The sequence below is a fragment of the Lolium perenne genome, chromosome 2 (assembly GCF_019359855.2).
Source record: "Lolium perenne isolate Kyuss_39 chromosome 2, Kyuss_2.0, whole genome shotgun sequence".
Lineage (NCBI taxonomy): Eukaryota > Viridiplantae > Streptophyta > Magnoliopsida > Poales > Poaceae > Lolium > Lolium perenne.
In genome coordinates, this window is record NC_067245.2 from 27,510,566 (window position 1) to 27,582,278 (window position 71,713).

At 42.1% G+C, this 71,713-nt stretch overlaps 3 protein-coding genes and 1 long non-coding RNA gene across 10 annotated transcripts; 2 read left to right on the forward strand and 2 right to left on the reverse strand.

Annotated features, from left to right (window-relative positions):
- Nucleotides 1-9,833: 9,833 nt before the first annotated feature.
- Nucleotides 9,834-14,569, forward strand: LOC127331555 (uncharacterized). Of its 4 annotated transcripts, none has more exons than XR_011751470.1 (5): nt 9,834-10,329; nt 10,402-13,745; nt 13,934-13,980; nt 14,074-14,127; nt 14,215-14,569. It is a non-coding gene; the product is annotated as an uncharacterized lncRNA (long non-coding RNA). The 4 variants fall into 4 exon arrangements; XR_007869866.2 differs by having other exon boundaries at nt 9,834-10,107; nt 10,181-13,745; XR_007869865.2 differs by having other exon boundaries at nt 9,841-10,528; nt 12,347-13,745.
- Nucleotides 14,570-18,044: 3,475 nt separating this feature from the next.
- LOC127331556 (serine/arginine-rich splicing factor SR30) lies at nt 18,045-22,288 on the forward strand. Of its 3 annotated transcripts, none has more exons than XR_007869867.2 (15): nt 18,045-18,192; nt 18,490-18,591; nt 18,890-18,955; nt 19,097-19,171; nt 19,237-19,348; nt 19,441-19,487; nt 19,597-19,654; nt 20,076-20,125; nt 20,306-20,362; nt 20,452-20,543; nt 20,624-20,728; nt 21,179-21,270; nt 21,355-21,744; nt 21,815-21,889; nt 21,985-22,288. XR_007869867.2 is itself a non-coding variant. In XM_051357732.2 (14 exons), the coding sequence occupies exons 2-14, from the start codon at nt 18,505-18,507 to the stop codon at nt 21,997-21,999; spliced, it is 873 nt and encodes a 290-aa protein (XP_051213692.1). In that variant the 5' UTR covers nt 18,045-18,192; nt 18,490-18,504; the 3' UTR covers nt 22,000-22,288. The 3 variants fall into 3 exon arrangements, 1 of the variants encoding a protein (XP_051213692.1); XR_011751471.1 differs by lacking the exon at nt 21,985-22,288 and having other exon boundaries at nt 21,355-21,509; nt 21,711-21,744; nt 21,815-21,895; XM_051357732.2 differs by lacking the exon at nt 21,179-21,270 and having other exon boundaries at nt 21,711-21,744.
- Nucleotides 22,224-23,314, reverse strand: LOC127331557 (uncharacterized). Of its 2 annotated transcripts, none has more exons than XM_051357734.2 (4): nt 23,000-23,314; nt 22,816-22,913; nt 22,596-22,714; nt 22,224-22,505 (listed from the first exon to the last, which is right to left on the reverse strand). In XM_051357734.2, the coding sequence occupies exons 1-4, from the start codon at nt 23,217-23,219 to the stop codon at nt 22,418-22,420; spliced, it is 525 nt and encodes a 174-aa protein (XP_051213694.1). In that variant the 5' UTR covers nt 23,220-23,314; the 3' UTR covers nt 22,224-22,417. The 2 variants fall into 2 exon arrangements, with proteins under 2 accessions (XP_051213694.1, XP_051213695.1); XM_051357735.2 differs by having other exon boundaries at nt 22,816-22,910; nt 23,000-23,313.
- A 4,064-nt stretch (nt 23,315-27,378) lies between these two features.
- LOC127331558 (uncharacterized) lies at nt 27,379-28,667 on the reverse strand. Its single transcript, XM_051357736.2, has 4 exons — nt 28,233-28,667; nt 28,005-28,102; nt 27,765-27,883; nt 27,379-27,660 (listed from the first exon to the last, which is right to left on the reverse strand). Exons 1-4 carry the CDS (start codon nt 28,444-28,446, stop codon nt 27,573-27,575), a joined length of 519 nt encoding a protein of 172 aa, XP_051213696.1. The 5' UTR covers nt 28,447-28,667; the 3' UTR covers nt 27,379-27,572.
- Nucleotides 28,668-71,713: the final 43,046 nt, after the last annotated feature.

Here is a 71,713-nt window from a genome sequence, read left to right on the forward strand (position 1 = left end):
CAAAAACAAAAATAAAAGCACACAGACGCTCCAAGTAAAGCACATATGATGTGACCGAATAAAAATATAGTTTCGATAGAAGTGACCTGATAAGTTGATGAAGAAGGGGATGCCTTGGGCATCCCCAAGCTTAGACGCTTGAGTCTTCTTGAAGTATGCAGGGATGAACCACGGGGGCATCCCCAAGCTTAGACTTTTCACTCTTCTTGATCATATATCATCCTCCTCTCTTGACCCTTGAAAACTTCCTTCACACCAAACTTCTCATAAACTTCATTAGAGGGGTTAGTACTCAAAAAACTTGAATCCACCTTGGTCCTGTAGTGACACATTGCAAGAACTCAATAAAACATTAGCTACAGCTCTCCACGTCTAGAAAACCTCGCTTAAAGTCCACAAGAGACAATGCAAAAAAAAGAGACAGAATCTGCCAAAACAGAACAGTCAGTAAAGACGAATTTTAAAGAGGTACTTCCGTTGCTCAAATCAGAAAACTCAAAACTAATGAAAGTTGCGTACATATCTGAGGAACACGCACGTAAATTGGCAGATTTTTATGAGTTACCTGCAGAGAAAACTGCCCAGATTCGTGACAGATAGAAATCTGTTTCTGCGCAGAAATCCAAATCTAGTATCAACCTTCTATTAGAGGCTTCACTTGGCACAACAATGCAATAAAATAAAGATAAGGAGAGGTTGCTACAGTAGTAACAACTTCCAAAACACAACAAAACAGTAGCAAAATAAACACATGGGTTATCTCCCAATAAGTGCTTTCTTTATAGCCATTAAGATGGGATCATCAATTTTGATGATGCACTCGCAAGAAATAAGAGTTGAAGCAAAAGAGAGCATCAAAAAGCAAATTCAAAACACATTTAAGTCTAACCCACTTCCTATGCATAGGAATCTTGTACACAAATAAATTCATGAAAAACAAAGTGACAAGCATAAGAAGATTAAACAAGAGTAACTTCAACAATTTCAGCATATAGAGAGGTGTATTAGTACTATGCAAATTTCTACAACCATATTTTCCTCTCTCATAATAATTTTCAGTAGCTTCATGAATAAACTCAACAATATAACTATCACATGCAACATGCTTTTCATGATCCATAAACACATAATTTTTATCAATCTCAAAAATAATGGGATCAAAACTTTCAAACCCGCTTTTATCAATAATATAACAAGATGATTGATCAATCTCAAGAGATATGGGACACATAGATAAAGTCAAGAACTCTCCAATCCCATTTTCATTAGTAGTACAATTAATATTATCAAGTAACATAGGACCATCATCTAGAGCTTTATCATAAACATTTGCTAAGCAAAATTCTTTAGTACCATGCATTTCGACATCAGGCACAAACAAAGCATTATCATAAGATTTATCAAAGTAGCATGGATTATCATATATAACAGTAGCATAATTATTCTCACAAGTTTTACTCATAGGGAATATTTCAAGAGAATCCACAGGAACATAACATTCAACCTCTTTCGGTAAGCATGGAGGACAATCAAATAATTTAAGAGATAAAGAGTTACTCTCATTAGAAGGTTGGCATGGGTAGCTAATCCATTCTTCCTCCTTTTGTTCATCACTCTCCTCTTCTTTTTCATCCAATGAGCTTTCAGGTTCATCAATCTCCTCCTCTTTTTCATCCAACGAGCTTTCAGGTTCATCAATTTCTTCTTCCACAGGTTCCTGCAAATTGTGAGTGCATTCTTGTGTATTAGTGAGTCTCTCTTTATAATCAATGATATAAGGATTATCATTGTAACTTTCATTGCAAAAATTAAGGATAGAAGAGACATAATCTTTAAGGTCCTTACAAACAACACAAGTTTCATAATTTTTAGCCATGAAGGATTCTATTTCAGAGGCTCCCATAAATAAGACAAATTGTTCTACCTCTTCAAACCCAAGATGAATATAGTTATTCCAATTATAGTTCTTAATTAAAACTTCTTCACTAAAGCCACATTGAAATTTAAGATGTTTAGTATCCTCTTTAGAGCAACAATTTATATCATGGCGTTTAAGCAAGATTTTAGCAATTGAATTCAATTTTTCTATCACAGCACTCATTACTTTACCAGTTCTTGATTCTCTATAATTATTATAATATTCTATAAGCTCCAAATAAGTTGTGGGTTCTCCCATAACAGCAGTTTTTAATTTTTCGATTTTTCAAATTTTTATGGATTTTTGGGTATATGAGAAAAATAAAACAAGACAAAAAGAAACTAAGCAAAAGTAAACTAAGCAAAATAATACTAAACAGAAATAAACTAAGCACAAATAAACTAGACAAAAGTAAACTAAGCAAAACAAAATAAAATAAAACTAAAATAGAGAGAGAGGTAGAGTGTACTCCCCAGGTGAACTTATGAGTAGAGCTATGCCTCCCCGGCAACGGCGCCAGAAAACAGTCTTGATAACCCACAAGTATAGGGGATCGCGGCAGTCTTCGAGGGAAGTAAAACCCAAATTTATTGATTCGACACAAGGGGAGGTAAAGAATACTTATAAGCCTTAACAACTGAGTTGTCAATTCAGCTGCACCTGGAAAAGCACTAGTAACAGGGGTGATGTGAAAGCAGCAGTAATATGAGAGCAATAGTAATAGTAACACAGCAGCGGTAATAGTAACACAGTGGCAATGGCACCAGAGAATAGTTGATACTACTTCCAATGACATGTAGAACGAGTATATGATGATGAGAGATGGACCGGGGTTCCCAGCGATCTACACTAGTGGTAACTCTCCAATAACAAGTGACAAGTGTTGGGTGAACAAATTACAGTTGGGCAATTGATAGGATTGATAAAGCATTAAGAAAGAACATCAATTCATTAATCATGTAGGCATGTTTTCCATATATAGTCGTACGTGCTCGCAATGAGAAACTTGCACAACATCTTTTGTCCTACCAGCCGGTGGCAGCCGGGCCTCAAGGGAATCTACTGGATATTAAGGTACTCCTTTTAATAGAGCACCGGAGCAAAGCATTAACACTCCGTGAAAACATGTGATCCTCACATCACCGCCATCCCCTCCGGTTGTCCCGATTTCTGTCACTTCGGGGCCTTTGGTTCCGGACAGCGACATGTGCATACAACTTGTAGATACAATCTAAGCAATAATTATAGAGCTTAAATCTAAGATCATGCCACTCGGGCCCTAGTGACAAGCATTAAGCATAACAAGATTGCAGCAACAATAACTTCACAAACTTTATAGATAGACTAATCATAATGTATCATCCATCGGATCCCAACAAACACAACACCGATTACATCAGATGGATCTCAATCATGTAAGGCAGCTCATGAGATCATTGTATTGAAGTACATAGGATAGAGAGTACCAACTAGCTACTGCTAGAACCCGTAGTCCATGGGGGAACTACTCACGGAGCATGATGGAGGCGGTGGCGTCGATGGAGATGGCTTCCGGGGGCACTTCCCCGTCCGGCAGGGTGCCGGAACAGAGACTTCGTCCCCGAATTGGAGTTTCGCGATGGCGGCGCGCCCCGGAGTCTTTCTGGAGTTTCGTCAATTGGTATCGCGTTTTTAGGTCGAAAGGGCTTAAATAGGCGAAGAGGCGGCGCAGGAGGGCTGACAGGGTGGCCCCACACTAGGCCGGCGCGGCCAGGCCTGGGGCCGCGCCGCCCACATGTGTGGTGGCCCCCTGGCTCTCCTTCGACTCTACTTCGGTGTTCTGGAACCTTCCGGGAAAAATAAGATCTTTGGCGTTGATTTCGTCCAATTCCGAGAATATTGCCCGAACAGCCTTTCTGGAACCAAAAACAGCAGAAAACAGGAACTGGCACTGTGGCATCTTGTTAATAGGTTAGTTCTGTAAAATGCATAAAACATTATAAAGTGCAAGCAAAACATGTAAGTATTGTCATAAAACAAGCATGGAACATCAGAAATTATGGATACGTTGGAGACGTATCAGCATCCCCAAGCTCAGTTCCTACTCGTCCTCGAGTAGGTAAACGATAAAAAGAATAATTTCTGTAGTGACATGCTACTTACATAACCTTGATCATACTATTACAAAGCATATGAAATGAATGAAGTGACTCAAGGCAATGATCTATAGTTGCTAACAAATAGATAACATATAGCAAAACTTTTCATGAAGAGTACTTTCAAGACAAGCATCAAAAGTCTTGCACAAGAGTTAACTCATAAAGCAATAAATTCAAAGTAAAGGCATCGAAGCAACACAAAGGAAGATATAAGTTTCAGCAGTTGCTTTCAACTTTCAACATGCATATCTCATGGATAATTGTCAACATAAAGTAATATGATGAATGCAAATAAGCAAGTATGTAAGAATCAATGCACAGTTGACACAAGTGTTTGCTTCTAAGATGAAAGGAAGTAGGTAAACTGACTCAACATAAAGTAAAAGAAAGGCCCTTCGCAGAGGGAAGCAGGGATTAAATCATGTGCTAGAGCTTTTCAAGTTTTGAAATCATATAGACAGCATAAAAGTAAAATTTTGAGAGGTGTTTGTTGTTGTCAACGAATGGTAGTGGGCACTCTAACCCCCTCATCAAACAGACTTTCAAAGAGCGGCTCCCATGAAGGACGTTATCTCTACCAGCAAGGTAGATCATCCCTCTCCTCTTTTGTTTACACATGTACTTTAGTTTTATTTATGGTTGACACTCCTCCCAACCTTTGCTTACACAAGCCATGGCTAACCGAATCCCCGGGTGCCTTCCAACAATCTCATACCATGGAGGAGTGTCTATTTGCAAAATTAAGTTGCTTACTGATGAATCAGAGCAAAACATGTGAAGAGAATTATTAATGAAGTTAATTAATTGGGGCTGGGAACCCCGTTGCCAGCTCTTTTTGCAAAATTATTGGATAAGCGGATGAAGCCACTAGTCCATTGGTGAAAGTTGCCCAACAAGATTGAAAGATAAAACACCACATACTTCCTCATGAGCTATAAAACATTGACACAAATAAGAGATAACAACTTTTGAATTGTTTAAAGGTAGCACACGAAGTATTTACTTGGAATGGCGAAGAAATACCATGTAGTAGGTAGGTATGGTGGACACAAATGGCATAGTGGTTGGCTCAAGGATTTTGGATGCATGAGAAGTATTCCCTCTCGATACAAGGTTTAGGCTAGCAAGGCTATTTGAAACAAACACAAGTATGAACCGGTACAGCAAAACTTACATAAGAACATATTGCAAGCATTATAATACTCACGGAGCATGATGGAGGCGGTGGCGTCGATGGAGATGGCTTCCGGGGGCACTTCCCCGTCCCGGCAGGGTGCCGGAACAGAGACTTCTGTCCCCCGAATTGGAGTTTCGCGATGGCGGCGGCGCCCCTGGAGTCTTTGTGGAGTTTCGTCAATTGGTATCGCGTTTTTAGGTCGAAAGGGCTTAAATAGGCGAAGAGGCGGCGCAGGAGGGCTTACAGGGTGGCTCCACACTAGGCCGGCGCGGCCAGGCCTGGGGCCGCGCCGCCCACATGTGTGGTGGCCCCCTGGCTCTCCTCCGACTCTACTTTGGTGTTCTGGAACCTTCCGGGAAAAATAAGATCTTTGGCGTTGATTTCGTCCAATTCCGAGAATATTGCCCGAACAGCCTTTCTGGAACCAAAAACAGCAGAAAACAGGAACTGGCACTGTGGCATATTGTTAATAGGCTAGTTCTGTAAAATGCATAAAAAAATTATAAAGTGCAAGCAAAACATGTAAGTATTGTCATAAAACAAGCATGAAACATCAGAAATTATGGATACGTTGGAGACGTATCAATCATCAATCCCTTCTGCGATCCCGTTTCACCAGCTTGACTCGACGAGCTTGCCGCCGGGCTCGCCATATCCACAGCGATCTGATACGTCCAAATCGTATCTACTTTCCCGAACATTTTTGCTATTGTTTTGCCTCTAATTTGTGTATTTTGGATGCAACTAACACGGACTAACGCTGTTTTCAGCAGAACTGCTCTGGTGTCTCGTTTTTGTGCAGAAATCCAACTTTCAGGAAAATCCTCAGAATTTATGCAGAAGGCCCTATTTTCCCAGAACACTGACGGAGCCAGAAGGACAAGTCGGGAGGAGGCCCGAGGGCCCCACACCCTAGGGCGGCACGGCCCAGGAGGGGGGCGCGCGGCCCTAGTGTGTCGCCCCCTCGGCTGGCCCCCGATGCCCTCCTTCGGACTACTTATTGCCTTCGACCTAAAAACGCACAGAAAGAAGCCGAAGTCGCCAGAAACCCTCCAGAACGCCGCCACATCGCGAAACTCCGTCTCGGGAGCCAGAAGTCTCCGTTCTGGCACTCCGCCGGGACGGGGAATTGGAGGAGATCATCGCCATCATCACCACCGACGCCTCTCCATCAACCAGCAATGTTTCCCCCATCCATGTGTGAGTAATTCCCCCGCTGTAGGCTGAAGGGGATGGTAGGGATTGGATGAGATTGGTCATGTAATAGCATTAGATTGTTAGGGCATAGTGCCTAGTGTCCGTAATCGGTACTTTGATGATATTGTTGCAACTTGTTATGCTTAATGCTTGTCACTAGGGCCCGAGTGCCATGATCTCAGATCTGAACATGTTATTGTTTCATCATGATATTCATTGTTTATGATCTTACCTGCAAGTTGTATACACATGTCGCTGTCCGGAACCAATGGCCCCGAAGTGACAGAAATCGGGACAACCGGAGGGGATGGTAGTGATGTGAGGATCACATGTGTTCATGGAGTGTTAATGCTTTGCTCCGGTACTCTATTAAAAGGAGTACCTTAATATCCAGTAGATTCCCTTGAGGCCCGGCTGCCACCGGCTGGTAGGACAAAAGATGTTGTGCAAGTTTCTCATTGCGAGCACGTACGACTATAATTGGAACACATGCATGTTGATTGCTTTGTACTTCGACACCGTTTTATTATTATCTGCAAATGCCCTGCTATGATTGTTACATGAGTTTCTCTCATCCATGCAACACCCGTCATCCGTCCCCGTGCCTACAGTATTTTAATCCTGCTGTTTACTATAATCACTACATTGTCTCGTTACTCTGCTACTGTTATTCTACTACTGCATCGTTATAAAACTGTTACCACTGATAAACTCTTGCGAGCAAGTCTGTTTCCAGGTGCAGCTGAATTGACAACTCCGCTGTTAAGGCTTCCAAGTATTCTTTGTCTCCCCTTGTGTCGAATCAATAAATTGGGTTTTACTACCCGCGAAGACTGCTGCGATCCCCTATACTTGTGGGTTATCACGATCTCACCAAGAACCCTAGAACCGAGCAAAGGAAACTGCAGCAGAACCCCAATCTATACCGGTACTAGGGTACAGGCAGCAGATCGGGGGCAGAACGAACTCCGTGGCCGAATTAGATTCGGTAGCGAAGGCGAGAAACCCTAGTCGCTCTGGTTATCGCCAGAGCTCTAGGTACGATATGAGCCGAACGTTTGATTCTCGTCTTAGTGATAGAACATTCCACTATCATGCTACCTGGGAGATAAGATCTAGGAGGAGGAGGGCGGGAACAAGGGTGTCCGACGGCCACCGGCGTTAAATTAGCCAAGCTAGCTATAACAAGCTTGACAGTGTACACTACTCATGATGTCTCACCGACGGCTGACCGGTAACACTGGCGCCCATGCGCTTAGAGAGATGATTGCGGGGGTCAAAGCCTTACGTAGACACTCGTGGTGGTGATCAAGGTGATTTGCATCGGTGCCCCACCGTCTTCAAGGTATGCTTGTGGCGTATCTCCACGGTTGATGACCATTTTGGGGATTAGCGAGGAAGAAAGAATGGAAGAGAAAGGTAGGGAACACGGCGAGAGAGAACATGGTAATAAGTAATCTAGGGGAGATACTGATGAAACATCGCATGCTTCTTAGGCGAGGCAATGAAGAAACACTGTTCTGCAGAAAAAGGGATTTGGCCAGAAGTGGTGCTCATGGATCAAGCAGATTCTTGCTTCTGCCACCTCCTCTGTTATGTTGAATGGAGTGCCTGGTTTAATCTTCAAGCGTAGGAGAGAAGTGAGGCAGGGAGACCCTCTTTCTCCTTTGATGTTTGTTCTTGCCGCAGACACTCTACAGTCCATGGTTAATCATGCAATGAGGGAAAATTATATTCACAGGCCTCTGGCTCTTCAGTGCTCTTCTTCATTCCTAATAGTGCAATATGCTGATGATACCCTTGTTATCATGCAAGCGGATGTACATCGGTTAATACATCTAAAGGTTCTGCTCCATAGATTTGGGGAGGCTACTGGTCTCAGAGTTAATTACGAGAAATCCAATTTGATACCCATTAATATTCCTAATGATAGAGTGAACTTATTTACCTCTGCTCTCAATTGTCAACTTAAAAAATCTATTATTTTTATATCTTGGGTTACCCCTTAGTATCTCCAAGCCACCAAAAGAATATTTTATGCCACTGATAATGTGCATCCAGAGGAGGTTGCCCTCATGTGCCATGTATCTTAACTATGAAAGCAAGTTAAGACTTGTTAATTCAGTTCTCTCTTTCTTGCCAATTTTCTCTATGAGTACACTCAAATTGTACCAGTGGGTTGTGGATGAATGTGACAAATATAGAAGACACTACCTATGGAGAAACAAGGATCTCAATAGTAAAACTCCTCCTTTGGCCTCCTGGAATATGGTTTGTAGACCAAAAGATCAGGGTGGATTGGGAGTCCTCAAGTTGTCAGTCCAGAATAATTGTCTCCTCATGAAACACATTCATAAGTTTTGTAATCATGACAATACTCCTTGGATACAATTGGTCTGGGAGTCTTATTATCACCATGCTCTGCCACCTCTTAGACATAGAGATATATCTTTCTAGTGGAAAGACTGCTTGAAAAATCTTGATCTTTACAAGGCAAAGGCATCATGCATACTCAACAGTGGGGTGACTGTGCTCTTTTGGATAGATTTATGGAATAGTGAAATTCTATCAATAAAATGGCCTATCCTTTTCACATTTGTCAAGGATGCCACACTTTCTGTCAAGAATGTTCTCACCATTGTGGAGGTTTCTTCTCTCTTTCATTTGACACTGTCTATCCAAGCTATAAATAAATTTCAGTTACTTTCTCTTATACAAGAGACACAAATTTCCTTGGAGAAAGATAACTGGTCAGCGACTGCTGCAGCTCCAGGATATAAAGTATCATATATGTACAAGGATTTGATGAAGCAAGGGCCTGTGCTGCCTGTCATTTCCTGGCTTTGGAAGATCTGCTGTCAGGAGAAGCATAAAGTGTTTTTTTGCTGCTTTTTTCATAACAGATTGAATACTAGAGCCATGTTGCAAAGGAAGAGGTTTTTCTTGCCGGATTACACCTGCATTATGCGTAATGGATCTGCTTTAGAAACAAGAGACCAATTGTTCTTCTCTTGTTCTTTTGCAGTAAGTTGTTCCAACACTGACAGATGGGCATATGGTGGTTCAAGATGTGGTTCAGAGCTTAGAAGCCAAAATTCAGCAGCCTTTTTTCATGGAGATTATTATGCTGATTTCCTGGTCAATTTGGACGACTAGGAATAACTTTGTTTTTAAAGGAATCAATCGAAACCTTTATCGCTGCAGACACAAGTTTAAAGAGGAGTTGGCGCTGCTGGTTCACAAAGCTAAGAGGAAGTCCTACATTGGCCTTCGGGCCTGGGTAACGAATTTCTTGTAATTTAGCATAGCTTAGTCTTCCGTTCTTTAAGTTCTCTTCTCCAACACTTTGTTTTTTGCTACATTATTTTTACACAAAAATCAATAAAAATACACTTTTCCTAGTAAATAGCTAGCTGTTTTTCAATTGGTGAACAGACACTTTTCTGTCTGTTGATTCTCTTCTCAGTTCTCAGCGCATCCCCCTGATGTTTGGGCTAGCTCTGGGTCGCACTGTGTGTTCACCGTATCATTTCGTCTTCGTTTTTCTCGAGGTCAGATGGGAATTTGAGATAGGGTGAGCTCATGGCGGAGAGGTCCACGGGGATTCCTTATCGGGCGGTCACCGACTGAGCGGTGGCTTGCCGGGATGGAAGCCATGTCCGCCGCCGCGGAGAGAGGTTCTTCTCTGATTTTTTTTTTTGCTTTGTCTGCTCTCTCATTTGTTCGCCGGTGATCAGATGTGTTGTTCAGATGTGGTGGTCTTGTCCAGCGTCAGATTGTTTTCCGATGTACTAAAGCTCGAGGGCTGCGTATTCGTGACCACGAGGTCATCACCGGCTTGGTCCTATTCAGGTGGCGCCGTGGCGGGTTGCGGATCCAGTCACTGGATGGAGGCGGAGGTGAGGCTCTGGTGTCCGTGTGTGTTTCAGTCTCTGCTCTCTCATCTTTTATTCTGTTTGATTTGTGCCCAGGAGCTCCGTGGCTTGGGCGGTTCGTATTTGCTGCTCCCGTATGTGGTTTTCCATTTCAGTTCCTCGACTAGGAGATAAAATAGATGAGTACAACTTCATGCTCGTCTGCTAGAGGATTAACCAAGAGGTTGGTAGGATATTTTGAGTTCTTCTCATTGCCCTTACTTTTAGAGTCTTCACCCCCTTTCGCGTGTGTGTTTTTCTAAACATTTTTGTGCCTCTATATGTTCCTCTACTATTCTGATATACTAGATTGAATTTGTGAACCTGTGTTGTATGAATTGATGAACCTTTGTTACACTTTGTAGTAATCCGTGGTTGAATGTTTAGCTCAATTGTTTGTGCAGATAATATGATAGTACTTTTTTCTTGGTGAAGATTTATTATATGAGTTTGTGAACCTGTGTGTTTCACTGTCAGATTGTAGAGAGCATTTTAGCTCTGAATTTTACTGAACGTGCATTGGAGATGAGTCTGTGACTGTTTAGCTCAATTGTTTGTGCAGATAACCCACGATTTTTAAGTGAAAGCGACAACCTTCATTTTTTCCTGTGATTGTGTGTTAGAGCATGTACACATTTGATGCACATGTTTGTCACGATAAGTTGCCTATGATGTGTTTTTCGAACATGGCGAATAGATAATATTTCAGCATCTTCACTCAAGAAGTAGCATCTATTTTTACTACCCGGAACAATTTTCCATCACATCCAAACACACAATTAGTTGTCATGTATGCACACGAATAAATTCTGTAATCCAAGGAGTGTGGATAAGAAATCTTACTGCCTTAGAACTCCTGTTCATGTACACATGATCATGAATCGACCGAGCGTGTTTTTCTGACGTGCGCTCTAGTTGTGGACACTCTAGTGAATTTGTTTCGAACTAAGTGTCTAGTCATAGCCTCATAGAATGTATAGCTATCACTAGGAGATCTATATCTAAAAAATAGTGTTCATAATTAATTATCAGGGATGTGTAACAATTCTGACAAGGTACGACAATGTCACTGCTAATTTGGAGATGCGTGCACACACTATTAGATGAGTTAAATGTGTAATATTTACTTGTTATATCTTTTTTCAGTCCCTCAGTTTCATTGTTTTTCATTCTCTCTCTTTGTTCATTCTCGATTTAGTATCACCTTTCCAGTCACTTAGTTCTTCAATTTCTTCTTTTCTCTTCAACATTTAATGTAGTGAGTTCCTCGGTTTCTTTTTTCAGTCCTCAGTTTCTTAGCTCCTCGGTTTCTAATTTTTTCAGTTAGCCTATGTTCTTCAATTATCAGTCTCTCATTGTTTAGTCTCCTTATTTAGTTTCTCATTTGATTGTCGTAAGTCTCTCATTAATCCATCACTCATTTTCTTGGCATTTCACTTAGTATCTTAGTTTTTCAGTTGTGGCTCAGTTTGTTTGTTAAGTCTCTCAGTTCATCTTAATTGTTTCCCAGTATTAAATTTGCTCAGTCATATTTTCTCAGTCCTCTCGATCTCTCTATTCTTGTTTACTTATTCATATTTGTTCCTCACTTCATGTTCTCATTTATCACAGTCTCAGTTCCATGTATCTAATTTTTATTCTCAGTTTCTCAGTCTCGTCTTCTATGCTTAGCCAATTTTTGCTCAGTTCTATATTATCTCATTTTATTAGTATCTTTGTATTGTGTATTTTAGTCATTCCATAGTGTGAGATATCTCTAATGTGAGAGACTTCAATGTTGTATTTTTTCAGCTAATCTTTAGTTCATACTTTCATTCTTGTTTTAGCTTCAATGTTTCAGTCTCCTGAGTATTTTAGTTTCTCACTTACTACCCTCATTATTTCATTGTTTCAGTCCTTTAATTTTTTTATTATCCCAAAACTAGTCTCTCTATTATTCTTTTGTATTTATTTCAGTTCGTCACTAATTTATTCCATCATTACCATGTATTCATTTTTTCAGTTAGCATTCAGCCTTCAGCCTTCAGTTAGCATTCGCCACCACCTTGTATTCCTCACTAGCTAGATCTACTCTAACGTACGGTGGGGGTTGCTCGTTTCCTTCCGTACGCCACTCTCATTTTATTAATATATTTTGTTAGTGCACATCAACTGTTTGATACTTGTCTCTTGCAATTGGTATGGCATCACCGATGGGCTCATGGCGTTACACGTGGCTGTGGTGTAAGGGATTAGCGGAATGGGTCTTACCAGCTGTCCCCACAGCTTCTCATAGGCTGCCATGAACTAGGTTAGTAGTTTTCACCATGTCAATGTCATCTTAGTTCAACTCTGTCTAGTGTTCTGTATTTTTTATGGAGTTTATATTTAATTCAACATTGTCTTTATTAAGTTGTTTCCATGTTTTTACATGCACACATGTGAAGATGGAATGTGTTGTGGGCAAAAGCACTGATGCATCATGCAGTAAAGGAATAACAGATTAGACATGGTGCATGGCGGCAATACATGTTTGTTCTATATATCTTAGTTCTATTTGCTTTTGTGTCGTGAACTCATTTTTTGTTTCTTTGACGTCTACAGATTGTCCCATGTTATGTAAGGGGGGAGGGAAAACTCTATTTACAATGGACCCAACAACATGTATTATGTGGATATGGTAAATGGAGAGGATTACACATTCAACATGCAGAAGTTCGCAACCAAAACCTGCATATCTAGGCACGAGAGGGAGAGGTTTATGTCTGATTTCAAAATGGAAGCTAGTGAATTTTTCATTTTCAAGTTTAGTCGCAATGCTGCTGAACCCGTTCAAATCACACCATGTGATGAGAAATGGGACAGTAAAGGAAATGCAATTGCTCAAAATTCATCATCAGAAGAGAGTGACATAGAAAACCCTAGACTTAAATAATTTTGAACCGCTTCCGTCAACAATAAGGACTTTTGTCATGTGCCCTTTGTTTTAGTTCCAAGACTTCTAAAAAAAATTACCAACGGGTGAATGATCCCTCCCATGACTATACGTTGTTAGATAAGATATGTGAGGTGCTTTTTTTTTAGCATGAGTAGCACCCCTTAGGAGTCTGCGCAAACGAACTCAGGATGGGCGGATTCAGCACCTTGAACTCCAAGACTTTTGTCTCATTATTTTCCTTTTTCCTTTTATTGTTTTAAGTTTGTAATTGCCAGACGTGGGCTAGATTATTCCTGAAACTTACGGAGTATGCTTGATTTCTCATGGTTTTTACATTTGGTTTAAGGCTTGTCTATGTGTCTTTTTGTGTTGTTTTGTTTGCCGGTGCGCTCTCATCAGTTTCTTGCGCAGTACAATCTGGTTACTTTTGCAGCAGACCTGAAGAAGCATATTTTGGACCGCAATTGTCATTGCAGCAGCTCCAGTAAGTATCCCTTGGTCCAGGAATTTTAAGTTTGCCTTTCTTTATATATATATGTCTGTTTAATCAATCATAAGCTAGTATATATTCAATTTCTCTTGTGAATGTGTTTTCTATTTGTGTCGCTCATTTTTGGAACTCACGGTCAGGTAGACAACAAGTTGTGATCATGTGTGCTGTGTTTTTTGCAGGAACTGCATCTAAACGAGAGTGCTCGGAGAAATTGATGTTAATCAAGGTGTGTAACTACTCACTACAACCCTCAAATCACATGCACAAAACATTTATGAATCTGCTAGTATCTTTGAACATGAATAGCACTCCATCACAGATCACTGGGAGTTTTGGGACCATACATAAAACCTCAATGTATCTCCAATTCCAAGTAAGTTTTCTTGTAGAATTTCTTCCTTCTTCTCCGGAGGTTGTTGATCTTCACATGCGCTATTCCCCTCCATTCTTCCTGTGGTAGCGTCTCGATCTCCCACGGTTTTTGCTTGGATCATGGACGAGGCGATGTCGCGGCCTTTTTCGTCGATCGTGTGCTTGGAGCAGGTGATATAGTTTTCTTGCTGGAGAAGATCTAAACATGTTTGTCTAGGCTTAGAGGGGATGTGCTTGAGTGTGACGAGATGGGATTTTTGAGTCAGGCTTTCAGTGTCTTTGTCTTCAGTATTATGGTCTTCTGGCCTTTGTGAAAAGAAGCCGTTACAACGGATACTGAAGACTCAAAACTGGGAAAGCTTACCGGTGGGCTGAACTAAAATGTATCTGTTTTGTCTGGACGAAACAGACACTTTTCTAATGGAGGATTATTCATTGAGTTTTGTATTAAGTTGACCGATTGACATCATTTCATTGGCTAGAAAAAAGTGTGTGTTCCTCAATTAGAAAACAGACGGCTGTTGTCTAGTCACTCCCTAAAAATACTAGTAAGTATGTACGTGCAATGCACGATTCATAATTAAAGAAACTTTTATGATAATTGCCAAATCAAATTCTCACCATCAGAGACAAAGTAGTTCCCATCTATCCATCTTCCATCTAAAAATCTTTTATGCTGAGTGTTGGAGTCACACCATGCAACTCTCGCCTCTCCTCTCTTCTTCCCGTGTATATGGAAATCACATGGAGAGCTCAATACACATTATTGATCGACCAGTTGTGTCCCGGATCCTCATCCATCTAATCAAATCGGACGCATTTCTTTACAAGTAAATAACAACATAAAGAAAAATCCAATGGACATAGCCCATAATATCTGCCTACAAGAATTTCATATATGATAAACTTTTTCGGAAGAAATGACATTCTCTGACCGTGGATCACATTTTAGGTTTGCACTAAAAACATTTTAGGCAATATAAGTTTTCATACGGGTTGTTGAAACTGAAGTACCCTAACCATTACAGTGTCCAAGCACCCATCCTGTTACTTAGACGAACTGATTGTTTTTTTGACAAAAAATCATCACCGAAATCCTGATATATCGGGCCTACTTCGTGAATATTCTTGAGTGTGCAATAATTTTGATGTATGTTAAATCTTTCTCGGATTAGTTCAGTCTTAGTTAGTCCCCTATGCTCGATTTAGGTTTTGATATGGGCTCTATTGATGTGGTCACTTGCATGAGATATTTGTGGCTCTAATAAAATCAGTAAATACATCTTGTGGTTTCTGACTACTAAACCAAAAATCTACCAATACTAATGGTTAACCATAGAAGGACTCTAAAATTGTTGGCCCCGGTTATGTGCACTGTATCACATGAAATACACATGTGCAGTGCAACCCAACCCAGGTTGTCAGAACCAACGAATGGTCTCATCTTCTTACGCTACTTCCCAAGATACAAACGAAGGAAAAAAGGTGAACAGTATTTTGATCACAAGGTACTATTATGAAATGTAGTACCTCGTTAACACTGTGCATTGCATCTGAAGAGGAAGCCTCGCCAGATGATCAAACTTCGTTCCAATTAGGATTAGAAGAAACGTCTGCCATGATGTTTAAAACAAAGGTATGTTCAGTATAGTATGAAGAACCATTAAGAATGCCAAATATTTATCTGCAGCACTACCGAAAAGCATATGAGTATATGACCAAAATTCCCATATGCACAACCACTGATCCAGCTGTAGTATCAATGTATCAGAGAGAGCAAACTTGCACAGAATAATCCAAATTTCCCAAGAAAAAAATACATCAATACAACAAGCTCATTCTATTTCCCTAACCTCTCGTACCGATATATAATACTGCAAAAACAAAATTAAAAGTAGCAACAAAATCATATGAAGGTGATCTGCATACTAAGCTGTTGAGCGTTGAACGGCTGATGAGATTGAACATGAACAAGAATGCCAAGGTGTCCTTGACCACAAGAAAAAAATGAACATTCAGGATTGCGTACTTGAACCAATTGCAGTCACATTTTGATCATTGTATCTGTATACAGTACCTACCACTTCCCAGATATTGACCGCGAGCCTTGTGCCCCGAACTACCAACATCTTGTCCATCAGATTCAGGCTCGTCATTTGCAAGACGTTCTGCTCCTCCCCATCTCCAGGATACTTAACCTGAATAAATCAATGTCCAGTAGTCCATGGCAAGAAAAAGTTATCTGAATGTTTTTGTGATTGTATCGGGCCACGCAACTTCGATGTAGGGCTATGCACAGTGGTGGGAGGTGCTTCGCGGCAGGTGCCGGTGTACGGCGTTGTCGCCCCAAGTCGCTGATTGGTCTGTGGTCGACTTGCCTTCCCTAAAAATTTACTCAACATTAAAGCCGATCTCCGGTGACGATGGTGCTAAACTGGTTTCCAACCTAATAAACATGGCACTCCCGGCGGAGCTCCTCGAGGAATTGCAGCGGCATGGTCTACATCACCAGGAGAAGGGTGGCGTCGAGGCATGGGTCGAACCATGAAAGGAGTGTTGCGCGAGCTCCTCGAGGAATTGCGGCGGCTAGGTCTGCATCGCCAGGAGAAAGGGCAGAGTCCACGCATGGGTCAAACCATTAAAGGAGTGCTGGGCGTGCATGGATGGTTTGCAGCATAATTTTCGGATCTAAGCATATGAGATATGGAATGTAACATATATTTCGGGGGTGGGCTGGGAGGGGAGAACAGATTTCTTGGTGGGGAGAACGAATGAAGCTAGGTCGTTCGATGGACATGCATGTACGGCTATGATTTAGTTTTCCTACGGCACTTCGTGCCTTTATAAGTAGTAGAGATACACAATGATGCAACTCACTATTTAGGCTTCAAAAAAAATAGAGGTGTAAGTAATCGTCATACATGGTTTTATCAATTGTATATAAATGCACATCGTCCTTGTGCGTACCTCAAGGTTCAACCACGCATGATCTTTTCCCAATTACAAATGACCCAAACTCTGTAACTCACACACATCACACTCACCTGCGTGCGGATCTAACTGAAAATGCACTCTATCTAAAAAAACAGAACAACTAAAATTGCATGGTCAGTCTAAAGGTTGATAAGGATCCCATTTGAATAGGCCGCACCATGATAATTTTTTTATCACTTAGACGTGGTTCAATTTTCAAAATCATCAAATATCAATTTTATGAAATTATCATTACAACTGTTTGTGATAACCTAACAAATGATGACCACACATGCTCTAGAAAATTGTTTCGAATTTTCTCTGGCTTATTCTTTTTAGAGGGTTTTTTTTTCGGTTTAGTTAGTTTATCAATTGTTGTACTAATTGCACACTCGGTCATTTGGAGGCGTTCATGGAGATAATATGTATGTGCGTTTATAGATTTGCGTGCATTGGAGAGAGCATACACAAGTGTCATAATTGAAAGTGACTCAAAGGAGGTGGCGAATATTTGCAGTGGAGATGGGTCGAACCAATCGGAGATCATGGCTATTTATAGGGGATAGCAGATTATAAGATAGCTTTTTTCTAACTGTAGCAATAGTTTCATTAGGCGAGATGCAAATCGAGTAGCCCACTTATGCACTTAACAAGCTAGTTCTGATAGGAGGAAGTGCCTATGGATCAATTATAAAGGCTTCCTCGCAGATACTCTAAGGAATGATTGTCTATCAATTAATCAATAAAGCTTTTTGAATCGCACAAAAAAAAAAAAAAAACTAAGAAAAGGAATAATAAGGAACCCCGTGTCCAAACCATATTGTCCATCGCTCACAGGCCTAATCGCATCCGGATCACAGGGCCAGGTGCAGCCCAACTCGAACTCAACCAGGACTCCGGCCCGCTCCCGTTACTTTCACGCTGCTACGGGGGCCCGTGTACATAGCGGTGCGGACCGACCAAACCCGCTGCTTGTCCTTGCGCTCGGGTGGTCAAAGCGAAAGCCGTAAACCCTATCTTCTTCCGTTCCCTCCGTCGCCGGCGACGACGGCGTGCGCGCAAGCCCAGCCCTCCGCCGCTCCCCGCTCCTCCGGTACGATTTACCCTCTGCCTTCTTCTCGCGTTGATTAGTGTGTTCTTGTATTGAATTTGTTACGGTTTATTCGGGGGTAGGTTGGTACGGTTTGTGGATCTGTAGTCGCTCCTCTCGCGCTTTGATCCCCGCTTCAGTTCTCGGCGTTCTAGGGTTCGTGGGCTGAATTCTGTGTACGCGTTCGCCGTGTTAATTTGTTCTTGTTGCGTTTAGTCACTATGTTTTGCTTCATGTTTCTGGATTCTGCACTTGAGTAAATCATCTTTCTAGTGCTGACGGTGCTCTTTTGGATTATAGGTTGCTTAAGGAAGGATGAGTAGGCGCTGGAGCCGGACTATTTACGTCGGGAACCTCCCCGGGGATATCCGGGAGAGGGAGGTGGAAGATCTATTCTACAAGGTGCGTATATCCTGTTCGTATGCACTCTATCTACCCTGAAGATATAAGGAAATAATGGCATGCTAGAGTGTGAAATACTTATGACTCAGGTGTACTTACTGTATTGTTCCTGGAACATAGGAAAGCTGTAGTTCTAATGTAACACTTCAGTTCATTTGAATCAAAGGAAAAAATACAAAATAAAATCGATGGCATTCACTATTAGGAAATCATTCGCAGCCCCTAATTCGCTCTGCAATTTGGAATTTTATTACTCCAATTCTGTGCGCATATCTAATCTTGAAAATTTTCCATGCAGTATGGAAAGATAGTCGAAATTGACTTGAAGGTCCCCCCAAGGCCGCCTGGCTTTGCTTTCGTGGAGGTAACTTGTTCATTATGTTTCATATTTGCTTGCCCTAATTAGTGTGAACTGATACATTCTTTCTTTCAGAAGCTGCTTATTTTATTTTGATTTAGTGTACAATATATCGTAACTCATAACGTTTGTAATTCTGTGATATAGTTTGAAGATCCCCGTGATGCTGAAGATGCGATTCATGGTCGAGATGGCTATAACTTTGATGGGAACCGGCTGAGGGTAGGTGCAGTGAGTTTTGCGGCTCGCTCTTCTCGGTTCACATGTCTAATCCTTGCTATGCACAGGTTGAACTTGCACATGGAGGGAGGGCTAACTCTTCATCCATCCCAAACAGCTTTGGTGGTGGTGGTGGTGGAGGACGCCGTGGTGGTGTCTCTAGGCACACGGAATATCGTGGTATGCCAAAATACCTAATTCTGATACTGGTTGCTCAAATTTTCCATCTATATAAACAGATAAACTAAACTCATGTGCACACCTTTTGGCAGTTCTGGTTACTGGACTACCTTCTTCTGCATCATGGCAGGATCTGAAGGTCTGCAGAAATATTGCAATACCATATATTTGTCACTTTCCAGCCCTCTTTCATGTTATCATCTTTTTTTCCACTTCCCCTCTCTGAAGCTCTCCAAATGTTTTGTCAGGACCATATGAGAAAGGCTGGTGATGTTTGTTTCTCTGAGGTGTATCGTGAGGGTGGTGGTGAGTAATTTTGGGTCCTCGCTGCAGTTCTCTTCTCACGTTTCATACATTAATTGCCAGCATTATTAGTTAAATCACTTCAGCTGCTTTTAGTGCCTGGTTTAGATTCCATTGTAGTTCTGTTTCTACTTAATATTTTATGGTAAATTGTGATACAATGACATCTTTCTTCGTATCACATTACAAAGGTTTACAATGTATTCATGCATTGGTTCCTCTAGCATATGAGTGTTCCTAATATGCACTAACATTGACAATCTTAGTACAAAAGAAGGCTCATTGTTAATGCATTTGATCTAGTTATTTGCAGTACGCCATTATTTCGGTTTAAAGAAGTCGTTGTAACGATGGTTCTTTCAGTGTAGTTATATGTGCTATGTTGCTGCTACCTTTTGTTAACATACATCATTGTTTAATACAGGTACAATAGGAATTGTTGATTATACAAACTATGATGATATGAAGTACGCTGTAAGTTTCACGCCTCTTTGGTGTCACTTCTGCTGCCTTGCTAATTTTCATTTTATGGAGTGCTGATTTTTCTTACACATACTTAATATTGTTGAATATGTGGTTTTCGAGTACTTGGATCTCTTGTGTCCTCTTTTTCGGAGTGAGAAGAAATATTTTTTTGGAACGAATGCTTTGCAGATAAGGAAGCTTGATGATACTGAATTTAAAAACGCCTTCTCTCGGGCGCCTATAAGGGTACACTCATATGTCTATATGTAGTTCAGTTTAGGTAATTGGCTTGTTATATGAAATTAACTGGTGCACTGCAATATTTTTTTCTGCAGGTGAAGGAGTATGCTGGCAAAAACAGCCGCTCCTATTCACGAAGCCGCAGCAGAAGCCGAAGTCGCAGCTACAGCAGAAGCAGGAGTCCAAGGTTAGCCTCAGGCTTTGATCACATTCTGTTTGCCCTGCATAATGTAAATAGCCTCTGATCAAAATTGGATATACTTTCAGCAAGTCTCCAAAGAAAAAACCTTCACGCCGTTCAGCGTCAAGATCTCGGTCGAGATCAGTGTCTTCTCATTCACCAGCAGAGTCAAAGGGACGTTCTCCATCAAGGTAACCTGGGGCTGAAGTAAATTTCCCATCGTCCAGTCCAAGAAAAATAACTGTTGAAAAAATACGGACATCACTTTAATTTTTCTTATAACCAAATGCTGGTTGATATGTTGGCACATCTGCGCAAAGTATGCTCTGGTTGAAACTTGAAAATAATACTCTGAAAATCTTAAAATTTACTAACGGTACAATCTTTGTCAACAAAAGATTCATCCAACTTCTGTTCTTGTTACAAGGTACCAATGCAGTGATAACCCTGTTGCTTTGGCATGTTGGGTTTGTCAATGCTATTTATTTTTCATTGTGTAAATGGATTACTATTGGCATACTAAATATCTGATTGCTTGGAAACTGTCACAATCTTATCACGCTCTGGTGTCACATGTTTCTTGTCTAACTGAATTGGCTAGTCCGGTGTTTTCTTAAAGTCTCGAATCATTTTCTCCTTAGATGAGGGATTGTGCGGCGATCTAGGGATTGCGTATTAGGAAATTCAGGATGGGGATTTGGTCAGTTTGCACCAGCTCCTTTGGTTGACCGAGGTATGGTAATAAACTGGGAGCTGAACTGGAAGCTAAAAATCATCTATTGTTTTTTACCTAATGTACTGTAACTGATTACATCAGAGCTTGGGCATAGAGGATTGTTTTGGAACTCTCGAAGTAGCTTAAGGCTCGATGGTTTGGACCATGACGGCTCTATGACTTGCTTGGATTTGAGTACGCGAGGATTGAACTCCCCTGGCTCCTTCACAGGCTTCAAATTGGAGGGCTGTTCTAGCGTATATATGCTCAAACTTAACACAAAACACTTATAATACTGCACGTTTTGACATCTGGAACTGATTGCTTTTAATTTCATTGAGCTTGTTTCATTTGCTTTTGGCCATTTCAATGCTTGGGAGGCACCGAGGTTCTTGGAATCAAGCTGTTAAGGCTCCATTCTGGATATTGAATTCTGTTGTTTCTGGACCTTTTTGCAGATCACCAGCGAAATCCATGTCCCCTAATGCATCTGTAAGTATTCTGAACCCTTTTTTTTTGTTAATTTTGTCTTGGGAACTTACATAAAGTCGTTTTTGCTCAGCCTGCCAATGGTGTAGCAGCAAGCCCAAAGAAACGTAGCCCAAGCAGGAGCCCATCACGTTCCCGATCTCCTGATGTAATAAAAAGCTCTTTTATCTATTTGTGGTGCTGACTTATTGTTGCTTCTGAGCTGACTTACTGTTATACTGATCCAATTGCATTCTTTTCCAGGCCAAATCAGAATAAAGCTCATGCGCAGCTCCAGGCGGTGGGAGAATAGAGGCATGGTCTTCAAATAACTTGCATATTTGTTGTCCTCGTCAACTTCTGAATCCTATGTCAAAGTACTTTCCACATGTTCCGTTATTCTAGGTTCATGCATGATATTTCTGTGAACTTATTTTGTTGGATTTTTGAGATTTATTTACTTTCTTAATGATGAGCATTTACTTAGGTTATGTAATGGTATTGGTCGTACTGGAATACATTTGGAAACTTTTTATTGTGTAATGCTGAAAATGCAAATTTACGATAATGTCTGTACATCTGTTTGACATAAGTTGCTCATAACTGTGTTCCAAAGAGGGCTGAACACCTATAATTGCTCATGGATACATTGAGCTCAGCACACAATGACACGATTTGACAACGGAAGTGGCAATCATCATTTCTTGGGCTTATTCTGCTTCACTATCATGACGGAACAATGCGCGTGGTGGGTGCAGTAGTCGCTCACGCTCCCAAGAAAAGCCCTGCAAGAAGCAAGAGATCAGATGAAACCCTGTGACCAGTAGCTTGAGTCCCAGAAACCACGAAGGGAGACGGAGGCAAACATCAATTACCTCTTGATAGCGCCGTAGCCATGGCTGCCGACGACAAGCAGATCTGCTCCGTGCTTGTCGACGGCGTTGCAGAGGACGTACCTCGGCTCACCTTCGATCACCTCTATCAGGCCGTGCACCTGTCATTGAAATGCAATTCGTATAAGCCCAGTAATTTTTTTCCAGAAATGTTTTTGTTTCTCTCGACGGAGCAATGCGGCGAGTTGGTAGCGGCTGTTACCGAGTTGGCGATGCAGAGGCGGCGCGCCCTGTCGACGACGTCCTCTGCCCTCTTGCGCAGGTCCGCCTCCACGAACCTCACCACGTCCCCGGCACCTGCTGAAAAATTCGAATCATCAGACACCATGAAAATCCCGGCCCGAAGGACGGAATCGAGCTAAAGAAAAGGGGTTTACGGCCGGCACCGGGGCTGCCGAAGGTGACGACGGAGGAGGCGGACGGCTTGCCGTGGACGACGACGAGCTCGGCTCCCGCGGCCGCCGCCACGTGCCGGACGGCCCACTCGAGCGCGCTGTAGCTGTGGTCGCTGTCGTCCACGCCGACCACCACCACCGTCTTCCTCATACCGCATTCCTCCGTCGCCACCGCCGCCGCTGGTGCAGGTGCAGCATTGGTCTCCGCCATGGCAGGCAAACAATGCAAGGAAACTGATCTGAGAAGTTCTTGGTTTGGTTGGCACTAGTTGTCAGGTTGCTGTGTGTGTGGCTTATGACTTGGGAGCAGCGCGATCGAGGTGATACTTATATCGCGTATCAGCGTATGGGAGAGCGCGCCGGGCGAAACCGGAGGGGCTTTGCGGCGGTCCAGGGGCGTAGGAGTCGATACTACTGAATACTGGTGGCGGGAAGAGACGGCAGGAGGTTGCCCCGGTTTTGTGTCCGTTTTGTTGGTTTTACTACTCCGTCTTGATGCTCTGCAACTTCCGTCTTGCTGGATAAGGATAACGACCACAAACGGCAACAACCGAGTCAGTGGCTCAGTGCTGATCGAGCCTGATGGATGCACTCGGCTGGTGTGACAAGGTCCCTAGAAAAAGACGGTCTGACGAGGTGTCGAGGATGGGAACGGGGAAATAATCAGAAACAGAAGACACTTGATTCTGGTGCTCGGTTTCCCTCTTCTAACATGTGGACTTTGAGTTTTTTCTTCTTCTTCTGCGTTCTATTTCTTTCTTACGTTCAAATTACAAGAGGTGTTGGTAGGCTAAATTGATCTACCAAAACGTCTTATAATTAGGGACGGGCATTCCCATTTGGACACATTTGACTACTACCAGGAGCGAAGCAAGGAAAAAAGGTCGCCGGGATCAAGATAAACAAGCAACAGTAATGCCCTAAGAAAAAGTTGTATTCTGCCCCCCCCCCCCCCCCCCCCTCTTTATAAAAAAATGTAGCACTAATTTATTATGTATAGCTTATTTCCACCCATAGCTTGAATTCATAGCTCGTATTTACTAACATGCATCTAAACTATCCGTTACCAGATAGGTAAGAGATACTGTAGTACTGAAATATGGAGACTGAATGAAGACAAGTGAGCCTTTTCTCAAGCGATTGATCCAATGATTGATATGGAGATTGGTGAGAGATGGTTTGCAACTTACAGGTGCTACTTGCTGGGTTTACTGGGCCACAATTGGGCTAGAGCTTTGCACTTACCTCACGGATTATAAGCTGATGCCATGGCGAAACGGACATATAGACCAAAAAAATTATAATAATTTAAATAAGTCAAAAAAAAAATTTGAATCTTCCTGGAAATAAAAGATGATCAAGTTTGTATTCGTAAAAAAAATGTTTGGACACGAAATGATTCCCATGGACTCCAGGGCAAAAAAGACAAAATTATGACAAAAATAAAGTAAATAGTACCTAGTCATGGGGCATTTCGAGTTTGTTTTTTTTACCCAGGATACAATAAAAGTAATTTCCTAGGAAAATATTTTTTTTCAGGTACAATACCTGATCATCTTTGATTTCCAAAAAAAATTAAAATTTTTAAAACTTTTTTTAAAATTTTTTCCAAGTATGGGGGTGCGTTGCACCCGAGAGCTCCTTTGTATTTCCCGATGCGATGGGGTCAATTGCTTTCTTCACAAGGATTATTTATATACTACTACTAGGCTGTAGTTTGCAAGGGAATGGCCGCAAGTCGTCGGGGTCAATTGACCCCAGACGGACACTGTAGCTCCGCCCCTGACTACTACTACGATCTATTAAGTTCAAAATCTTTCAAAATAGACGCTGGCATCTTTTTTGTTGTTGTTGTTGTGAAAAGACCTTGGCCCTTGTAAACTCGATTTTGGAACTTCAGAAAGCCGTACTCTCAACGGGAGCGTCAAAGTCGGCACTCTCAAACCTGATGTCCAAATGGGAATCTGGTCTCCTAATTGCGTTTGTTTTGACGAGATTCATGAAGGTCTTTGATTGGATATTTTTAACAACATTGTGCGTTATTGTAGTTTACACTACTTTCTATTGTAGAGTTATTTAAAAATAAATTTGAACATCCACGTTTTCAGACTAGGTTCACGGTGTTTTCATGTGGGTCCATTGCATATTTTGGGGTTTTGTCTATTGCATTTTGTAATAAGAGTGTTGTATTGCTGGCAAAGTACAATGTATGTGGTACGATATTTCAGTTAAGTCTAAAACAATCTCTATAAAGAAGGCATTAAGCCCGGCTTAAATTAATAAAGCCCAAATTGTCGAATCCGATGCGAAGTGATGAGGAGAACAATACATGTGTGTCGAAAAAACAAGTGAACATAATTATAAAATAAATCACAACTTGGAATTGGCGAAGTCCTTGGTAGCCGATTCAACTGTTGACCAAAGTAAGGTGGATGCATAATCTTGATGTGATAGAAGGACCCCAGCTGAAAGACCAAGCCCTCGTCTACATTAGTAAGCTTGACTTCGACGAGGCCCCATTCATCTCCACCACCAAAGAGGGCCCCATATCCTCGCCCTAGCAGGAAGGGTGTTGGCTGATAGAGAAGCTCACTTGAGATGTCATATAGGAAGCACACAACAGAACTATATGAGAATCAAAACGGGCTAGACCAAGGACGAAGCTGCCTGTATGGTAATGGTGTCAGATGACACCAATGGATTATGAAAATTCTTCACTATTTTATCACTAAACATTGATTATCAGCAAAGATGATACCAATGCTACAAAGGCGGACCCATTAGATTATTTTCCTAGCTTCGTCCTTGGGCTAGACTACACCTTGACAAACACCACTGTCGTCCACCCACAAACACGATCCGGCAGGGCAGCCAAGAAGCAACTACTCTCGATAGGAGCATCCGATTAATTATCCGGTTTCACCATTTTGTTTGTTTCGTATTTTTCTAAATATTGTTGGGTTCCTAGATGGGTATGTTTTGTTTACCCACAAAATTAGGAACTATGCAGCCTCATGACATAAATGACAAAAAACCACATTCTTATTCGTTGTTATTTAGGTGAAGGAACCTTAAATCAAGAGAGTGATTCCGTCAAAATAAATAGAACTGAGAAACAACCCACTTGATGCTTACTGCTTTCAAAATGTATATATAAATAATTGGCAACAACATTTTACTTTGTTGCAATTTACACTAATTTTACTGTTTTTAAGCTACTCTCAATATGATCTTTAATTTCATGGTTTTACACTAATTTTTACCTAGGATTTTGGACTCAACTATGCTTTTGAATTTTTAATGATACATGTTTCCATGTGCTATTGTAGTTCGGTATGCGTGTATTGCTGTTTTTAATTCAGAGTACTGTATTTTGCTGTGCATATGCAAGGAAAAAATATTGAAAAAAATCTTGAAAAAATATACAATTCAGCGAAACAATGATCTTTCCTACTGCCTTATGCAAGGAAAAAATATTGGAAAAAATCGAGAGAAACCTCGAGTTTTGTTTTTTGCTGTGCATATTTTGGTTTTAATTATTGAAACGGAATAAATTAGTGTCAAAGGGCAACATATGACATGTGAGGTACCCACATAATGCGTAGATCCATCCCACCTTTGATGTGTCTAACTTCATATTGATAATGAATTATGAAATGGGTGGAAAAACATGGTTGTTAAAGCAAGCATTCGTTGTACTACTACATAAACAGTTCACCGAAACATATAAAAATCTGATATATAGTTTTGAAGATCCTGCCGCTAGAATATGATGGTTAGTTGAACCTCCGTCACCAATTATTTCATTTTGTATTTTGTTCAATAAATTGCCAAGCGAGAAAACTGCTCTAGTGCTCCTCACACGATAATCACACTAGTTCCTTTAGAGGGTACCACTCCATCTTTCTCAAAAGGTCTATATTTTATCTTACGCCATTTTTTTAACGTTTGACCAATTTTTTTGAGAACAATCACATCATACAGTAGTAAATCAATAGTATCAATATATTATATATATCCAAATCAATAGCTACATCCACAGAAAAGGTCTGCATGGAATGGTGAGTCTCTTGAAGAGAGCAAATGATGATGATACTCCGTATCAGAAAATGAACCCGAAGCACTGATATACAAACATTCGAATGAGCAAACATTCAATACTACTCCCTCCGTCCACAAATAAGTAGACGTGCAGAATTTTTAAGGTAAATTAGTAAAAGAAGCGAATTTTTTTATTGAAAAGATGCATCCAACATCTCTCTCCTCTTTAATTATTTCACTCCCAATGGTCTAGGTGCATGTACAAAATTAAGATAACATGTGCTGAATATTATTGGGTTTGATTTCCGTGCAATAAAAGAGAAACAACATTTGCTAATTTAAAATACATTGAAAACATAAAAGTACACTCTTTCATGGACAAAGTTTGAAACTAGATGTTCACTTATTTGAGAACGGATGAAGTACGTAGTAATTAAGTAGGGATACAGTGCGTTGGCACGCAAACGGCACAATGTCCATACTGGAATCGGACACGATCTCCCACACCGGTCCCAAATGGCGATCATTTCTTGATCTTGGGCTGCTTCACTATCATCACCGAGCAGTTCGCGTTGTGGGCGCAGTAGTCGCTCACGCTCCCAAGAAATGCCCTGAAACAGGCAGGAGTTCAGTCGAAATCCATCACCATTAGCTTGAAGTTCCTCAGCTTAAACCTGCAGAATCAATGGAGAACAAAAGCAACAAAATGCTTTACCTCCTGATGGCGCCGTAGCCCTGGCTGCCGACGACAAGGATATCAGCGCCGTGCTTCTCGACCGCGTTGCAGATGACGTTCCCCGGCTGCCCATCCATCACCTCCACAACACCCTCCACCTGCGAATTTTGTTGCAGTACAACAGTGCAATGTGATATGATATATGATCTTATTACAATAGTACATTTTTTCTCTGTCGATCGAGAAATAGAATCGGAGGAATTGGTGGTTGGGTGTTACCGAGTTGGCGACGCAGAGGCTGCGCGCCTTCTCGATGACTTCATCGGCCTTCTTGCGCAGGTCCTCCTCCACGTACCCCGACACGTCTGCGGCAACGGCTGAAATAAAATGATCGTATCCCCAGAATTCAGTCAGTCAGTCAGTCAGAGCTTGCTCCGATCCATCAAGCAGGTGAATTCCAAACCGGAAGACGGAACGATGAAGGATTCAAGAGGGGGGTTGACGTACCGGCGCCGCCCATGGTGAAGACGGATGACGAGCCCTGCTTGGCGTGGACGACGACGAGCTCCGTTGCCTCGCTGGCCGTCGCCACGTACCTCACGGCCCACTCAAGCGCGCTGTAGCTGTGCTCGCTATCGTCCACGCCGACCACCACCACCGTCTTGCTCCTCTCCTCCTCCACCGGACCCGCCGCCGCCGCTGCTACCTTGGTCTCCGCCATACTATATTCTAATCAAACGGTGCGATGACTAACACTGATCAGAGAAAGTCGTGGCTTCTTGGCTTGGTTTGATGTGGTTTGCAGCTGCAGGCCGCGGCATATATATAGACAGAGTCACAGAGATAACTATCTTGGACACTCGGCTACTTGTGGGGAGTGACGAGGACGCGGGCGAAACCGGCGACGAGTCGAGCACGGCCGCAGACGGGAGCTGGCTGGTACTACCGGCACGCGGTCCTGAGGTAGAGTAGAATTTTAAAAAGGACACTCTCTTGCTGATTTTTTTTTCAGGATACGAGGTCATGGAGAGACGTACCAGATTTATAGAAGAAGGGCTCACATGCCATTATACAACACACTCTTGGCACAATCGCTAAAGAGTGTAACACCACGCTGTCCTCGAAGAGAGATAGCACACACACTCTACTGGACTACTCGCGACATCTCCACTTATCCACGTCAACAAGGATACCTCTGAACAGTCAGCAGCACGCCACAGCTCTGCCTCGTCGGAAATCCAGGAAACTGCCGCGCCCAACGATGGAGTGACGCCTTCAAACACGATGTCGTTCCGGTGGCGCCACAAGCACCAACAAACTAGAGTGACAACCGTCCAGAGATCTCGGTCCTTGCCCGGACCCCCATGCTTCGCTTGAAGCCAAGAGACGAAACTCGTGTCAGCCTATGACATTCAATGGAGCTTACCCCACCATCTCAGACACGTTGCCCAGACCTATCGCGCCAGGACGCAGCCAAGCAGAAGATGATCCAACGTCTCAACCTCCTGGTCGCCAAACGGGCAGGCCGCCGGGTGCGGGAGGCCACGTCTACTCAATTTATCTGCAGTCCAGCATCTGTTTGTGGCCGCCATTCAAAGGAAAACCCTGCAGTTGGGTGGAGCCCTAGATCGCCAGATCTGTACAGCGCCAACCATTTCCACCCTAGCTCCAAACATCGCATGGTAACATGATCGTGCAGAGTAGGAATAGCCATGCTCGCAGCCCCATCGGAAAGCGTCATCCACACCCTCAGTGAGGGTAACATCTGTCAGCTGCTACTTGGAACAGCTCCCTGATAGCCAATACTCCCTGATCCGGAGGAACGTCATCTAACCAGATCCCAGTCAGGCCGTCGCGGACCCGTCGCTGTCTGAGAGCACTCCTCGGTACCGTCGCGAACAGATTTGACACAAACTCACTGGATCCGGAAGCCAGTTATCCGTCCAGAAGAAAGTGTTCGCCACATCTCCCAACACTGAGTAGGTTGCTCCTTCAAAGAGCTGTCTCGCCATCTTGGGCACCTGTATGTTAAGTTCCTTCCACGGCTTGGAATCGCCCACACGCTGGAGCCACAACCATCTGGTCTTCATTGCCAAGTTCATCATCTTGAGGTTGGGGACCCCAAGCCCACCCCATTCCTTAGGGGCACAAACTTTGTCCCACGCCACTAAACAAACAATGGCCTCCCTTGAACGTCCTTCCTCCCCTTCCAGAGGAAACCTCTTATGATTTTTTCGATTGCTATGATGGTCTTGTCCGGTAGATAAAGGGACATAATGGCGAAAATGGGTATCGCGGAGGTCTCTCTTGCTGATTGAAATGGTAAATCTGAGAAAAATGTTACGGAGTAGCAATTTGAGCGGAGGCCGATGCTTCGTTTAACCCCGATAATCCAACACTTACGGGCTGATGTCACGGAAACTTTGTTACGAGCAAAGGTGGAGGCTGTGTGATTGTAAATTCCCTGGAGTAGTTGCCCCGACTAAATTTTCGAGGCCAATTTGTGATTGACACATCAGCCCGTAGGATTCTGTGCGTAGACTTCATTTTGGATCCTAGGCACCAATGCTTTTATCCCCTTAAAAAAATCAAAAATTATATTTATGTGTTTAAAAGAATCATGTAATAAAATTCTACAATGAGCTGATGATGTATCCCACTAATGTACAAAATCTTAATTACAAATGTTTTTCTTCTAAGGTACACAAAAATGACAAAGTCTAATTTTTTTTCAGAGATTTGAATCACAATACTCAGATCTACACATTGTTATTTTTGTGTAGCCCAAAATACATATTATTTTCAGTTGAAAGTTTACACGCTTGTGGGATACAATACTAACTACATCATAATTTATTTTCCAAATTTTCGGAAACTTATAAATATGATTTTAAATTATTTTTTAAAAGGGATCACTCGTGCGTATGTACACCAAATCTCTGTCTGTAACGGTAGTATTAGCTTTCTAAAGCCTCTAGCCCGTTAGCCTGTCTGAGGGAATGTGCGTGAAGAAGTAAGAAAAAGGTTGAATATGCGGGTTTTTTTTTGGCAACTCGTTTCATCCGTATCTCACTTTGGCTTTTACTCTTCTAAGCATTTGAAAGATTGGAATGTTGCTGCTAGAGTGGTCATTTACGCTAGTGGCAGGCAGTGTGTGCTTTGGCCTTTTTAGCTACTCCGGTGAGCTTTTGCATCGGTCCTCTATTTTGCTCCATGATTTGTGGGTTTGTGGCACATGATAATCCAAGTGTTCACCGCCAGTCAGGTTCATGGCTTTAAAGGGCCTTTTGTTTTTAGATCAACATCTCTTTATTGATCAATTATTGAGTTCAAAGTTATACAAAGACCCTCGGAGGCTCTAAGAGCCACAGTAGTCGGCCGATTTTCGATTCACTAAAGTATAAGGTAGTCGACGAGGCTTTCCATTGAAAAATTTGTGGTGTGCAAGAGACAAATTTTGGGCCTCACGTAGTCCACTTAACACGGTGACCCTCTGGCCGAGCGACAACTATATAGGTGAATGCTTTGGGTGTGAGTCCATTCAGTCTGACTCATTTGTGGGTTCCTTTGTTGATCTTCACAGCCAAAAGAGGTGGAATATTTAATATTCTCTAAGTTTGTAAATCAAATATCAATTTGACTTTTATGGAAAAATTAACAAAATATTTTTTTTAAACAAGGCAAAAGATTTGCCATTTTCATTGATTAAGAAGAAGTTTAAGAGGTGTTACAAACCAAGAGTTGACACGAGGTCAAGCCCAAAACATATGCCTACTCTCGCGGCATTACAACACTACATGCCTTAGCCCCGGCTAGAATCCATAGGGCGGCTTCATCTTTTATCTTGGTCACCAACATACTCGAAGTGAAGGCATTGTTCCGAAAAACATGAACGTTTCTTTCCTTCCAAATTTCCCATGAGACCAAAACATTGCAAGTGACGGCATGGCCTTTTTTGATTTTGCTTGCTTGTGAATTAGTCATTCCACCGCTCCTTCAAATTCCTCATAGTACACCAATTTGTGGGATTAACGTCTTGTAGGTCTACCCAATTATTCACACTTGACCACACTCAGGGGCGGAGACGCCGGGGGGGGGGGGGGGGGGGGCAATGCATCGCCCCCCTCAACGTTTTGCCGTAGGTTCTGTTACTAATATGCTGGTATATACGTCCTAATTGCTGGAGAATTAGCCCATGGGTAATTAATTTGATCTTCTCTAGGGAACCAAAGCCCAATAATAGCGTATCTCCCGTGTGGCCTTGTTTCCCTGGATCAAAAGTTGATCGTGCTCGCCAAACCGATCCAGTCGATTGAAATTACTAGGCAGAACAGATCTATCGATCATCGATTGATCGCGAACCCTACGTCCCTTTTTTCGTGCGGCTCGGTGGGCGCTGCCTGCCGCCGCCGGCCACTCCCAGCTCGCGCTCGCCGTCTACATACGCCAGCGCAACTGGAGATCAAAGCAAGATAAGGTCTGGCCGCTGCTCCGGCGCCTCGTGCAAGTGCAACGCCTGCTGATGAACCTATCTCTGATACTTCCTCGAATGACTGTTACTCATACATGATATCTATGCCTAAGGTATGTCAGTCTATTTGTATTGCAATTTTATCCATACATATCACTGGTTAGTTTTTTATAAAATCAGATAGAACTTTTGTATCAGTTTGTGTACTTCTGTAGGACTATAGAGTGAGAAGGATGGAAGGTAAAATTTGTTTCTTTAAATAGTTTCAAAATGATGAAAAAGGCAGGAATGGTTTTTCAAAGTTCATAGCATTAATGATGCAATATTTGAGATAATATCTTATATGCCGTTCGTCCTATCAAAAAAAAAATCTTCTATGACATTAAGTGGTTATCGGCTTTCTCGCCTTCCCTATGGTCAAAATCCTGGCTCCGCCCCTGACCACACTCGAATGGTGAACCGGCATTTGAAAAGGAAATGAGACGCTGACTCTTGTGCTTGGTTACAAAGCTTGCATGTTTCACAATTTGTCCATACTCTCTTTTTGAGCCTATACGCCGTCCAAACTCTATTTTGGATGATCAACCAAGCAAATTTTTTGCATTTCGGTGGAGCCCATGGCTTCCAAACCAAGGAAGGGACACAAGATTTTAGGTGTTCAAAGAATTGCATGGTGTAAACCAACTTAGAAGAGTAGCAACCATCTTTGGTTAGCTTCCAAAGGATTGAACTGTTGTTCTAGGGTACAAATGTATCACATGAGTCATTTTCCAAAGATTGGTAAATTGCATAATGTGGTCTAGCGAAAGACCATTTTGAGTGTTGCCAGTAATGGTCCAAAAGTCATTATCTAGAGCTTTGTTAACGGTGTAATTTTTCCTTTTCGACCCTTTATATATTAGAGGAGCAATATCTTTGGGCCGCCTTCCATTTAGCCAAGCGTCCTCCCAAACTTCTTCCCATCACCTATGTCAACTTTTGTTGCCGCTGCAAAAAGATCCTTGTCAAGTGTGGTGCAAGGGGTGCCAAGGCCGGCCCAAGGTTTTGCTTCGTGGTTCCACTCATTCCATAACCATCTCATATGAAGGGCCAAAGCAAATTTTATGAGATTGAGGATCCCAAGCCATCCACAAACCTTAGGATTGCACACATTGTCGCATAGGGATTTGTCAGCGTAATGAGATCGGGGGTATTCCAGATTACGCTGCGGCGCACGGGCCTAGGCCCATGGGTCGGAGATTAAGCTGGTGTCAAGGCTAAGGCGTAAAGCTTGCCACACATGAAAGGACTTGGTGCACGCTTAGCAGGTACGAATTGTGATAAGTTGCGGGTGATACAACTAAGTCTTGCCCTTGATGTAGGCATCCTTGTAGCGGACAAGCACTACTGGACAAGGCCAAGCCAAGCCAACGAGTTTGGTACAAGTAGAACAGGACAAAGGAAGCGAGGAGCATCCCTTGCCATCCTCCCGGGGCACCCCCGGAAAGAGGTTGAGGGACGGCGGAGCGGGGCAACCAGGCCAAGGCGTGGCCTGAACTACTCCAAGAAGGACCAAAAGATCACCTCTCCTAGGCTAGGAGCGGCCCGAGAATAAAGGTCAACCGAGCCTGACAAGGCGTGTCAGACTCAGCCTTGGGAACATGCCCCTGCGTGTCATTATGGCGTGGACAGGCAGTTGCATGTGCAACAAACAGAGGTGAAACTCTCTGCCCGAGCCGTCACACCGCCATCGAGTGCGTCACCGCACCGCCCGTGGCCATCCATTGGCCACAGGCACCGCCCATCTGCCCGACGACCGCCTGTCTTTGAGAGGTTGAGCCCGGGAACGCCCTTGGGGCGGTGCTCGGACTAGCCATTGTGGTGGCCCCTTGTGGTATAAAAGGAGGCTCCTCACCAACGTAGAGGAGGTTCAGTCAATCCAAGTGAGTCATTGGAGAAGAGAAGAACTTAGCTGTGAAAGACGAAAGAACCAGAGTTGTGTAGAGAAAATCATACTTGAGAAAGAGGAAGCCCGGGAGGTGTAGAAGCTAGAGAAACCGTCTTCCCAGCACTTGAGTGTTCATCACCTTGTACACTATCCGTTCCAGATAATCCACCAAAGCATAATGTAAGGTTGTTTGCCAAAGGGCGGCCCGAACCTGGTTAAAAAATGCTTGTGTGTTCTTTGTTTGTGCTTTTTGCCCGTCTTAGCAGATTCCTAAGGCGGCGTTGAGGCCGGAATGCCTTCATGCTCACTACCGAAAAAAACGAGGGTGTGATCATCCCCGATGTCAGCGTAGGCGAGATGCGGCAGGATTGTTGCCCAATTGATGTTTTTGGTGCGAGGTATCTTCTTGAAGCGGCTATGGATGATAGCTTTCTTATGGTCTTGCTCCGTGATCAAACCATTATTGTGTTCAAGGTGATGGATGTGGTTCTTTCTTCTTCGAGCATTGACACGAAGGTGAAAAATCTCGTGTTTACGTCTCCCTACTTGATATTTGTGATTCTTGAGGCTTGCCTTTTCCTTGATCTCTCAAGAGCCACAAGACCAACGAATCTTCTTTTCAATCTTTCTCTAAGCTAGGTATCTTTCCTCATCGCTAAGAACCCTATTTTCTTGCGCCACATCCAAATGGAGAATGACCTCTAAGGCCATATATAGCTCCACTTTTGCTTTGGGGAAGAGGCTCTTACTCCATATCCTCAACTTCTTTCCGGTTTTATTGAGCTTGTGAAAAAGGCATTGAAGAAGTTAGGAACAACGATAAGCATGATGCCAGAAAGGCAACTAGTTGAGCTTGAAGTCTGACCAAAATTTTAAATTGGGATAAGTGCAAGTAGAAGGAAGTAACTAAGCAAGATGGAGATAATTTCATGACCAGTTCAGATGAAACCTTCAAAAAGAGTTACTACCGAGTCAAGATTTAAATATAACATCACAACTGAGAGTGATTCCATCAGAATAAAATAAAACCAAGAAACAGTCCACTTGATGCTAACTACTTTTGAAATGTAAATACAAATCATTGGAAACAACATTTTGATTTGTTACAATTTACACTAGTTTTATTGTATTTTTACGATAGTCTCTATTGGATTTCTAATTACGTTGTTTTACACTAATTTGTATCTAGAATTTTGGACTCAAATAAGTATTTGACATTTTAGGATATTTTTTCACGTGCCACTATATTTTGGCATGTGTGTATTGCCATTTTTGACTCAGAGTATTGTACTTCACTACAAGAAAAGTTCTGATAGACAACGTCTCAAAATCGTCCGCTAAGGGGTATTTTTCGTCGCCTATGGGCCTAACCCGACGATATGGGTTCTGTTGTGGAAACTGCGTCAGGCAAAGTCCTACGACGATTTTTTCGGTCCGTCGCGCTTGGGCGCCCTTCCGCCACGGAAAATCGGACCGTTGCCCAAGTGTTTCCGGGAGCCCGTTGACTGCTGACGTCATGCAACCGACACGTGGCGTACGCCGTTAATCGTGCGATTAACAGCGTTAACCGGCTGAAACCCCGTGGTAGATGGTAGGCCCACACGAGGCCTGCCACGTCTTAAGCGGGCCGGCCCATTAAGTTTGCGGGCCGGGCCAGCTGACTTAGTTTGACCGGTCAACTATATAGCTGGGCTGGTCCATTAGTTACGTGGGCCGGGCCTAACCTCTAAGGTTGACTGGTCAAAACTTTAATGGGCCGGCCCACTAAGCATGTGGGCCGGGCCGAATGCACTCGATTGACCGGTCAACAGGCAAAAGGGCCGGCCCACAAGACATGTGGGACCCACTTTCCTGGTATCGGGCCGGCCTATTTACAAAGTGGGGTCCACATTAAAGCAACTGGGCCGGCCCAAGAAGTTATTGGGCCGGCCCAATTAGCATGTGGGTCCCACTTTCCTGCTATCGGGCCGGCCCATTTAGTACGTGGGGTCCACATTTGATCAAATGGGCTGGCCCAACAAGCCGATGGTCGGCCAAAAGCACCGATGGGTCCCACTTTCTGTTAAAGGGCCACCCATTTAGTATGTGGGGTCCACCATATAGCAAGTGGGCCGGCCCAACAAGATAGTGGGCGGGCCAAAAACACAGTGGGTCCCACTTTCCGGTTAAAGGGTCGGCCCATTTAGTATGTGGGGTCCACCATATAGCAAGTGGACCGCCCAACAAGATAGTGGGCGGGCCAAAACACCGGTGGGTCCCACTTTCTGTTAAAGGGCCGCCCATTTAGTATGTGGGGTCCACCGTATAGCAAGTGGGCCGGCCCAACACGCTAGTGGGCCGGCCAAAAACACAGTGGGTCCCACTTTCCTGTTAAAGGGCCTGCCCATTTAGTATGTGGGGTCCACCATATAGCAAGTGGGCCGGCCCAACACGCTAGTGGGCCGGGCCAAAAACACAGGTGGGTCCCACTTTCGTCTTAAAGGGCCGTCCGTTTAGTATGTGGGGTCCACCATATAGCAAGTGGGCCGGCCCAACAAGAGAGTGGGCCGGGCCAAAAACACTGGTGGGTCCCACTTTCGTCTTAAAGGGCCGGCCCATTTAGTATGTGGGGTCCACCACAAAAGCAATTGGGCTGGCCCAACTAGTTAGTGGGCCGACCCAGTAGTGGGTGGGGTCCACCTTAAAGCAAGTGGGCCGGCCCACTTAGAGTGTGGGGTCCACAAGAATCAAGTGGGCTGGCCCAATAAGTAAGTGGGCCAGCCCGTTTAGTTCTTGTTTATATGCCTGGCGTAATAGGCGCTTTAGGATTTTGCGAGCCACACATATGTGATTTCGCTTAATTGGGCCGTTTAAGGGATGGGAATTCGTGATTTAGATATCGAGAATATTTACGCGGCATTGATTTACGGGATAGCCTCACTTACCCCAAGCACCAACGAAACAATGCGCGAAAGAACGCTAAAACCTAACTAAATATTACAACAGCTGCAAGGCTTTGAAAAATATTACGTAACCCAGAGAAATTGAATGGTAATTAAACCTATAATACAATGAAGCGATCCAAAGAATCTTTTAAGTTGTCCATGCAGCACCTATATCTGAAACAAAGACATTACAAGTTAAGACAAAGAACAATGGAAATGCAAAGACAACTGCAATATTGTTTGCCAAAGAATTTGGAACTCATCATTTCGTCGTTATAACAAGATCATTGTAATGCGCACAATAAGCAAACAAAGAGTGCATGCCGCATACCAATGACCAATATAACAGAGCATGTTAGAATGAAACAAATAGACTTACTACCGTCGAGTCCCATGCAAACCAACATGTTCGGGGAGTACAAAATTGGCATGAACAACATAGTAGCAAAGCTATAAATTTTGTAACAACGACTGAGCAAGATAAAGTTATGATGGCTACATCTACGAAAGTGGAATGTAAACCAAAAATAGAAGTTACGATGGCAAAAGCTAAAGAGGAGAGAATGTGAACCAACATGTGCCAAGTGCAATTACTTCATTTTGGCCGTGAACTAAATAATACTCCTGAACTTATAGTGAAGGGGATGCAAATCAAGATGTTTCGGGATATAAACTTGTAATGAGCAACACATAGAGGATAGTTAATGGCTGGAGCTTAGGATGGACCAGATACGAATATAGTGGGATCACTGTGAACTTGTATAAGAGGGAATGCAAACCAATATGTTCAGCTTTCCATATGTGAGCGTCATGCCAAGTCGAGAAACAAGTCAATAATGCAGCTTTTGAAGAACAAGATGGCACGCAAAATTATTATCTAGTAGTATGACAAGTTTATTTGTACTACAAAGCTAGATAGCAGAGTGATAGCATGCCAAACTAAGTCCTTACTTTGTTAGCTTACAATGAACTAGATACAAAACAATGGCATCACCCGTAGTACAGGGGAATGCAAGCCAACATGTTCATGGAGTAAAAAATTGGCACAAACAACATAGTAGCAGGCCATAATTTTTGTAACAACGACCGAGTAAGATAAAGTTATGATGGCTAGATCTACAGAGCAGGGAATGTAAACCAAATATAGAAGTTACGATGCCAAAAGCTATAGAGCAGGGAATGCGAACCAACATGTGCAATTACTTAAAATTGGTCGTGAACTAAATAATAGCAGGATGTTACTATAATACCTATAATTTTTGTAACAACGACTGAGCAAGATAGAAGTTATGATGGCTACATCTACAGAGCAGGGAATGCAAACCAAAATGTTCAATCGCTTAAAGTTAGCAATGAAGTAGAAAATAGCAACGTGTTACGGTCATAGCTAGGAATGAACTAAAAGAGCTTCGGACAAACAAGCATCCGAACCCGAACATGGCGCTAAAACAAGGGACTTACATTAGGAGAAGCACTCTGTGGGAGTCACAACAGATCTTCCTGGGGTTGATAGATCCGGTGATGAAGTACGCTACATGTGCTACTTGGGGTTGGAGAGATGGCCATTACACTTCATGATTACTCATCTCATCTGCAAAAACGTAACGGCGCGTCGTTAGCACAAACAGGTTCCCCCAAGATTAAACAAGAACTTGCAGGCAAGCAATAGAAAAGCGACAGTAGAAGAGTTTAGATCATGCACGGCGCGGGTGAAGCAGATCCGGTTCATGCAAGCGTGTCGGTGAGCAAGATCCGATGCGGTGGACGACGGATCCGGCGAAGCGGCTTGGTGGTGGACGATACCGCAGCTGAAGCGATCGCGGTAGACTCCGGATGAGCATATGGTTTCGAGGTTCGGCGGGGATGATCCGGTCCGGTTGATGACGGCGTCGATGAAGCGGCTCCGGCAGCAGCGGATGACGAGGATCGCGAGGGCTCGGGTAGGCCAGGGAAGTCCGGCGGGGATGTTCCGGTGCGGTGGTCGTGGAGGTGGTAGAGAGAGGGACTTGAGAAGTTCCGGTGGGTGGTCTCAGATGAGAGACTGAGGGAAATGAATTTTTTTGGGAGGGTATCCGGGGCTAGGGAGGTGGTGATCCAAAAAATGACGGCCAGACCCCCCCACCAACCGACTTTGCTGTCATCTCCACAGGGGTATGATACGTCTCCAACGTATCTATAATTTCTGATGTTCCATGCTTGTTTTATGACAATACCGACATGTTTTGTTCACATTTTATGTCATATTTATGCGTTTTCCGGAACTAACCTATTGACGAGATGCCGAAAGGCCGATTCTTTGTTTTCTGCTGTTTTGGTTTCGTAAATCCTAGTAAGGAAATATTTTCGAATCGGACGAAATCAACACCGAAAGTCTTAGAATTCCCGTAAGCTTCCGAACACCGAAGGAGAGTCGGAGGCGGGCAGCGAGGGCCCACACCATAAGGCGGCGCGGGTGGCCCCTCGGCCGCGCCAGCCCTATGGTGTGGGGGCCCCTGCCGCCTCCTTGCGCCGCCTCTCCGCCTATATATTCGTCCCCGACCTAAAAACATCGACCGGTTCGACGGAAACAGAGAAAACCATCCAGAGCCGCCGCCATCGCGAAAGTCCAATTCGGGGATAGAAGTCGCTGTTCCGCACCTCGCCGGACGGGGAATTGCCCCCGGAGCCATCTCCACCGCCGTCTCCACCGCCATCTTCACCGCCATCGCTGCCTCCATGATGAGGAGGGAGTAATCCACCCCCGAGGCTGAGGGCTCCGCTGTAGCTATGTGGTTCATCTCTCTCCCATGTACCTCAATACAATAATCTCATGAGCTGCTTTACATGATTGAGATTCATATGAGTTTTGTATCACAATTCATCTATGTGCTACTCTAGTGATGTTATTAAAGTATCTATTCCTCCTGCATGATGTAAAGTGGACAGTGTGTGCATCATGTAGTTCTTGGCTTAGTTTATGATCGTGATCTCTTGTAGATTATGAAGTTAACTATTACTATGATGGTATTGATACGATCTATTCCTCCTTTCATAGTGTGAAGGTTACGGTGTGCATACTATGTTAGTACTTGGTTTAGTCGAATTGATCTTTCATGCACTCTAAGGTTATTTAAATATGAGCATTGAATTGTGGAGCTTGTTAACTCCGGCATTGAGGGTTCGTGTAATCCTACGCAATGTGTTCATCATCCAACAAGAGTGTAGAGTATGCATTTATCTATTCTGTTATGTGATTAATGTTGAGAGAGTCCACTAGTGAAAGTATGATCCCTAGGCCTTGTTCCTAAATACTGCTATCGCTGCTTGTTCTTGTTTCTGCGTTTCTCTTTGCTATATCACCATCCATCACTACGCGCCAGCAAGCACTTTTCTGGCACCGTTGCTACTGCTCATATATATTCATACCACCTGTATTTCACTATCTCTTCGCCGAACTAGTGCACCTATTAGGTGTGTTGGGGACACAAGAGACTTCTTGCTTTGTGGTTGCAGGGTTGCTTGAGAGGGATATCTTTGACCTCTTCCTCCCTGAGATCGATAAACCTTGGGTGATCCACTTAAGGGAAACTTGCTGCTGTTCTACAAACCTCTGCTCTTGGAGGCCCAACACTGTCTACAAGAATAGAAGCTCCCGTAGACATCAAGCACTTTTCTGGCGCCGTTGCCGGGGAGGTAAGGTAAAAGGTATTCACATCCTCCGACTACTAAGCTATTTCCTAGCACTGTTGCCGGTGTGTGAGTGCTCGAAGCTATCTCCTTTAGATTCTGCAATTGCATCTTTTTGTTTCTTGTTTTTATTTTCACTAGTTAGGCATAATGGAAAACAACAAAAAAATTGGTGAGCTTTTTAATCTTTTTCCTGATTTAGAATTGTTTGGTGCGAAAATTAAAAAACCTATGGAACCTTATTTGCATGCTAGTAGCGATGTTATTAGTATGAATGCAATTACTGCTAATGCTATGGAGAAGTCTAAGCTTGGGGAAGCTAGTTTTTGTGATCTTTTTAGCTTCCCATCTTTAGGGGAGAAAATTTGCTCTGATAATACTTTATCTCCCATATGAAATAACTCTAATGATGCTTGTGATATTTTAAATGCACCTACTGAAAGTATTCCGTATAAAATACCTATGAAAGTTATTGAACGTGTTATGGATAACCACTATAAAGGGGATGGAACTGTCCACCCTAGAGATCATTTACTGTTTTTGCATGAATTATGCGGGTTATTCAAGTGTGCAGGTATCTCTATGGATGAAGTGAGGAAGAAGCTATTCTCTGTTTCGCTGTCTGGTAAAGCGGCGCATTGGTATAAATTGTTGGAGAATAGTCATTCTCTTGGTTGGGAGGAAATTGCATCTCTCTTTTATTCTAAATTTTATCCTCCTCATGAAGTGCATATTGATAGGAATTATATTTATAACTTTTATCCTCGTGATGGAGAGAGTATTTCTCAAGCGTGGAGGAGATTGAAATCACTAATGCTCAAATGTCCCATTCATGAGCTCCCCCGTAATGTTATTGTTAACAATTTTTATGCGAGGCTTTCAGGACAACATAAGGACTATCTGGACGCATGTTCGGAGGGATCTTTCACAAGCAAGGAGGTTGAAGCTAGGTGGGATCTTCTTGATCGGATTGAGGACAACGCTGAAGGATGGGAGAACGACAAAGGTAAAGAGTCAGGTATAAATTATGATTATGAATGCATTGAAGCTTTTATGGATACCGATAAATTTCGAAATATGAGTGCTACTTATGGTCTTGACTCTCAAGTTGCTGCAAATCTTTATAAAGCCTTTGCTTCTCATTTTGAATTACCTAAAAAGAATTTTGATAAATATCATGAACCTTTTAAAGAGGCTTGCATGAAGAATGAAATTGTTGTTAATTATTGCAATAAGCATGCTCAAACTCCTAAGAATGCTATTTCCTATAAGCATGTTAATTTTTGTGGAATACATAGACCTTGTGGAATTAATCAAATCAAAGATGAATATTGTATCCATCATGCTAATGAAAAAACTAGAAAGTGGTTTAGGGCTCTAGATGATCTTGGTAAAAAAGTTTGTGCCCTCTATCCTTTTATTTGTGAAGTTTGCCATGAAGTGGGTCATTTTAATTTTCAATGCTCCTCCAATGATAATTTGAACCCAATGAGTGCTGCAAATTTGTATTGTGATGATGAAATTACTCCTAATCAACATGATGAACTTACTTTATTTTTGGGGTGTGAAGAACTGTCGAGAAAAATCTCTTTGTTACATATGAGTGATCTTGATATTGATGATGTCCTGCATGGGTGTTTTTCTTATTGCATTGATAATAGCCATACAAATACTTACATACAAAATATTTTAGAAGATGACACCTTGCCAAAATATGATAGGACCGCTGTGTGTTTTCAACTAATTAATGAAAAGGAGGGATCCTCCCAAGTTTCTTCTATTGTTTCTGAAAGTAAATCAGGTTATGCAGACAAGCCACCCTTCAAGCCTCTTCCTCCTAAAGAAGGGAACGAGGAGAAGGAAGCGAAGAAGAAGAAGAAGAAGAAGAAGGAGAATAAAAAGAAAGAGGTAACGACGTATCCCCGCGTGAATGAGATAACGCTAGGTAACCGTAAGTATGTTGCTCCTAATGATTATTTTGATAATGAATCTGAATACGATGATCTTCCTATGCCCTTTACATACATTAGCAATCATGATTTGAATGAGCACACTACTTTTGATATTGCAAATCTCTGGGAAACTAATTCTGAAAATGATAATGATAATAATTGCCATAGTGTCAGTGCTATCCATGCTTCCTCTCATAATGATATAGAAAGCTCTAAGCTTGGGGAAGAGGTGTTTGAAAATCCTTTAGCTACTGGTCATTATGTTCTTGATACATCTCCTTCTAATAACAATGATGGTGTGGACACAGATAAACCGACTGTGAAAGATAACTATTCTATTTCCTATGATGACACTGTGCCTCCGATCTCTGATGATTATTATAAAGAATGCTATGATATAGGTTCTAACTATCCTTATGAAACTTGTCATAGTCATGATTGGATTACCAAAAACAATTCCCTTAATACGCAACTTGTTTACCATGTTCAAATTCTTGATAATAATCTTGCTCCAATTACTATTAATGAGAATAACTCTTCTTATGCCAAATTTAATGATACTTCTATGCATATGAACCATGATAAGAATGTTTTAAGTGATGGGTATATTGTGGATTTCATCAATGATGCTACTGAAAGTTATTATGAGAGAGGGAAATATGGTTATATGCATCTTAATAATATTAAGTTTCCCCTCTTTATGTTGAGAATCTTGAAGTTACTCGTGTTTTATCCTCTTATTCTTGTCACTTTGTTCTTCATGAATTCATTTGTGTATAAGATTCCTTTGCATAGGAAGTGGGTTAGGCTTAAAGTTGTTTTGAATTTGCTTCTTGATGCTCTCTTTTGCTTCAAATACTATTTCCCGCGAATGGATCATTAAAACTGCTGAGCCCATCTTAATGGCTATAAAGAAAGAACTTCTTGGGAGATAACCCATGTGTTATTTTGCTACAGTACTTTGTTTTATATTTGTGTCTTGGAAGTTGTTTACTACTGTAGCAACCTCTCCTTATCTTAGTTTTGTGTTTTGTTGTGCCAAGTAAAGTCGTTGATAGAAAAGTTCATACTAGATTTGGATTACTGCGCAGAAACAGATTTCTTGCTGTCACGAATCTGGGCCTAATTCTCTGTAGGTAGCTCAGAAAAATATGCCAATTTACGTGCGTGATCCTCAGATATGTACGCAACTTTCATTCAATTTGAGAATTTTCATCTGAGCAAGTCTGGTGCCATTTTAAAATTCGTCTTTATGGACTGTTCTATTTTGACAGATTCTGCCTTTTATTTCGCATTGCTTCTTTCGCTGTGTTGGGTGGATTTCTTTGTTCCATTACCTTCCAGTAGCTTTGGGCAATGTCCAGAAGTGTTAAGAATGATTGTGTCACCTCTGAACATGTGAATTTTTGATTATGCACTAACCCTCTAATGAGTTTGTTTCGAGTTTGGTGTGGAGGAAGTTTTCAAGGGTCAAGAGAGGAGGATGATATACTATGATCAAGAAGAGTGAAGAGTCTAAGCTTGGGGATGCCCCCGTGGTTCATCCCTGCATATTTCAAGAAGACTCAAGCATCTAAGCTTGGGGATGCCCAAGGCATCCCCTTCTTCATCGACAAATTATCAGGTTCCTTCTCTTGAAACTATATTTTTATTTGGTCACATCTTATGTACTTTACTTGGAGCATCTGTTTGTTTGTTTCTATTTTTGTTTTTGTTTGAATAAATACTTGTGTGGGAGAGAGACACGCTCCGCTGGTTCGTATGAACACATGTGTTCTTAGCTTTTAATTTTCATGGCGAAGGTTGAAACTGCTTCGTTAATTGTTATATGGTTGGAAACGGAAAATGCTACATGTAGTAATTGGTATGATGTCTTGAATAACTTGATATTTGGCAGTTGTTGTGCTCTTGTTTAAGCTCTTGCATCATATACTTTGCACCTATTAGTGAAGAAATACATAGAGCTTGTTAAAATTTGGTTTGCATGAGTGGTTTCTCTAGAGTCTAGATATTTTCTAGTGAGGTGTTTGAACAACAAGGAAGACGATGTATAGTCTTATAATGCTTGTAATATGTCTTTTATGTAAGTTTTGATGTACTAGTTCGTGCTTGTGTTTGCTTCAAACAACCTTGCTAGCCTAAAACCTTGTATCGAGAGGGAATACTTCTCATGCATCCAAATCCTTGAGCCAAACAACACTATGCCATTTGTGTCCACCATACCTACCTACTACATGGTATTTCCTGCCATTCCAAAGTAAGTTGCTTGAGTGCTACCTTTAAACAATTCAAAATTTATCACCTCTGATTTGTGTCAATGTTTTATAGCTCATGAGGAAGTATGTGGTGTTTATCTTTCAATCTTGTTGGGCAACTTTCACCAATGGACTAGTGGCTTCATCCGCTTATCCAATAATTTTACAAAAAGAGCTGGCAATGGGATTCCCAGTCCCAAATTAATTAACAAAAATAGACACTCCTCCATGGTATGTGATTGTTGGACGGCACCCGAAGGATTCGGTTAGCCATGGCTTGTGTAAGCAAAGGTTGGGAGGAGTGTCATCATAATAAAACTAAAATAAAAAGGCACTCCTTCATGGTATGAGATTGTTGGCAGGCACCCGAGGATTCGGTTAGCCATGGTTTGTGAAAGAAAGGTTGGAAGGAGTGCCATCCAAAAATAAAATAAAATGGGAGCCGCTCTTTGAAGGTTTGTCTGGCAAGGGGGTTAGAGTACCCGCTACCATTCGTTGACAACAACATACACCTCTCAAAACTTTATTTTTATGCTCTCTTTATGTTTTCAAAATAAAAGCTCTAGCACAAATATAGCAATCGATGCTTTCCTCTTTGAAGGACCATTCTTTTACTTTTATTGTTGAGTCAGTTCACCTATCTCTCTCTACCTCAAGAAGCAAACATTTGTGTGAACTGTGCATTGATTCTTACATACTTGCTTATTGCATTTGTTATATTGCTTTGCATTGACAACTATCCATGAGATATACATGTTACAAGTTGAAAGCAACCGCTGAAACTTAATCTTCCATTGTGTTGCTTCAATGTCTCTACTATGAATTTATTGCTTTATGAGTTAACCCTTATGCAAGACTATTTGATGCTTGTCTTGAAAGTACTATTCATGAAAAGTCTTTGCTATATGATTCAATTGTTTACTCATTGCATTTACGTTCTTTCTAATCGCTGCATTCATCTCATACGCTTTACAATAGTATGATTAAGATTATGTTGGTAGCATGTCACCTCAGAAATTATCTTTTATCGTTTACCTACTCGAGGACGAGTAGGAACTAAGCTTGGGGATGCTGATACGTCTCCAACGTATCTATAATTTCTGATGTTCCATGCTTATTTTATGACAATACCGACATGTTTTGTTCACATTTTATGTCATATTTATGCGTTTTCCGGAACTAACCTATTGACGAGATGCCGAAAGGCCAGTTGCTGTTTTCTGCTATTTTTGGTTTCAGAAATCCTAGTAAGGAAATATTTTCGGAATCGGACGAAATCAACACCGAAAGTCTTAGAATTCCCGGAAGCTTCCGGAACACCGAAGGAGAGTCGGAGGCGGGCAGCAGGGGGCCCACACCATAAGGCGGCGCGGGTGGCCCCCTGGCCGCGCCAGCCTATGGTGTGGGGGCCCCAGCCGCCTCCTTGCGCCGCCTCTCCGCCTATATATTCGTCCCTGACCTAAAAACATCGACCAGTTCGACGGAAACAGAGAAAACCATCCAGAGCCGCCGCCATCGTGAAAGTCCAATTCGGGGGACAGAAGTCGCTGTTCCGGCACCCTGCCGGGACGGGGAATTACCCCCGGAGCCATCTCCACCGCCGTCTCCACCGCCATCTTCACCGCCATCGCTGCCTCCATGATGAGGAGGGAGTAATCCACCCCCGAGGCTGAGGGCTCCGCTGTAGCTATGTGGTTCATCTCTCTCCCATGTACCTCAATACAATAATCTCATGAGCTGCTTTACATGATTGAGATTCATATGAGTTTTGTATCACAATTCATCTATGTGCTACTCTAGTGATGTTATTAAAGTATTCTATTCCTCCTGCATGATGTAAAGTGGACAGTGTGTGCATCATGTAGTTCTTAACTTAGTTTATGATCGTGATCTCTTGTAGATTATGAAGTTAACTATTACTATGATGGTATTGATACGATCTATTCCTCCTTTCATAGTGTGAAGGTTACGGTGTGCATACTATGTTAGTACTTGGTTTAGTCGAATTGATCTTTCATGCACTCTAAGGTTATTTAAATATGAGCATTGAATTGTGGAGCTTGTTAACTCCGGCATTGAGGGTTCGTGTAATCCTACGCAATGTGTTCATCATCCAACAAGAGTGTAGAGTATGCATTTATCTATTCTGTTATGTGATTAATGTTGAGAGAGTCCACTAGTGAAAGTATGATCCCTAGGCCTTGTTCCTAAATACTGCTATCGCTGCTTGTTTACTGTTTTACTGCGTTTCTACTGCCTGCTATATCACCATCCATCACTACGCGCCAGCAAGCACTTTTCTGGCACCGTTGCTACTGCTCATATATATTCATACCACCTGTATTTCACTATCTCTTCGCCGAACTAGTGCACCTATTAGGTGTGTTGGGGACACAAGAGACTTCTTGCTTTGTGGTTGCAGGGTTGCTTGAGAGGGATATCTTTGACCTCTTCCTCCCTGAGATCGATAAACCTTGGGTGATCCACTTAAGGGAAACTTGCTGCTGTTCTACAAACCTCTGCTCTTGGAGGCCCAACACTGTCTACAAGAATAGAAGCTCCCGTAGACATCAGGGTAGAATCGGAATTTGGAAGCGTGTGAAATTTTTGTATTTTGTGGGCGGGAAGTTTTGCCGCTATGAGATTTTGAATTTCGCTAAGGTCCAAGTATAATGATAAAAAATTGTGAGACCATACTAGTACCTCTGTTCAAGGCCGACTGTAAAATCAAATCATCATCAAGTTGAACATCGGTTACTACCATGATCATCATCGGACACAGATCTGGTGACATGCACCTGAAATTGGTGCATCCGTTGCAAAGTATAATGCTAAAATTTTGAGTGACCGTACTAGTACTTATGTTCAAGCCCGAGTGCAACATCAAATCATCATCACGTTGAAAATTTGTTACCATGATCATGATCTATCTCTAAATTTGGCGCATCCGCTAAATCTGGCAAAGTATAATGATAAAGAAATTGTGAGACAGTAGTAGTACTTCTGTTCAAGGTCGAGTGCAACATCAAATCATCATCATGTTTAAAATTTGTTACCATGATCATGATCTACCTCTGAAAATGGGCGCATCCGCTAAAACTTGCAAAGTATAATGATAAAAAAATTGTGAGACCGTACTAGGACTTATGTTCAACGTCGAGTGCAACATCAAATCATCATTACATTGAAAAGTGTGTTACCATGATCATGATCTATCTCTGAATTTGGCGCATCCGCTAAATCTCGCAAAGTATAATGATAAAAAAATTGTGAGAATGTACTAGTACTTATGTTCAAGGCCGAGTGCAGGATCAAATCATCATCACGTTGAAATTCGTTACAATGATCATGACATATCTCTAAAATTGGCGCATCCGCTAAATCTCGCAAAGTATAATGATAAAAAAATTGTGAGACTGTACTAGTACTTGTGTTCAAGGCCGAGTGCAGGATCAAATCATCATCACGGTGAAATTTGTTACAACGATCATGACATATCTCTGAAATTGGCGCATCCGCTAAATCTTGCATGTGGCGCATCTCAGTGCGGAGCAACAGGCCGGTGCTATCAAGGTTGAGGCGTCAGTAGCGTCATCGGGCTCTCCTCTTTTGATAGATCTTCTACATGGCGCGGCGCACCGCCCGTCGAGAAGCAGTCACATGTGATACCGAGGTGGAGACGTCGCCGGCATCCTCGAGGCGCGGCCGCCCTTCTACGAGCCAGCGTCGACTCAAGGTATGAATCCATGCGTTGTCGCGGCCCTTCTTCCGATGAAGTGGGGTGCCTTAGATTTATTGTTCTTCTCTTACGATTATTTCGAGCCGAACATGTGTGCTCTTTCTCTGAATATATTGCTTGAAAAGCTAACCAAGTTAATTAAATTCACTTCGTTCTTAATCTTGCGTGCTAATTTTGTTATTTTTGCCGACAGTGGTGCGCGCAAGGAGATTTATTTGTGGGTGTGCTGAGCTGTTAGGCCTAAGTCGAAATCCTCAGCTAAACGAGGCCTCAGCTTAACACATAAAAAAGGTGTTCAATCTCGCCCACAATGTCCTTTTCTTTCCTCTTCCTTTATTGGAACTTGTTTTGCAGACAAGGAAAGTGGCACGTGTAATGTGAGTAAAACCCTCTTAGCCAAAATCAGCTACAAGCAAGATTTTCTGTATTGTAGATGCCCCAATTGACTCTAATCCCCAATGTAGTCTTTTTTATGTCAGTATAGACTTCTTTACATGGCATGCATTTGCCTAATGAGCAGCATTGTATTGCCATTCTAGCCAACCTGATCGATATGTCAAGCTTCATGCACGAGATGCCATGTTTAATTTACTCCCTCACTCTGATCCATATTTCTTGGTGTAAAATGAATGTGAATCGAAGGGAGTACTTTTCTTAGATAGTACTATACCATTTCAAAAAAAAAAAATACTAGTACTTCGTACTACTACATCACAAATGCATCAAAAGAGTACTACCATCACAAGACCACCACGGTTGTACTAGTAGAGTTTAATACTGAACTTCCAAAGGGAATAAGATTACACATATGAACTTTAAAACGGGACTGTGGAGCATGAGGGCCAGCAGCAGGGGCGTTGACTGGGAACAAGCCAGGCAAGACGTAATTCTAGAGGAAGAGGCCATATGCTGCGTGCTTGGCCTTGGTTGCAGGGCGGTGCTTCCCCGATGTACTTAGGCCTACACCCGTCGCATGCTGGATCAGGCTGCGGATGTCCTTCTGGAGGATTTTGCCACAGAATGGGCAAAATAGCTCCCCGCGCATGCGGAAACGAATTTCACCACCCTTCACCGCTTCGTAACGTAGCGGCTCTTCCGGTCCCTGCGCTCCTTGTTGTCGTCCATGTCATCGAATATTCCCGTGAATTATAAAGTACATAATAATCAGGTGCTTAATGAAAGATCGAATAAATACTGCACTATCATAAGCAAACCTTAGAAACCCTAAAATTAAATGTGTAGAACAAGTAAATGGCAGAAGAAATCATACTAAATCACGAGAAAACCCTATGAACAGCAATGAACATAAGCCACAACAATTGCAAGTCCACTAAGTATGAACACATAAATTAATTATATGACAAATCAAGCCAACTACATGGCAGATTAGTCGAAATTAAACTAGAATCTGACCGTACGAACCGTAGAATCAAGTACGTCTACAAGAACAAGGTAGGGGATCAAATCAATCAAGAACCAGGTTCATGCAAACCACGCGAACAGTAATATGACACAAAAAGGATCGGGACAGTTTCGGTAAAAGAGCAGTACCTCCTCGTCGTCACCCTCGACATCCTCCTGGAACTGAACGTTTGGGCCGAAATCGTCGAAGGGGTCGAGGTCCGCGTCCAAAGACCGGGTGTAGGAAGACCTCGCCGTGGTGGCCTGCAACGCCTTGCGGATCTTCGGCGGGAGCAACGGCGTTGCTATCCACCTTCTCCTCGACGGCCAGGACGCCCGTTTCGACCGAGGTCGAAGAATCAGACAAGCAGAGGAGACGAGCGGCCTGGGTGCCCGGTGAAGCCTCACCCGCCGCGACGGCCACTACCGCAGAGGCATCCTCTGCGCGAGCGGACGCCGATTGCTCCGCCTCGTACGCAAGACCTGTCTTCATGCTGCTGCGGTTGGAAACGAGGAAGTCGATGCCTCGGAGGTGCGGTGAGTTGATGGGAGGGGAGAGGACGAGCTCGCGAGAGACGATGAGGCCGATTATTTTATAGCCTCTGACTCTGTATCGAATGGCATTAGTTGTGGACGCGCCCGCCGATGAGGCCGATTAGTTGTGGACGCGTGAAGTCGTGCATGTACTCGATTCTCACGTATACCAATACTTCCAAACGTCATAAGTAATTCACAATCATTCAGAATAATATGAGACCTTAACATTTTATTGTTTATGTCAGATATTGTCCATGAAAAATAACATCCTTCAAAAAATAAATCCCCTATGCCAATCCGGTCATGCCCGTCTACTCCAACTAGCTTCCTCGAGTAATTTGTCACCTTACATTCTTAAAATGAACCAAAATTTGGCACAGGGGCATCACATGGAAAATGATGTTACCATTCTCTCTTCCCATTTTTGTTTGAATTTTTCAAAATTGTCATGCCCTAACGGAAAAAATGTATGTTCCTTCTATGAAGCATGTATCAGAATGGCATTACCAAAACCTGGGGGTGGCGGGGCACATGGTGGTGTGATGATACATCACATTTGGACCACACAACACAATTTGGACCAACCAAAAAAATTCAACCACCCTACACAAACCCTGGTCAAAACTAGTTTGACCAATATTACAAAAGTTGTACATAATTCAGAAACCGTCAGAAATATACGAATCATTCAGGAGTCAATACTGAAGACAAAGCAATTATGCCAAAAGACGAAGGCAGAGGAGGAACAGGTCTTGCTATATTGCACAACAAAGCCAAATTCAACTTTTCATCGATTCCAAAATTCTGGCTGCAATTAGCACACCCTGGTCTCCTGATGTCGCAATAGTTGGCTGCTGGGAGCGGAGACACTCGACTTCCTTCTTCAACTTATCGCACTCGTGCGAACTTTCAAGTACTTCGTCTCGAAATATTGCGCATGTTCAGCATGCAACTCCACTTCTGTTGAAAACTTTCACAACACAGTTGCAATCACACTGACCAGCCTTGTCAGTGACCACACTCATCGGTGGCTGGGCGCGTAGTTCCTCGACTTCCTTCTTCAACTTCTTACACTCCGCGAGAACGTCTGAGTACCGTTTATCAAAAGAAGATTGCTCGGAACGGGCATTCTCCGCCGATATGGCACGATTTAAAATGCCCCTGCCCACGAGGTGGCGGATTTTCTTATGAAAGATGGTGTTGTGGCCCTTGATCTGGTCCAAGCCATGGAGAATCGTGTTATCACATCCTGCATTGCAAATTCAACAGCAATGAAGTATGCAGAGTGCAGATGAGGGGGGAGAAATCAACAAATGGAGTGCCAACCTCTTCAATATGCCTGAGAGCTGCAAAGTCCTTGTCCAGAGGAACCTCTTCAAGTATGGACCCGCCATCCCCGGAAGAAAGACAGTTAAGTAGTTGGATCCGGCAGCCAGCAAGGAGGCGATGAAATCGCGGCACGGCAATGGAAATATACACGGCCGAAGATGCACACACGTGCACCGGCTGCTCCTCTCCCGAGACTCGAGCATTCGTCTCTCGATTCTCGCATTCAGGATACCAAACCTATGCAAGAGTTTGAGGTTTCTGTTCTGAAGGGTGGTGTTGTGGCCCTTTAATCTCATAATCCCTTCCTGCATGGAAAAATTCACCAGTAACGAATCAGGGATCCTTTTTCATTCACATGATATGAAAATCATAAGATTAGGAAAAGCATAGGATTTTGTATACATTAGAGAGGGTGTATGCGCTATTTTATGGGCTATTTTGGAATGTACAAAATGAAGTCGTGTTTAATAAACCCAAATCTCATCCCTTCTTGCAGGTTATCCCTATGATTATTCACTAGATCCGTATGTTTCTTATCTCCAGCCCGAGGATCAGCAGGATATCAGGGAGTCCGGGTGCAACCGACTAGAGACAGCCGCACGGGATTTTTACAGCCAGTGGTGGCTGCGCTTCCTCATAGAATTACTTACTGATGTGTTTTTGCCTTTTTGGCACCTGCTGTTTTCTATGTTTCGTTGGTGGATCTTTGTGTCGACTCTAGTTGATCCGTGAGAAGTTGTCATAATTTGTGTATGAACTGAAGAAAGCAATAAAGCAACCATATACATCATTTTGATGCAGAGGCTGTGATATGTCCCCCATTTCGAAAAAAGGAACAAACATAGGATATATTTCTATAAATCAAACAACTAATGTAGGGAAGAACCCATAGGATCTAAATGCTACACAATTCTTATAGAAGTCCTACGAATTAAAGAAGCCCTCATGCAGTACGGAGATGAAGAGGAAGAAAAAAAAAAGCAATGGATATACTTCGTATATTATAGTGCATACATTATTAATGCTCTTGAGAGCTAACAAGTGCTCATCAAACAACGGGTCCTCGATAGCTAAGTACGAAGTGGATCCTGCGGTAGAAAGCACGAGCCTGGAACCGTCGGCCCTGGAAGATGATAGCCGGTTTAGTTGGCACCGCCTGCCAGCAAGGACTCAACGAAAATCCGGGATGGCGATGGAAACATACCCAGGAGCTTCGTACCCACCAGGTTGGCGAGAAACGAGCGATTTCTCAACTTGGGTAGGAATGGCGATGAAACCAGCCGCCATGGAAGAAAGACGGTTAAATTGTTTGATCCGCTAGCCAGCCAGAAGGCAGAGAAACTTCGGCATGGCGATGGAAACATACCGGGGAGCTACGTACCCACCATCTTGGCAAAACACGGTCGATTTCTCGGCATCGGTAGGAAGGGCGACACTTGAACGGGCGGCCCTGGAAGAAAGACGGTCAAATAGCTGGTTCTCCCGGGTAAAAAAATAGTTGGATCTGTTTGCCTTGCTGTAATCTGCGTTCATGGGGGCAAAGAAAGCACATGGCGATAAAAACCTACCAGGACTCTTGCTGGATTACTCGCCCCGACCCAACAAGCCCGGCTGCATCGAGCTTGCGATGAAAGCGCAGACTGAGCTTGCGATGGAAGCGCAGACTGAGCTTGCGATGGAAGCGCAGACATGCCTGTCCGCCGGCGCCGCTGGTACACTTTCAAAGTCGGAGTTTGCAGGACTTTCAGCGGGATGGATTTCACCGCGGATTTAGTCTCAGACAACAACGCCTCCTTCCTCTTCTTACACTTCTTCATGTTCTTCTTAGACAACTTGTTGAACGATGGATGAATCGCTGGAGGAAGAAGGAAGGGACAAGCAGGTGGGGATAGAAGGGGTCGGTGTAGAGAGCTCTCCGGGAGGGTTCCCCGGCGAGGAGGACGAAAAAGGGAACGAACAGCACAGCGATGGGACTGGGCAATCTAGTCCGTCCATCCAAAATCAAAGGGCGGGAGCACATAAGACTTTGGGCCATTGACAGGCTGGTCCTGACACAGGCGGACCCCAAGTTTCAGCGATTCAATGTCAGTGAACAGATGGGCAATGTAAAAGAATCTTGTTCGGGGTCGGCCGCGGAAGCCAAATCTCTGTGGCCCAAAGTCTACTAGTAGTCTACTCCTATATAGGTATAGCTGCATAGCCATCATACCATTGCATTGATCGAGCTGTACGCCTTTACCACTCTGATTCAGGTCCAAAATATTAGTGTTCTCTTGTCAAATCAAAGGCCTTGTCAGTTTGACGAAATGGACGTTCTTTAACTCACAAACTACTCCAAGGACATCATTTACGGACTACTCAGTTCGGCAAAAAGATTCTTGAAGCCATGTACATATTTTCTGGATCGATTTAGTAATTTGCTACAACTGTAATATTATTTCCAATTTTCAGCAATTTATTTGAATTTTAGGATTTTACTTATAAATTTCGCTAATTGACATGTGTAGGAAAGATAGAAAACAACTAGTGTATGCATGACCAATTAATCTGACTAAATAAATCTTATAGTGGCCACTTTGCATCACTCAAACTGAGAGTGCATGTTAGATTCATATGATAGAATAATGGAGAATCGCTATGACATATGCCTCCTTGAATCCTACGGGAAAGAAATCTACGGGAATTGGTAGAGCTAGGTGCGTGATGGTATCATAGGAAAGACAAAGGAAATTTCTATATAGATTGAGAGTGCATAGCATAGTTGTCACAGATGCATATGAATTTTTCCAAGAGGTCTAACCTCTTATTAGAAATCCCATAGGGTTGTACTAGTATAAGAAAACAATACATAGAAATTTTGGAGGATTCAATTCTTCAAATCAAACAAGCTATATAGGGGGGAAATCATATCCTTTGATTCGTACAATTTGTATAGGAGTTATGTAGGATTTGACTATAGGAGTTATGTAGGATTTGACTATAGGATTTGAATATTTGTACGGTTGTGTAATATTTCTACCCAGATCAATTCACATACCACCGGTTATGTATTTTTTTGGGCTATAAAAATAGGAGGTGTGGTATATTTGATGTGTGTAGAGATAATCTCACCATCTTATAGCCACCCCTAACATTTCGAGCAAAAAAAAAAATCTATACCACTACCCACCTCTCGTCCTACACTCAATTCCTACACAACCAAACAACAAAAAATGGCTATCCCTAGCCAGGTGGTTGGGGATACTCTCACCCCATAAACCTATCTCCTAAACCAAACAACCCCTAATATGGAGGGAAGGAAAACCTAGTATCTCGATATCGTACAAAAACACATAAAGCAATCTGGAACCGTCCACATAGAATCAACGGGCCGAGCAGATGCCTTCTTTGGGAAGGGTCTTGCGCGGAAGCCAAGGAATCCTCTGCGTCGACAATCTGGTGTGTAGCAAGAAAATACACCATCATAGCGGAACATTGATGGAGTCACTACAATGCGTCCGAATCCGGGTATAGTCTTGTCATATCAATGGCCATGTCGCTTTCTCCAGATATAATCTATCCGTTAGCTAGTACTACTACTCTAGAGGCTGACGCCACATGCAGAAGTTGTACAGTACTACGACTACTATCGAGTATCGACTAGTCCGATCACGTCCAGGTCTCAACTACTCAAAAATGGCCGTAAAGAAAATGCAGAAGTAGGATGGGGCCACGACAAAAGACATACATCTATTTATGGACAGAGGTAGTATCATATCAGCATGCATTAGCATCTCATTTGCAACTAGTTGCACTCTCATCCTATTATCGGATATCACACTTCTGCACTTTTAAAAAATATGAAGAAAAACAAAACTGGGACACATATTATGTTGTGTATTGCTCCACAGGTCACAGATGAGTATGTAAAAAAAAATTTCTAGCTTGCACAAAAAAGACAAATGATATGTGAATAGTTAAGGAATATTATTCACTTTGGTCTTTTCTTTTTTCCACAGCTCACATATGGTCACTTTTTGAAACAAATGTTTAGATGTGCGCAAGATACAACATAACCCGTGACTATGATTTGAATTTACATTTTTTTGCAAACTCGAAATGTGACATCCGACAATAAGATGAGGGATCAACTAGTTGCGAAATGTTTGCACTCCTGACCATGCATCTGAATCTATCTACTAGACTACTACAACAACATACAAAATGCACCAGTTTTGAACTAGACATGTAACAGCAGTACTAACCGTTGGTTTCCAAAATCTAACGCTTGTGATTAGAGGGATTCGCGTCAAGAGATACCACAACAGCATACACTTCTTTCTAGAACCATCATGTAGCCATTATGTAGAAGAAGAAAAAAGCAGGGTCACACCAATATCACACGTCCCACTCGATAGTAAGAAAGGTTCCAAGTTATTGTTCCCATTTCTCAACTGGTCATACCTTTTTCGATGGTGTAACCTACGTAGTATAAGTTATATATTAGTTGTATGGAAAGTTTGAGCAACATTTAGAACATAATTTTGTACTCCTAATTGGTCCAACATGCATGCTAAGATTGGGGTCTTCACCTTGAAACGGCGAGCGCCGAAAAGCGGGTCAAAATCGCCCAGATCCTCGAAGATATCTACAGGCGCAGCCGCTGTATGAGAGACGGAGTGGGAAACGAGTGGGGCGATGTATGAGAGACGGAGTGGGGGTGTAGTATGTACTATAGTAAGATGGCGAGACGGCGAGGTCAGAGTGATTAAGACTAGTCACAATGGGAAGTACGTAGTACGTAGTATCATACACTACTAGTTTGTGATACTACCTCCACAATGCATAGTATCATAATATGGTTCATACTTATGTCATATTTAAAGTTTTGTAGAATCTCAATGCAAATGTGTGTACATGATGCATTTGTCATGAAGTTTTCTAAGTTTTCTAGGTTTATATGTTATAATACTACTCTCATCTCTCACCTGATAATTGATGTGACACATTAGATTTTTGCCAACATGGCATGTATGATACTACTTACGAGCCTTAAAAGCACTTTTTTGTGATGTTGATCAAATTGTACTCTAAAATTGTCACTGGACAACAGGTCGGCCTATTGCAAACTTGTTTGAATGAGCTAAAATAGTTAGAAATCTAGAAAATTTGTCACTTCAATGAATTTTCATCCTATAACGTTTACTTAATTTGAAAAACGAATGGGGACGTTTGCCATAATGGGACAATCATTTCTACAAAAAAGAATAAGATGGAAAGTCTCGCAATGTTATTTATCATGACAACATTGACAATGTCACAACCGTGGGGTGATTAGGGAATCCACTCCGCTAGAAAAAACAAACTTATATAAGGCATGTGTGGCAATGCAGTTTGTCTACCTTATACACATATCTCGATGTGTAGCTATATATGGATTTTATTTTCCAACTTTAGATGATCAGTTTATAGTTCACCATTTAATTAGATTCATAATTTTTGGGAATAAAATACTTGGAGGTACCCTGCAAGTGTGGTACCACAAACAAAGCCCAAACATGGGTCCCAATAGTACAACATTGCGCGCATATATAGGAAGTTTGAGCAAATTTGAAACCAACCAAATGAGGTAGAAACAAATCAAAAAAAAAGTTGTGAAACATGTGCATGGAGCCATCACATGACATGTACTTACTACTAACAAGTAAAAAATATAAAACCCTATCATACATAGAGGTTTGGGGTGAAGAGTTATTATTCACACACATATAGAATAAATATGGACTACTTTTGGCTTTCTACCCATTAATTTGAGCAAGCTTCATGCAGTGTCCACTTCAAACTTGACAACATTGGAACCATAGCTGCTTGAGTTCGCCTCGCTAGCCTCTTCCCATATGTAAGCTTAATTAATTGGTTACACTACGAAAACCACATTCAACTTCTGAATAATGCATGCATTGCCCCCCTTTTGCAGATATGCAACTTTGCAAAGTAGGGATTTTTGGTTTACCACACATTAGTGTGTTGTTTTCTTTTTATTAGGACCCATGTTTGGTAGCCACATTTTTCCAAAGCCAAAGTGTGGTTAGCAACAAAAAAAAGCTAGTATGGCTAGCCACCAAATTGTGGCTTAAAATATTAAAGCCAAACTTTGTCAAAACTTTGTAAAAAAAAGTTGAGTCTATGACAAATGGACCATATATACATGCAATGAAGTGTGATAAGCCAAATTGTGGCAAAAACCAAACACATGCCAAATAAACTATATGCATGGCTGCCAAATTTTGGCTTCTTGACAAATTGTGGCTAGGAACCAAACATGCCCTTGCTGGCCAAAGGGGTCCAAATATGTGTTTTGTTTATTCGCTATCATGTGCAGTGTGTGCACAATACCACAAATCAAAATTTCACGGGTAGGCCAAACATGCATGCATGGTAGGCGAATCGCCATTTCGAAGGCTAATTTGTCAAACTAGCTTACCATGAAACCATCATTTGTACTCCAATTAATTAAGTTCGGATATGAATGGTGGTCATCAACCAAACTAATAAGAATTCAAAATTTGGGATGATATAGGGATGTGCCCTATTGTTGTGGAATCAGAAAACATTAATTAGCCAACGAAAATGTGGGTTGCATCCAAGTATAGTAACTCACAAAGTCGATTGCCAAGAAGTTTTTGCCTAAATTTAAAAAAGCCAAAAATGAGGTTCAAACTTATTGAAATCAGCAAGCAAGGCAATCACGAAGTCACCAATTACTACTTTTATCTAGGAAAAATAACAAACATGATGGCATGCAAATATTCTTGAGAAGCAGAATCATTCTCAGAATATTTTTTTGGAACCATGCATGTTGGACATTGATTCTCATCTTGCCACATGGGTGAGCTAGCTTGGTTACCGCAAGAACCATGCATGGCGAACTTTCGAATCATGACTCCTTTTTTAAGAGATCAATGAAAAACTTCTTATTTTCGACTATACTTTGCCAAATACAGTTTTTTTGGTTTTCCACATAAAGTCTTTTCATTTTTATTGGCCGAATTAAGGGGGGCAAAATTAAAAGGATGTATTTGTGAAGTGGCTACCGCGTGTATTGCGCACACTACCACCTATACAATTTTCACAAGCGGGTGACATGGTTGGATGGCCATGCATTTCCATGGTTTGTTGGATTATCTCATCATGTAGTATATAATAAATTTATTTTGTAAATATTTTTCAATTCAAGTATTAACGATGGTTATATTACAACTCAAATAAATTGGGAAAATACTGGGATTCGCCTCCCTATAATCAATCTTGCCCGTCCATTTCCTATCACCTGACTATAGGGAGTACTAGATTTAAATGGCGGTTGGAGTTAATTCCTCAACCTCATCGCAGTATTATTCCCATCTGTCCCCACTAAACAACCCCTGGCGGTTCGTTCTCCCCTGCATTTCGGCAAGTTCCAAAAAACCCCATTGTTTGAAGTTGCTGTCCCTCCCTCCCCCTCAATCCCTCCGATCAGTTCGACGTGCTTTAGCGCTGCCATGGCCGACGGCGGCCTGTTTACGCTGAAGAGGAGCGTCGTTCCCCATGGGATGACCAAGGTGAACGTGGTCTACACGAATGACCCTTCCGTTCTCAAGCACACCCTCAAGATGTACGAACAAAAGCTACTAGAGGACAGGCCCAGGTTCGTCGGCCTCGACCTAGAATACACTGCGGACCAAGTAAGTACCGCCGTCGTTCAGTTGGCCATGGACGACCACGTCCTGGTGTACCATTTCTGCAGGTATGTTCTTCACATGCCTTCCTTTATCCTTTTGTTTTTTAATATAGAAACTCTTCCTTTATCTTGGATCTGCTTTTTTATTTCGAAATAGACTAGGTTCTAACTTGTATGAAAACACGAACAAACTAACTTGTATGAAAAATGTGGTCTGGAACGTAATATCCAACATACTTGTATAATTTTTTTGGATTGACCACGATATCTAGTTTCACGATTTTGGCACTCAAAATTTGCACAAATTTCATGTACTCATACTCACCGATAATCGGCATGGATGTCAAGATATTAACATATAGTAACTGAATCTTAACTTGACACTTAAATAATTAGATCATATAGTCGCAACAATAATTCATGTTATTTTGATGTGTATCACTGATGCAAAATCATTGTTTCACTGCAACAAGTATACAGTTTACTGGAAGAAAAATATGTGTACTATTTCAGCATATACGATCTTACAAGATTGATTTGTGTTAACATGCAGGAGTCCCGATAATCTGCACCGCAAGAATTCCTTCAACATAAAGGAATTTGTTTCACAACTGTTGACATCAGGGGTGACTCTAGCAGGTTTGCTAGAGATGGCATTAAAATTCCTAAACATAATTGGATTGACATTCAGGATATGATCAATTTCAATGGTCCTGGCAATAGGACTGGCATGGGTGATTTGGCAGCCGCCATCATTGACCCATCTTACAAAGACATGAAGACCAAGTTCCCTACTAGCAGCCACGATCAATGGGAGTGCATGCCATTGCCTGAAGTAAACTTGAGGTATGCTGCGATTGATGGGTATGTCAGTTTTGAGTTGTACAGGCGACTCAAAAAAATCAATGATGGGCAGCGTCAAGCACAACCAATTCCAAGGGAAGTGGTTTGCCCGGATTGCAAGGAAGCGGCTAGGTTGGCCGCTCTTCCCCCTGCCTGGCGCGACGAGAAGAAGCAGTGTGTCGGGACAACCTATCGGGAATTTGTATCTTATTGCTTTAGGCACAACATACCATTTGATCCGAAGAATATGCCACCATGGATAAAGGACCCGTGCGAGCCTACTTCGGGGTCTCCGTGGGATGGCGGTTCACATGGTGAGCAAGCTAGGGCAACGGCTGGATGTGGTGAGCTAGCAAGGGCAGGGCCTGTATCTGGTTGGGAAGCTCCAACAAGGATTCCCGACACACGAAGTGCGAACGAGTGCAGAACTTGGACTGCCAAACCATGGGAGGCAGGTACAAGCGGCACCGGCAAGCGCATCAAGAGGGATGATGATAATTGGTGAACTAGGCTGGCGTTATATGTTTCCAAGATTGTACATAAGTTTAGAATTATGAACTGGTAGTATTGTTTAGGTGATGTAATTACTTTTGCAACAATGTGTATGAGGTTTCGTAACCACGCATCCTTATTTAAACATGTTTAAAACATGAAAATGAAAAGGTAAGCCTGCATCCTTATTAGTCACTCCAAAATGAAGCTTTTCGGAAGGTATTTGAAATTTCCATGTTTGAAACCCAAAACGACTTCTCTTCGTGATTGACTTCATAAGACAAAGTTCAGGCTTAGGGGTAGATACATGATTTTTCTGGTTTGAATATGACTAGACCTTGTTTATCAACTTGAGTGCTTACTATATGACATAAGAAGGCTATGTGCTTTGGTTTTTCTTTTTTTGAAATTTTATGCCCATTTGAATCTTGGTCAAATCCCAGGTACGGTCTGACCAAGATTTGAACAAGTTTAAAATATGAAAATAAAATGTAAGCCCTGGTCTGGATCCTTCTTAGTCACTCCGAAATGAAGCTTTTGGGAGGTTTTTGAAATTTCCATGTTTGAAACCCAAAACCTCTTCTCTTCATGCTTGACTTCGTAAGATAGAGTTTAGGGTTAGGGGTAGATACGTACATGATTTTTCTAACTATTTTTATGCCCATTTGAATCTTGGTCAAATCATAGGTTTGACCAAGATTTAAACATGTTTAAAATATGAAAATGAAAAGGTAAGCCTGCATCCTTCTTAGTCACTCCAAAATGAAGTTTTTGGGAAGGTTTTTGAAATTTCCATGTTTGAAACCCAAAAACGACTTCTCTTCGTGCTTGACTTCATAAGACAAAGTTTAGGGTTAGGGGTAGATACATGATTTTTCGGGTTTGAATATGTCTTGACCTTGTTTATCAACTGGATTGATTATTATATGAAATAAAAACGCTATGTGCTATGGTTTTTCAGTTTTATACCCATTTGAATCTTGGTCAAATCCTAGGTTTGACCAAGATTTGAACAAGTTTAAAACATAAAAATAAAAGGTAAGCTCGACCTGGATCCTTCTTAGTCACTCTAAAATGAAGCTTTTGGGGGTTCTTGAAATTTCCATGTTTGAAACCCAAAACCACGTCTCTTCATGCTTGACTTCATAAGACAGAGTTTAGGGTTAGGGTAGATACATGATTTGTCTGGTTTGAATATGTCTTGACCTTGTTTATCAACTTGAATGCTTAATATATGACATAAGAATACTATGTGCTTTGGTTTTCATTTTTTGATTTTTTCTGAATTTTTATGCCCATTTGATCTTGGTCAAATCCTAGGTTTAACCAAGGTTTAAACAAGTTTAAAACATGAAAATGAAAAGGTAAGCCTGCATCCTTCTTAGTCACTCCAAAATGAGGCTTTTGGGAAGGTTTTTGTAATTTCCATGTTTGAAACCCAAAACGACTTCTCTTCGTGCTTGACTTCATAAGACAAAGTTTAGGGTTAGGGGTAGATACAAGATTTTTCTGGTTTGAATATCTCTAGACCTTGTTTACCAACTTGAGTGCTTACTATATATGACATAAGAAGGCTATGTGCTTTTGTTTTTCAGTTTTTTTGAATTTTTATACCCATTTGAATCTTGGTCAAATCCTAGGTACGGTTTGACCAAGATTTGAACATGTTTAAAACATGAAAATAAAAGGTAAGCATGGATCCTTCTTAGTAACTCTAAAATGAAGCTTTTGGGAGGTTTTTGAAATTTCCATGTTTAAAACCCAAAACCACTTCTCTTCATGCTTGATCGACTTCATAAGACAGAATTTAGGGTTAGTGGGTAGATACATGATTTGTCTGGTTTGAATATGTTTAGACCTTGTTTATCAAATTGAATGCTTACTATATGACATAAGAATACTATGTGCTTTAGTTTTCATTTTTTTGATTTTTTCTGATTTTTTTGCCCATTTGATCTTGGTCAAATCCTAGGTTTAACCAAGATTTAAACAAGTTTAAGACATGAAAATGAAAAGGTAAGCCTGCATCCTTCTTAGTCACTCCAAAATGAAGCTTTTGGGAAGGTTTTTGAAATTTCCATGTTTGAAACCCAAAACCACTTCTCTTCATGCTTTACTTCATAAGACAGAGTTTAGGGTTAGGGGTAGATATACGTGATTTGTCTAGTTTGAATATGTCTAGACCTTGTTTTATCAACTTGAATTCTTACTATATGACATAAAAAAAACTATGTGGTTTGGTTTGATAGTTCATTGTTCATAATTCATAGTTGATCATACATATGGATCATACATACAGAATTGCGCGATCCTTATCGCGACTAATAACCTATCTAGTCGTCGAGGAAGATGATGGTCGCGTTCTCCTCCGCATCCCGCGCCTTCTTCTCCTTCACGGCGGCGATGGCCGCCGCCTTGTCTTCTTCCTCCGCCCTCTTCTTGTCGGCATCATCCTTGAGGGACGCGGCCAGCGCCTTCAAGAAGAGGGGGTCTTCCCCTTCCTCCGCCTCCTCCGCCTCCTCGCCGGCTGGCGGCGCGAATCCGCCGCTGGTGCTCGCCTCCCACGCCGCCTTCGACCGGCGGTTCCTCTCCCGGTCGGCGTGCCAATTGTTGAAGACGGGGCCGCTCATCGGTTTGAGCGGCGGATCCGCCTTGTACCAGAGCCCGCCCGGGGCGAACTCGCGGAGCGACGATGGCATGTACAGGGAGCCTCTGTACCTGCACGCCGCGCGCCGACTCCCGGTGGCGGACTGCTTGCACTGGAGCCGCCACGCCTCCTCGAGCGTGTCCGGCGCGCGGGATCGCTTCGATCCGCTCGCGGGCGACGCGGAACTGGTACGGCGTGAATACATGGCGAGCGGCGAAGAATCACCACCCTGCAATCAAGGCCAAGCACGCAGCATATGGCCTCTTCCTTACATCTTTTGACTGGTTTGTTGCCGGTCAACGCCCCTGCTGCTGGCCCTGATGCTCCTGGTCCTGTTTAAAGTTCAGCATTAAACTCTACTATACAACTGTCGTGGTCTTGTGATGTACAGTACTAGTACTCTTTTGATGCATTTGTGATGTAGTAGTACTATACTTTTTTTTGAACTGATATAGTACTATCTAAGAAAAGTACTCCCTCCGATTCACATTCTTTTTAGCACCAAGAAATATGGATCGGAGCGAGGGAGTAAATTGGCATCTCGTGCATGAAGCTTGACAGATTGATCGGGTTGGCTAGAACGGCTAAACAATGCTGCTCATTAGGCAAATGCATGCCATGTACGATAGTATACATCTAGTAAAGAAGTCTATACTGACATAAAAAAAGACTACATTGGGGATGAGAGTCAATTGGGGCATCTACAATACAGAAAATCTTGCTCGTAGTTGATTTTGGCTAAGAGGGTTTTGTGCCCATACTTGTATCTTGGTCAAATCCTAGGTTTGACAATGATTTAAACAAGTTTAAAATATGAAAATGAAAAGGTAAGCATGGATACTTCTTAGTCACTCTAAAATGAAGCTTTTGGGAGGTTTTTGATATTTCCATGTTTGAAACCAAGAACCACTTCTCTTCATGCTTGGCTTCATAAGATAAAGTTTAGGGGTTAGGGGGTAGATACATGATTTGTTTGGTTTGAATATGTCTAGACCTTGTTTATCAGCTTGAATGCTTACTATATGACATAAGAAGACTATGTACTTTGGTTTTTCATTTTTTTGTTTTTTAATTTTATGCCCATTTGAATCTTGGTCAAATACACTAGCTATGACCAAGATGTAAACAAGTTTAAAACATGAAAATGAAAAGGTAAGCATGGATCCTTCTTAGTCACTCTAAAATGAAGCTTTTGGCGGGTAGAAAACAGTCTTGATAACCCACAAGTATAGGGGATCGCAGCAGTCTTCGAGGGAAGTAAAACCCAAATTTATTGATTCGACACAAGGGGAGGTAAAGAATACTTATAAGCCTTAACAACTGAGTTGTCAATTCAGCTGCACCTGGAAAAGTACTAGTAACAGGGGTGATGTGAAAGCAGCAGTAATATGAGAGCAGTAGTAATGTAACACAACAAGTAGCATGAATATGAGAGCAATGGCACCAGAAAATAGTTGATACTACTTCCAATGTCATGTAGAACGAGTATATGATGATGAGAGATGGACCGGGGTTCCCAGCTATCTACACTAGTGGTAACTCTCCAATAACAAGTGTTGGGTGAACAAATTACAGTTGGGCAATTGATAGGATTCAAAGCATTAAGTTAGAACATCCAGCTTATTAATCATGTAGGCATGTTTTCCATATATAGTCGTACGTGCTCGCAATGAGAAACTTGCACAACATCTTTTGTCCTACCAGCCGGTGGCAGCCGGGCCTCAAGGGAATCTACTGGATATTAAGGTACTCCTTTTAATAGAGTACCGGAGCAAAGCATTAACACTTGGTGAAAACATGTGATCCTCACATCACCGCCATCCCCTCCGGTTGTCCCGATTTCTGTCACTTCGGGGCCTTTGGTTCCGGACAGTGACATGTGCATACAACTTGTAGATACAATCTAAGCAATAATTATAGAGCTTAAATCTAAGATCATGCCACTCGGGCCCTAGTGACAAGCATTAAGCATAACAAGATTGCAGCAACAATAACTTCACAAACTTTATAGATAGACTAATCATAATGTATCATCCATCGGATCCCAACAAACACAACACCGATTACATCAGATGGATCTCAATCATGTAAGGCAGCTCATGAGACCATTGTATTGAAGTACATGGGATAGAGAGTACCAACTAGCTACTGCTAGAACCCGTAGTCCATGGGGGAACTACTCACGGAGCATGATGGAGGCGGTGGCGTCGATGGAGATGGCTTCCGGGGGCACTTCCCCATCCCGGGGGTTAGGAACAGAGACTCCTGTCCCCCGAATTGGAGTTTCGCGATGGTGGCGGCGCCCCTGGAGTCTTTCTGGAGTTTCGTCAAAAGGTACTGTGTTTTTAGGTCGAAAGGGGTTATATAGGCGAAGAGGCGGCGCAGGAGGGTCGACAGGGTGGCCTCACCATAGGCCGGCGCGGCCAGGGTCTGGCCCGCGCGGCCCTATGGTGTGGGGCCCCCTGGCTCTCCTCCGACTCTTCTTCGGTGTTCTGGAGCCTTCCGGAAAAAATAGGAGGTTTGGCGTTGATTTCGTCCAATTCCGAGAATATTGCCCGAATAGCCTTTCTGGAACCAAAAACAGCAGAAAACAGGAACTGGCACTGTGGCATCTCGTTAATAGGTTAGTTCCGGAAAATGCATGAAATCATCATAAAGTGCAAGCAAAACATGTAAGTATTGTCATAAAACAAGCATGGAACGACAGAAATTATGGATACGTCGGGGACGTATCAGCATCCCCAAGCTTAGTTCCTGCTCGTCCCGAGCAGGTAAACGATAAAAAGAATAATTTCTGTAGTGACATGCTACTTACATAACCTTGATCATACTATTACAAAGCATATGAAATGAATGAAGTGACTCAAGGCAATGATCTATAGTTGCTAACAAATAGATAACATATAGCAAAACTTTTCATGAATAGTACTTTCAAGACAAGCATCAAAAGATTGCACAAGAGTTAACTCATAAAGCAATAGATTCAAAGTAAAGGCATCGAAGCAACACAAAGGAAGATATAAGTTTCAGCGGTTGCTTTCAACTTTCAACATGCATATCTCATGGATAATTGTCAACACAAAGTAATATGATGAATGCAAATATGCAAGTATGTAAGAATCAATGCACAGTTAACACAAGTGTTTGCTTCTAAGATGGAAGGAAGTAGGTATACTGACTCAACATAAAGTAAAAGAATGGCCCTTCGCAGAGGGAAGCATTGATTGCTATATTTGTGCTAGAGCTTTGGTTTTGAAAACATAAAGAGAGCACAAAAGTAAAGTTTTGAGAGGTGTTTGTTGTTGTCAACGAATGGTAGTGGGCACTCTAACCCCCTTGCCAGACAAACCTTCAAAGAGCGGCTCCCATTTTATTTTTATTTTTGGGTGGCACTCCTTCCAACCTTTCTTTCACAAACCATGGCTAACCGAATCCTCGGGTGCCTGCCAACAATCTCATACCATGAAGGAGTGCCTTTTTATTTTAGTTTTATTATGATGACACTCCTCCCAACCTTTGCTTACACAAGCCATGGCTAACCGAATCCTTCGGGTGCCGTCCAACAATCACATACCATGGAGGAGTGTCTATTTAGGTTAATTAATTTGGGACTGGGAATCCCATTGCCAGCTCTTTTTGCAAAATTATTGGATAAGCGGATGAAGCCACTAGTCCATTGGTGAAAGTTGCCCAACAAGATTGAAAGATAAACACCACATACTTACTCATGAGCTATTAAACATTGACACAAATCAGAGGTGATAAATTTTGAATTGTTTAAAGGTAGCACTCAAGCAATTTACTTTGGAATGGCGGAGAAATACCATGTAGTAGGTAGGTATGGTGGACACAAATGGCATAGTGGTTGGCTCAAGGATTTTGGATGCATGAGAAGTATTCCCTCTCAGTACAAGGCTTAGGCTAGCAAGGTTGTTTGAAGCAAACACAAGTATGAACCGGTACAGCAAAACTTACATAAGAACATATCGCAAGCATTATAATACTCTACACTGTCTTCGTTGTTGCTCAAACACTTTTACCAGAAAATATCTAGACCTTAAGAGAGATCAATTACGCAAACCAATTTCAACAAGCTTTACGGTAGTTCTCCACTAATAGGTTTAAACCACATGAAAAAAAACTTAATCTACTTGAGAGCTCAAAACAATTGCCAAGTGTCAAATTATCCACAACATATGAGGCATTTTCTGTTTCCAACCAAACAATAAGTATTGTAGCTTCCAACTTTTATCATTGAACATTAAAAGTAAAACGAAGAACAAGTGTTCATATGAAAAAGCGGAGCGTGTCTCTCTCCCAAACAAGGATTGCTAGGATCCGATCTTATTCAAACAAACAAAACGAAAATAAACACACAGACGCTCCAAGTAAAGCACATATGATGTGACCGAATAAAAATATAGTTTCAGGGGAGGAAACCTGATAAGTTGATGAAGAAGGGGATGCCTTGGGCATCCCCAAGCTTAGACGCTTGAGTCTTCTTGAAATATGCAGGGATGAACCACAGGGGCATCCCCAAGCTTTGACTTTTCACTCTTCTTGATCATATATCATCCTCCTCTCTCGACCCTTGAAAACTTCCTTCACACCAAACTTCTCATAAACTTCATTAGAGGGGTTAGTACTCAAAAAATTTGAATCCACCTTGGTCCTGTAGTGGCACATTGCAAGAACTCAATAAAACATTAGCTACAGCCCTCTATGTCTAGAAAGCCTTGCTTAAAGTCCACAAGAGACAATGCAAAAAACAGAGACAGAATCTGCCAAAACAGAACAGCCAGTAAAGACGAATTTTAAATAAATACTTCCGTTGCTCAAATCAGAAAACTCAAAACTAATGAAAGTTGCGTACATATCTGAGGAACACGCACGTAAATTGGTATATTTTTCTGATTTTCCTACAGAGAAAACATCCCAGATTTGTGACAGATAGAAATCTGTTTCTGCGCAGTAATCCAAATCTTGTATCAACTTTATATTAGAGACTTTACTTGGCACAACATTGCAATAAAATAAAGATAAGGAGAGGTTGCTACAGTAGTAACAACTTCCAAGACACAACAAAATAGTAGCAAAATAAACACATGGGTTATCTCCCAAGAAGTTCTTTCTTTATAGCCATTAAGATGGGCTCAGCAGTTTTGATGATGCACTCGCAAGAAATAGTATTTGAAGCAAAAGAGAGCATCAAAAAGCAAATTCAAAACACATTTAAGTCTAACCCACTTCCTATGCATAGGAATCTTGTACACAAATAAATTCATGAAGAACAACGTGATAAGCATAAGAAGATAAAACAAGAGTAACTTCAAAATTTTAAGCATATAGAGAGGTGTTTTAGTACCATGCAAATCTCTACAACCATATTTTCCTCTCTCATAATAATTTTCAGTAGCTTCATGAACAAACTCAACAATATAACTATCACATGCAGCATACTTTTCATGATTTCCAAACACATAATTTTTATCAAGTTCAAGAATAGTGGAATTAAAACTTTCAAACTTACTTTTATTAATAATATAACAAGGTAGTTGATCAATCTCAAGAGATATGGGACACATAGATAAAGTCAATAACTCTCCAATCCCATTTTCATTAGTAGTACAATTAATAGTATCAAGTAACATAGGACCATCATCTAGAGCTTTATCATAAACATTTGCTAAGCAAAATTCTTTAGTACCATGCATTTCGACATCAGGCACAAACAGAGCATTATCATAAGATTTATCAAAGTAGCATGGATTATCATAAATAACAGTAGCATAATTATTCTCGCAAGTATTACTCATAGGTACTATTTCAAGAGAATCCACAGGAACATAACATTCAACCTCTTTCGGTAAGCATGGAGGACAATCAAATAGTGTAAGAGATAAAGAGTTACTCTCATTAGAAGGTTGGCATGGGTAGCTAATCCATTCTTCCCCCTTTTGTTCGTCGCTCTCCTCTTCTTTTTCATCCAATGAGCTTTCAGGTTCATCAATTTCCTCCTCTTTTTCATCCAATGAGCTTTCAGGTTCATCAATTTCTTCTTCCACCGGTTCCTGCAAATTGTGAGTGCATTCTTGTGCATTAATGTGTCTCTCTTTATAATCAAGGATATAAGGATTCCTACTGTAGCATTCTATGCAAGAATTAAGGATAGTAGAGACATAATCTTTAAGGTCCTTACAAATAGCACAAGTTTCATAATTCTCAACCATGAAGGATTCTATCTCGGAGGCTCCCATAAATAAGACAAATTGTTCTACCTCTTCGAACCCATAATGAATATAGCAATTCCGATTATAGCTATTAATAAAATATTCCTCACTAAAGCCACATTGAAATTTAAGATGTTTAGTATCCTGTCGAGAGCAACAGTTTATATCATGGCGTCTAAGCAAGATTCTAGCAATTGTATTTAATTTTCCATCATAGCACTCATTACTTTACCAGTTCTTGATTCTCTATAACAATTGTAACATTCCATAAGCTCCAAGTAGGTTGTTGGTTCTCCCATAACAGCAGTTTTTAATTTTTTGGTTTTTCAAATTTTTATGGATTTTTGGGTATATGAGGAAAATAAAACAAGACAAAAAGAAACGAAGCAAAAGTGAACTAAGCAAACTAATACTAGACAGAAATAAACTAAGCACAAATAACCTAGACAAAATTAAACTAAGCAAAACAAAACAAAATAAAATAAAAACAGAGAGAGAGGTAGAGTGTACTCCCCAGGTGAACTTATGAGTAGAGCTATGCCTCCCCGGCAACAGCGCCAGAAAACAGTCTTGATAACCCACAAGTATAGGGGATCGCAGCAGTCTTCGAGGGAAGTAAAACCCAAATTTATTGATTCGACACAAGGGGAGGTAAAGAATACTTATAAGCCTTAACAACTGAGTTGTCAATTCAGCTGCACCTGGAAAAGCACTAGTAACAGGGGTGATGTGAAAGCAGCAGTAATATGAGAGCAGTAGTAACAGTAACACAACAGCAGTAGCAGTAATATGAGAGCAATGGCACCAGAAAATAGTTGATACTACTTCCAATGTCATGTAGAACGAGTATATGATGATGAGAGATGGACCGGGGTTCCCAGCTATCTACACTAGTGGTAACTCTCCAATAACAAGTGTTGGGTGAACAAATTACAGTTGGGCAATTGATAGGATTCAAAGCATTAAGTTAGAACATCCAGCTTATTAATCATGTAGGCATGTTTTCCATATATAGTCGTACGTGCTCGCAATGAGAAACTTGCACAACATCTTTTGTCCTACCAGCCGGTGGCAGCCGGGCCTCAAGGGAATCTACTGGATATTAAGGTACTCCTTTTAATAGAGTACCGGAGCAAAGCATTAACACTTGGTGAAAACATGTGATCCTCACATCACCGCCATCCCCTCCGGTTGTCCCGATTTCTGTCACTTCGGGGCCTTTGGTTCCGGACAGTGACATGTGCATACAACTTGTAGATACAATCTAAGCAATAATTATAGAGCTTAAATCTAAGATCATGCCACTCGGGCCCTAGTGACAAGCATTAAGCATAACAAGATTGCAGCAACAATAACTTCACAAACTTTATAGATAGACTAATCATAATGTATCATCCATCGGATCCCAACAAACACAACACCGATTACATCAGATGGATCTCAATCATGTAAGGCAGCTCATGAGACCATTGTATTGAAGTACATGGGATAGAGAGTACCAACTAGCTACTGCTAGAACCCGTAGTCCATGGGGGAACTACTCACGGAGCATGATGGAGGCGGTGGCGTCGATGGAGATGGCTTCCGGGGGCACTTCCCCGTCCCGGTAGGGTGCCGGAACAGAGACTTCTGTCCCCCGAATTGGAGTTTCGCGATGGTGGCGGCGCCCCTGGAGTCTTTCTGGAGTTTCGTCCAAAGGTACTGTGTTTTTAGGTCGAAAGGGGTTATATAGGCGAAGAGGCGGCGCAGGAGGGTCGACAGGGTGGCCTCACCCTAGGCCGGCGCGGCCAGGGTCTGGCCCACGCGGCCCTATGGTGTGGGCCCCCCTGGCTCTCCTCCGACTCTTCTTCGGTGTTCTGGAGCCTTCCGGGAAAAA

Excerpts from the sequence above, each read along its gene's own strand:
- LOC127331556 (XM_051357732.2), top strand. The coding sequence starts at position 18,505 with ATGAGTAGGCGCTGGAGCCGGACTATTTACGTCGGGAACCTCCCCGGG. Across the intron at positions 19,655-20,075 it reads GGTGTATCGTGAGGGTGGTG|GTACAATAGGAATTGTTGAT; the intron begins GTGAGTAATTTT and ends TGTTTAATACAG. Across the intron at positions 20,729-21,710 it reads AAGGGACGTTCTCCATCAAG|ATCACCAGCGAAATCCATGT; the intron begins GTAACCTGGGGC and ends ACCTTTTTGCAG.
- LOC127331557 (XM_051357734.2), bottom strand. The coding sequence starts at position 23,219 with ATGGCGGAGACCAATGCTGCACCTGCACCAGCGGCGGCGGTGGCGACG. Across the intron at positions 22,914-22,999 it reads CGTCACCTTCGGCAGCCCCG|CAGGTGCCGGGGACGTGGTG; the intron begins GTGCCGGCCGTA and ends CGAATTTTTCAG. Across the intron at positions 22,715-22,815 it reads GCCTCTGCATCGCCAACTCG|GTGCACGGCCTGATAGAGGT; the intron begins GTAACAGCCGCT and ends TTTCAATGACAG.
- LOC127331558 (XM_051357736.2), bottom strand. The coding sequence starts at position 28,446 with ATGGCGGAGACCAAGGTAGCAGCGGCGGCGGCGGGTCCGGTGGAGGAG. Across the intron at positions 28,103-28,232 it reads CTTCACCATGGGCGGCGCCG|CCGTTGCCGCAGACGTGTCG; the intron begins GTACGTCAACCC and ends ATTTTATTTCAG. Across the intron at positions 27,661-27,764 it reads GGCTACGGCGCCATCAGGAG|GGCATTTCTTGGGAGCGTGA; the intron begins GTAAAGCATTTT and ends TGCCTGTTTCAG.